Consider the following 71,525-nt stretch of genomic DNA (forward strand, 5'->3'; position numbering starts at 1 on the left):
GCCAAGAGCAGCAGCGGGGTGAGCTCGCCGCCCGCACTGCGAGCCCCATCCTCCGCCCTCCGCCCTCCTCCTCCTCCATCCCCTCCTCCTGCGCCCGCCGCCGGCCCCGCCGCTCACCGGGGCGCCGTCCGAGAGCCTCGTGGCCGCGAAGACTCTGCCGAAGCCGCCGCGCCCCAGCAGCGATCCCAGCCGGTACCGCTCCTGCAGGGCCTCCTGCGCCGTCCCTGCGGGCGGGACGCGGCGGTCAGCGCTCGGCCCGGGGCCAGCAACGGCCCCCGAGCGCCCCTCACCCGCCCCGGGCCGGCCATGCCCAGGCGTTCGCTCCCGGCAACGCGGCACGGGAGGCTCGGGGCCGGCGGCCGCGCTGCCGAGCGGCGGAGCTCGGGCCGGGGAAGCCGCAGCGGAGGCGGCGGGAGCCGCGCCACGTGTGTCCTCCGCGGGCCCCGGGAGGAGCCGGGGCCGGGGCCGGGGCCGGGGTCGGGGCCGGAGCCGGGGTCGGGGCCGGGGCCGGGCTCGGGCCAGGCGGAGCCAAAGGGCGGCGATGCCGCCCCCGCCCCAGGCACTGATGCCCGCCCAGCAGCGCCACCGCCAGTACGGCCAGAGCCGGGCGGAGGCGAGACCGCGGCGGGACGGCCGGGGCCGGGCACGGGGCAGCCCCGCCCGGGGCCGGGGGCGGGCCGGGAGCATGGCCCGGCCCTGCAGGGGAGAGGGAGGCGGGGAGAGGAGAGGGACGCCGGGCAAGGGACCCCGAGAGAAGGGTGCCAGACAGTGGGAAAGGGAGAGAGAAAGAAAGAGCGAGAGAAAGAGAAAGAACGATTCTAGTCTATCTGCTTTTGCTGCTGTCGCCGCTGCTGCTGCCGCCGCTGCTGCCGCTGCAACTGAAGCACCGGGGCCGTTCGTCCCCGTGTCCGTTCCCCGCTCGCCCCACGAGCCCCACGTTCGAGCCCCGCACGCCCCGGGGACAGCCCCTCCGTCTGCCCAAGCACGGGAAGTTTGCAGCCCTGAGCCCACATGCAGAGCCCTGACTCCTGCACTCTGGCACAGCGATCCCCTCGCCGGCTGCTGTGCATTGTCCTTGCTGAGGGTCAAACACTTTCGGGCCACCTTCCCTTGGGGTAGGATTCCTACCTGACCCGAGCACTGCACTTACATCTCCAGTGTTGCTTTCCAGTAAAAACAGGGGAAGGAAAACTGTGTGTGGCTCATGGTATTTTAGTGTCTAAAAATCACTAAGTCACCAATCGTCGAAGTGAGGTGCATCTGGAATTACTGGGATGCAACATAGAAAAGGGGAGCATAGAAATAAATAGAGGAAAAGATCTTGGATTGTTTCTTTCATTTTCATTGCACTTCTGGAAAGCTCTTTCAGTTTTCCAGGAATCTTCTCCTGTCTGCTCTTCCCAAGAATTTCTCATGGAGAACAAGGTCAAGCTTCTGTCACAAGATATGCCACCGGGAAATTACGCCACTGGTGAAATTTTCATGATGACTGTTTGTGCTGGCTTAGGGCAAATTTTGGGAGGAAATCTCCCAAAGTGGTCCGTCTAGAAAGCAAGTTCAAATGGCCCCTCCCCCTACTAGTTCAGGAAAAGACTTCCCTCGACAAAAGCGAAAAAAACCCCAGTTTTTTTAACAAGTAAAGTATTCACAAGCATGAGAAATGAATAATATTAAATCAAACCTCTGACAGTGGTGAAGAGATGGCAAATTCAGAAAGTCCTTTTTGTGGGTTGTAGTTGGCTCACTCGGTCTCTCCTGAGTCCCTCTGGTGCTGGAATGCAGCGTCCCAGACCTTGGTGGGCCACAGGTGTGAGCTGCTGCCGGTGTTTTTCTGGGTTTTCAGCCCAGAGTAGGTTTAAACAGTTCCAAGAAAAAGGAAAGCCACAGTCCGAGGAACTTCTCTTCCTAAGCTAGCTAAAACCAAATTGCTAGACCTGGGCTGTGAAGGCATTGGAAAATTTCCAAATCTGGGCACTGGCGGTCCCAGCAAACACCAGAGCTGGATGGTGCTGATGCCAGAAACTGCAGATTTCCAAACTTTGGCTTTCTGTGCCAGCAAATCACTGGACTTGGGCTGTGCCAGCACCAGGAAGTTTTCAGATCTGGGCGCTGGCAGTGCCAGCCAACACCAGATCTGGGTGTTGTCATTGCCAATGACAGAAATCTGCCACATTTGAGCTCTGCTGCCTCTGAGAAATTTCCAAATCTGGGTTCTGGTTACATGAAACACAAGATGTGGGGGCGGTGCCAGACCCAGTAGCAGGAAGCTGCCACAGGTTTTGGATTTCTGTGCCAGCAAATTGCTGCACTTGGGCTGTGCCAGAATAGGGACATTTCCAGATCTGGGCACTGGCAGTGGCAGCAAACACCAGGTCTGGGCACCTGTACTGGCATCAGGAAATGGCCAGATTTTGGCTTTCTGTGCCAGCAAATTGCTGGACTTGGGCTGTGCCAGCACTGGGAAATTTCCAGATCTGGGCACTTGCCCAGCACACACCAGACCTGGGTGGTGCTGGTGGCAGTGCCGGGAAGCTGCTGGGTTCTGGCCTTCTTTCCGGAAAATTGCTGCATTTTTTGCAGCCAGGTTTTGCTGGCACTGAGAAAATGCCAGATGCTAATTTTCTGTGCCAGCAAACTGCTGGAATTAGGCTGTGCAGGCATCTGAAACATTCCCGATCTGGGTACTGGCGGTGTCAGCAAACCCAAGATCAGGTTGCTGTAGGTACCAGGTCTTTGCTTGGTTTTGACTTTCTTTGCCAGCAAGTTGCTGCACTTGGGCTGTGCCAGAATAGGGAAATACCAAGATCTGGGAACTGGCAGTGCCAGCAAACACCACATTTCAGGAAGGATTGGATCTGGACCCGTTCCCTCCCTGCCCACCTCCCTCAACAAGGTGCCAGAGGGGCTGGAGAGCAGCCAGGCAGAAAGGGACCTGCAGCGAGTGATGGACAGCAGGCTGGACATGAGCCAGCAGTGTGCCCAGGTGGCCAAGAAGGCCAATGGCTCCTGGCCTGGCTCAGGAATGGTGTGGCCAGCAGGAGCAGGGCAGGGATTCTTCCCCTGTGCTCAGCACTGCTTGGGCAGAACCTCCAGTGCTGTTTGTAGTTCTGGGGCCCCCAATTTAGGAAGGACATGGAGGGGCTGGAGCATGTCCAGAGAAGGGCAACAAGGTTGGGGAGAGGTCTGGAACAACACAAGTCCTGTGAGGAGTGGCTGAGGGACCTGCAGTTGTTTATCCTGGAGGAGGCTCAGGGGAGACAAGGTGGTGTCAGGGCAGAGGTTGGACTTGATGATCTCCATGGCCTCTTCCACCCTTGCTGATTCTGACTCTGAAACCACCCTTGGAGCAGTTGCAGGAGGAGCCCTGGGCCTCCTCTTCAGGGGCTCCAGCAGCCCAGGTCCCTCAGCTTCTCCTGCCAGCCCCAAAGCCCATCCTGTCAGTCCTGCAGAGCCTCTGCAGCTCCTCCTCACTGCCCAGAACAGGGAGCCCCAGAGGCAGACACAGCAGCCCAGATGTGCCCCCCTGGCCTGGGGTGCCTCTGGCAAGGGAGCAGCACCAAGCGCTGCAGGAGCCTGCAGACAATTGATCTGAAGGCCAGAGCTCCTTAGGTCCTTCTGAAAGAGCAGGAACAGTTCCTCAGTCCAATGTGGTGGGATGCTGGGCACCACAGCTCCAGGCGAGGACTGGACACAAGTTTGCTCCCACTGAGTGCTGTGATGGGTTCTGCAGGAGCTCTGGGCTCCTGTGCTTGCCAGGCACAATGAGGAGAGAAGGAGCCAAGTGCACTGATGTGGGAAATGGTTTTGTAGAAAGTTTTTATAGCCTAATAGAAGGCCCACACAGTATGAATATGTATATAAATCTTGAGACAAGAAATGGTAACTTAAAAATTTCCATGGAATAGGACAGATATTGTTGAGAGAGAAATGGAGCTAGATAAAAGTTTCTAAAGATGGCCTTGCAAATTAGACTTTGGAAAAACAGAGCTAGGAAAGATGCATTGTAGTGGGACCCACGAGGAGTAGTTTCAAATCATTGGCTTTAAGGCATCTACAACATGGCATGGCAAAAAGGCTGATAGACCAAGAAACGCTTATAATGTATTATAATTAGGAAGCAGGGTGCTTCTGCTTGTGATGGCGTGAATTATAACATCTGTATTGTCTCACCCTTCTCATGAGACTGAAAATGGAATAAAAGTTTTTAAAACACCTCTCAGTGTCCCCATCTCTAGGTCAAGAGAAGAGTATTATCCAACACACTGACACACCTTTGCCTCGAGCATAACCCAGCCTGGACGAAACACCCTGAAAGGTTTCCCCTTTGGGAATATTTCTTTATGAGTAACAAGCCTTGGGAGCATAAGGTACAGGACTGACATGCAAAAGCATGAGCATGTCCTCCAAAGTGGCCAATTTAATTGTCCATTTTATTACACTTGTATTTACTCCACAGTAATGAGGAAAACCAAGCTCTGCTTGGAGGTAAAAGAGGCATGGGATACACTATGGTCCCTCGCAGACTCACCAGGCTGGCAGTGACAAAGCAGGCAGTCTGCTTCATTCTGAACCACTACAGAGCTGCATCCCAATCTGATTTAAGTGGCGTGGTATTATTAAGGGCTTGTTTTCTGCACGAGATACAAAAAGGAGATTCCAAATGATCTTCATGCAAGCATGCAGTAAAGAACTGCTCCTGCTGTCCTAACAGAGCATTTGCTTTGGCAATTACACTCTACCCATTTATCTTTTGATACAGACACCTCAGATTTTCCCCTACACCCTTGCAAGGCTGGCAGTCACTGTTTCCCATTTCCTGTTCTTCCCTAGAGATGGTGCAGTGGCTGCTTTGAAACAAAAAGCCCTGAGATCTGGACAGCTTGAAGGAGCATGAAATGCTAATTAAGTGCTCATATTGGTAATACCCAGGTCTGACCTTCCCAGAGCTCTGAAGCAGCAGCAGCAGGACCATGCATCATTCCTGTTGGTGGATGTTCATGTTTCTCATGTGCAAGAGCAATGACTTTGAGGAGGAACAAAAACGCCCCTCTTCAAACAGTGGCTGTGCAAGGAGATGTGAAGTTTCATGGCCTTTTCTCGGATATTTTAGAAAGATCTAAGAGAATATTGTGGCATGGAGTAGGTCCCTAATTTTGTGTCCAGAGGAATCCCCAAAGGGCACATTCACTCTGCTGCTGATGGCAACCCCATAAGCTCACAAACCAATTTTCCCTGCAATGTGCCACCCTGCCTGGGCTTTACTAGGCTGGGACTAGACCCAGAGCCAAGCAAACACATGCAGCCAGGTGACATTGTTTAACATCAGAAGCTGGCAACCATGAGGACTTTGCTGTCAAAAGGTTACAGTTTGCACTGGGCCCAGAAGTGTTTTTCCCTCAGGCAAAGCAAATTGAAATGTGAAGTTTCAAAGCTTCAAATTACTATAAAAAGAAACTGCAGAATAATTTCTGGAAGGGCAGCATTGTCAATGATCATGCAGCCCGCCAAGAGCTGGAGCTGAATCCAGAATTGCTTCTTCCAGCTGTGCAGGAATTCATTCCACTGGCAAGCACTGGTCCATGGGAACAAATGATCCCCTAGCTCTGGGCTGAATGGCACCCAGGCTGCAGTGCAGATTTGAGGAACCCTTGTCATCTGGTATTGGCCTCCCAGTGCACTCATCCTTCTGCAAACAAGGTGCAAACAACACAGCTGGAGTGCTGTCCCTGGTAAATATACATACAGGTGACTTTTCCAAAGCAGTGCATCTTTTCCCAGTGAAATACATGACCTCTTCTTACCTATGGAATTGTGATTGAAGACACCTGTGAGCCAGATCTGTGGGAGATTGCAAAGGAGCAAAGCTTTGGGATTTGGGCACACTTCTCTTGGTTTCTTTGCTCAGGCCTTTGGTGAGCACAGAACACACCTAGGTAGAAAACCTTTGACTAGACAGGATATTTTGGATCCATTGTCCCTCAAACAGGTCAACAGGTGACTCTGTTGTAATGCTAAGTAACAAAGAGCAGCACAAATGACACAAAGAAAAGATGGCCAAAGAGGAAGAGGAGAGGCCCAATGAGGAAAGGATGTGGTGAGACACTGGCACATTGAGTGAGCTGCACTCCCATAATCTCTACGCTGGCAGGTCCTGGTCTCACATTCTCCTCTTGGTTTTTTCAATTTTGTTTATTTATTTACTTTTTTTCATCATCAAAATGAAATACATAAAATAAAAACATGTCATCAAAACTTAAAGACAGAATCAAAACACATTAATTCAAAACTACATCTAAAGATCAGAACATATGTACATCTGTAACTATGAAGCCTAACGCATCAATCCTATTCTTCAAACACTCTCCATACAGGCAGCAGCTTCTTCCTGAGCTTGGAGGACAGAGAGCTCTTCTGGACGGGCGGCGAGGACTTTGTGGGTGAGAGAACATCGGAAGTGTCCAGAGAAAACTTCTCGGTAAGACTGTAACCAGTCAGATCTGCAAAGTGGAGACACAAAGTTTAACAGAGGCCACAATGCAAACCTAAAGCATCTGAAGCTCCATATTTCCTGGGACACATTTCCTGGAAATGTCTAAACAGCTGCACAGAGAAACATGCTCCTGCCGGCAGACACTTGAGGCAGGCCAGGGCAAACCCTGAGCCACTTGCCCAGAGCTGGCACAGGCACAGCCTGGCCTCTGGGCTGCCCTGGGACAGCAGGGAGCCCAGAGCCCTGTGCTCTCCAGGAGTGGCTCAGCTGCACATGCACCCTCCTGCTCCTCTGCCTGCCCCACAGCTCAGCAGCCCTACAGCTCCAGGGGCACTGGCAGCAGCACAGCTCAGTGCAGGGGCACATGCAGGGCACAGCTGTTCCCTGGCAATGTGCACAGCCTCTCTGGGCTGCCACAAGACCCTTCCTCCCAGCAGAGACTGGCCCAGCTCCCCCCTCACCTCTGTGTGAGGCTGAGCCATGATTGCCTTCACCTTGTCCTCAATCTGGAGCTGCTTCAGGCCCCCCATGCCATGAGTAGGAAATGTGATGGAGAGAGAAGGGGCAGATGAACACCCTTCCTTAGGATTTTGTCATTTTTGGCACAGCTCAAAAGGCAAATCCAGAGGTGTCCAACTCAGCACTTCCTCAGCTTTCTGGAGAACATCTCGCCTTCACCAGCCCAGTAGTTTGGAGAGGTTTTCCCGCACATGTGGAGGCTTGCTGGCAGCACATTTCTTCAGCTGGGTGCCCATCACCTTGCAGAGGGCAGAGGCGAGCTTGGTGGCCACGGTGTGGACGTTGGCGCTCCGCACAGGCAGCGCCTTGTTCCCCAGGCAGGACCAGAGAACGGGCAGGGCGTCGCGCTGGGCGACTTCAGGGCTCCTGGCATGAACCCCCTGCACAAGCACTGCCGGGACAGAGACACAGCTCCTTACCCACCAGCCTCACTCCAAACAAGGATCTGCCTCTGCTTCTGCTTCTTGCCAGCCTCTCTGGCCAAGAGCAGCAAAATAGCACCAGAGCCCCTTGGTCCAGAAATGGGCAAAGCAGCTGAGCATCCTGGAAACAGAACCACCAGCCTCTCAGCACTAATTGCTCCAACCAGAGCCCTGTCCCTGTGGCAGACTTCCTACCTTTACTAAATTATTTCACAATCTCTGCATGAACAATGAATGAAATGTCCAATTGCCTTTGATTTCCATTAAGAAGTTGTCTAAACCCACACTGAAGATTTGGAAATGCACCATAGAGAGGAAATGGAGAGATTTCTAATAAAAGGGATGATTCCAATTTTTGTAACTTTGATGTCAAGTGCCAAATGTCTAATCTGGCTCTTCCCTGTGCTCAGTGGCACACAGCAAAGGGCAGGATTAGAACACACCTCAAAACTCCAGCCCACCAGAGATGGCTGCTGCCTGACAGCTGGATGAGAAACATCAGTGACCAGCTGGTGTCTTTGGCAGAATGCTTTTGGGGCTTCCTACAAAGAGCTATTTCAAACCTCAGGGTGTCTTAGATAATTACTCAGACCCCATTGCTGTGGCATTTGAGCATCTCCACATTCTAATGCCATTTCCCCTCCCAATGGTAATGGCATTTTTTTCTTATAATGTCCACTGAAATAGGGGCATAGAGAAAGAAAAATGCTACACAGGGGACTGAAATGTAACCAAAACACGAGTGTTTTCTCATATTGTCTCTGAAATCTCTCTGCCCATTTTCTGAACTGAACTATATCAAGCACAGACAAATATTTGCTACCAACAGGCTTCTTGCATGGCAGATTTTGCTGAGAGATCAAAACCTGAAATGCTCTGGAGACCATTCTTATTTTCTGATCAGACAAAATGTTATCTAGCAGTCATTTATTATTCTGTGGTGGAAGAGATTTCATTTTCTCTATGCTGTTAATCCATCAGCAGTCATCAACATTGAAACATTGAAAGAGCTCCTGCAAATACCCAAAACCAATTCTGCTAAGCAGGAAAGGGTTATGGTACCCATTTTAAAATGGGAATTCATTTGAATTTAAATGCAATTAAAGACATCGGTGACTACTGAATGTGAGGAACAGCTGTGTGTTCCTACTAAATCTCAGAGAGAACATCTACTTTTTCTAAAGTAGTCCTAATTTATGGTTTATTCCTTTATTTGAAAAAGAGATAAAAAGAACTGCTAAACTAAATGCCCTATTGCTGGAGATCTACTTTATTCAAATGCTCTTTAAAGGACCTTTGACATTCCCAATCACTGAACATGCCCTTTTGAGATTCCTAATGAAGACACAAAGTGTATTAACCCTTGCATTTAAAAATGTTGGCATAATTAGCAGTGGATTTAGCCTCAGTTAAGGCAAGGCTATCAATCATCTTCTCTGCTATATATTGAGATTATCCCTTTTCCATTCCTTGGCTCTTGCTGACACAGCAAGCTCCTCTGAGGAATCAATTATCAGCTGCATTTGTAGCATTTTGGACAGTGCTGACACAGGCAGACACTGTTTGCACACCCTGAAAGGCTCAGTCCAAGGCCACTCTGACAGCACAGGCAGGGAGCCTCAGCACTCTGCTTCTGTCCCTGTGGCCCCAGAGGCTGCCTTGCACTAAACCCGTGCCTCTGATACCTCTGTTGAGTTCTGGCCTAAGCTGTGACCCCCAGACCCTGCACGGTTCAGCCTCAAAACTTTCCAAGAGAAAAACAAGAATTCTGTGAGGACAAAACAAACTGATGCCCTGAAACAGCATTGGCCACCATTTCCCCTCAAAGATCACAGATGTCCCTGGGCTCCCCAGAGAGGAGCCAGCTGGGGCATTTTTAGCCCTCCCTTTGCTGGAGGTGGTTCTGAGATGCCCCAGTGAGAGCTCAGCCCCAGGCCGAGCGCTGCCCCCATCTCAGGTGCTGCCCAGCTCTGCAGCAGCCAGGGAAAACCTGCCAAACCCACCTGCCTTGGCTATGGGGCAGCAGGGACTCGCTCAGCACCTCCTGGTTTGGAGGAGCTGCTCTGCTGTCTGCTCACAGGCATTCCCTGTAAATGCTCCCTGGGAAGAGCTCTTGGCTCAGAAGGGGAGGCCATACCTGTGATACGCTCGGTGACATCCAGCAGGGCTTGGCCACTCAGGTGATTCCATTGGCAGCTGAACTCTTTTAGCAGTGACACTTTATCTACAAGGGAAACACACGTTTCTGCTCACTTTGCTCAGGTCATAGGAGAAAGGGCAGGGCCAACCCCATTTTATAAAATCAAGCACATTTCTGCAGATGTTTGAATCCTTTCCTTCTTTCCTTCTAGCCTACTTGGCAGGGTTTTAAATTCCAAAAGAAAAGCTCTCCCTTCACATTTGTAAATCTAAACTTTTCTGCTGTAGCAGGAGCTGTGTTAAAGCATTTCACATCAGGGACCTCAGGAGTTCAGTCACATGGAACTAGTGAAAGGTTTTGCATCCCAAAGCAAAAAGGAAGAGCCCCATACTTGGGTCACAGAAAGGCACTGAGTCAGGCAGGTCCTGAGTTCACAAAGCAGCTGGAGAGGAGAAAGTGGAAACTCCCCTTGAAGACCTGCCTCTTCAACACTCCTTTTTTCAGGCATATTCTCCCAGTATGGAATTTTCAGAGCTGACATAAATCTGCATGGCAAAGGAATTTAGAACAGCCCTTGCCTATGTAGTTAATTGCTGTGGCCATTTTGCCTTGTGCAAAACCACATGTGGAACAAGGCATCATTGACAGCTGGGTTTATACCTGTTTGTTCTAAAGAAATGAACTATAGGCAGCTAATGCCTCTCATGTGGAGCCTTGCAGGTGGCTGCCCTGCAGAAGCTCTGATGGGTCAGCTTCCCTGCATGCCAACAGCAAAGCTGTTCATTTGGGAAGTCAGACAGGGCCCAAGCAAACTCCAAACCCCCTTTGCCTCTGAACTGTAGCAGAGCTGTAGCCCAGCACTTGCTCTTCAGACAAGCAGCACAGAGCCAAGGGCTCCTGGGACTGTTGGGAAATGCTGATCCCATTCCAGCCTGTTGGGGATGGTGCATAAGGACTGCACCTGCACAGCCTCTGGTGGGTGTCAGCTGGAGTGTTCCACAGACAAGAGCAGCTGTCAAGGCACTCAGCGCTCTCTTGTGCAGGAGAGACAGAGACGAAGTCGAGGAGAGTCCCTGCCAGGGCTCAGCCTTACCCAAATGAGCAATGGATTCTTCCAGTGCTTTCACAGCTGCCCCACGAACCCTGGGATCCTTTGAGTTCAGGTTCTTTGTTATTCCTTCCACCAAACCAATGATCACCGGGTTCAAGGCATCTTTCAGGGCCCCTGTGATTTCAGCCAGCACGTCCAGCGCCCTCTGCTTCACTTTCTTGTGGCTGTCAGATATTCTCAGGACAAAATAATCAAAAATCTGTGAAGAGAACAAGAAACGTGAAAGCTGGATTCAAATGCCCTTGTTTGAAGAATGGATGTAGCAGTCAGCAATGTCAAAGATGAAAGTGATCCTTTCTGTCAGGTCAGCACTCGCTTGCACAATTTCACTGTTTTCCTGTGGGCCACTCACTGGAATGGTGGCACTACCTCATGCTGGTTGAAAGATTTTCTTCTGTTTTGAAGAGGTTTGGCTGGGGACAGAATAGTTCCTATGGTATTTCTCTCCATCTATAAATCATTGAATCAATTGCATTTATTATTGCTAAAGGCTATCTTTGCTTTGAATGCAAGCAGATGTTTACAATGCCTGGTTTTCTATACAGTTGCCTCAAGTACTGAGGGCAATTATGATTTTGCCAAAACTATGGCTGGAGGAGATCTAAGTGTTCTTTCGTTTGTCTCAGAACCAGTGTCTGGAGAAGTGCAGGGCTCTGATCAACTCTTCCAGGATCCAGACCATTTCTCTAAGTAACAAGTAGACTTCTGAAATGTAATGTGCTGTACAGCTCTCATTAGACCAGGTTCGGTCCCTTGACAGCCACATTATCAGGCACCTTTCCCTGGAAAAAGGGAAAAAGCAGCTACTGGGAAGAGAAGGCAGAGATGAGCCCTTAGCTGTTTTCCTCCTTTTCCAAAGAGAAAAAAAACCCCCCAAGAAGGGTGAGCACTGTCTTTACCAAGAGGAATAGGAACAAGGATGGAAATGAGTAGCCAGAGCTGTGCCTGTGTAAGACAAGATGGAGTATATAAAAGTATTCGTTAAAAAAAACAACTGGGTGTAAACCAACCCAGCCTGATACTTCTCTTCCCTATGCAAACCCATTTTTGGTCTAGAGAACAATTCCCATGCTTTCAGGGGCTGGATCCCCTTCACTTAACCCAGCTGGGAGTAGGAGACAGCAGCAGTTACACCAGCAGAAAATTCTGCCATCATCTGATGAACAGCATCAATAGGCACCTGCCAGACAAATACAGCTGGACTGAAATAACTTGTCCTGAAGCCTGGACCTGAATTACATTTGTCTGGGTGTGAGGGACCAGAGAATCCCAAACAGACGGAGTGCTAAGACACACTGAATTAACTTTGCTGCTAAAGGCTTAGGAGAGGAGCTAAAGGAAAGGAGCAGTGAAGATACCCTACATACTTGGGCAATGTTAGTGGAGATGAGATGGGGGCTGTTTTTGCACAGGTCTTGGAGGAGTTCCACTCCTTCCATCCTTGTCTGAAACCCCTTGGCTTCCAGGAGATGGTAAAGCTTCTGGAGCAGCTCTGTTTCTTCCACAGCTGGAGGTGATGTGACCTGGGCTTGTGCACGGGGTAGGAGGTGTCCATCAGAGGGAGATTTCACCCTGGAAAATAAAACCAAATGAGGACCTGGTGGTGATAATTATCATAGCATGGCATCCCCGTTGAGGAAATAATTAGCATTGACTCCATGATTCCAGAAGGCCGATCAATCGCTATGCTATGCTATGCTATGCTATGCTATGCTATGCTATGCTATACTGAAACTCATTGCCCTTACAGACAGTCTGATACAGACAGACCAGATTGGTCAATCGAATTCAAAATACCATCACCAGTGGCCAATTAAGAAATTACCCTTTGGTAAACAAATCTCTATAACACATTCTATATGTTCACAACAACAGGTGCAGCAAGTGAAGATAAGAATTGTTTCTCATTCTTTTCTCTGATCTTCTCATAGCCTTCCCCAAGACAATGCCTGAGAAAGTTGTGCCTCCTGCTGTCTATGGAGAGAGCTGCAGCCACAGACAATACCTTCAAATAATTGTGAGCAAAACATCTTGAACAGCTTTCCTAATTATGTGATTTCAAGCTGGAAAATCATGAAGGTCTGAAGAACAATGTGAACCTCATGACAATCATTACAGGAGACAATCTGCAGGTAACAATCTTGCCAGTGCTCACTCAGGAAAACCAAGGATGAGATGCATCTGATCTATCTTCAGGTGGCTGCCAGGGCACACAGGTCACATTGCTTTGTGGAGAAAGAGAGACACTACTGCCAAGTTTAAATGCCTCCTCATATGGGATGTGTGTGTCTTAGAATAAGGGAACTCATCACTCTGGAAAAGTGTCTCTGCAACCAGGCATGACAATCTGGAAAAGTAGCTCAGATGCATCTGAACAGATGAACAGGGCCAAATTTGAAGGATTCAGAAAATCAGTAAGAGAGATAAAAACAGAAGCCAGACATCCCAGAACTAGGCTCACATTTCATTTGCTTCCCTAGAGACCAGATGCACAGCTTAACAACCCCACTGGGAACAATTCTCCTGGATCAACCTGTCTCTTCCATGAGCACGGGAAGATGCCAGCTGTGCTACTGAGGCATGTGGTCACTTTCCTGCCACTGCTGAGCAGGACAGAGTTAAATAAATCCCCTCTGCTATCAGAGGAGAACAGGTACAAGCAACTCTGCAGCTGCCATGAAGAGACAGCAAGGAGCAATTCCTGTCTTAAATGCTGATTGCAGCCCAGGGGGCAATAAACCAAACATGCTGTCCATCGAGCAAATTACATGAAGGACAGGAATATCAAGACAAGAAGTCCACATTCAGACACCTGTTGACTGAAGTTGTTCAGGAATTGTCTTGCTACTTACTACTCAAACTTGGTAGTGTTTGAGGGTAAGAAAACCATGATTCAACCAGGCCAAACCACACGGATGAGAACTGCATCTTTGTGGAATGGCATCTTGCTTCCAGTCTGAGATTTCTCATCAAAACACCCATCTGAAAAAGACTCCACTCAAATGAAAAAAAGCCCTGTTTGAATTTACTTGTCCCAAGTCAGGCAGCAGAAACTTGGCCCTCTCCCAGCCTCCACAACACTGCCCTTGCCACTGCACTGGATCATCTGAGCTGACACCAATGGGTGTCTGTTTGTCTCTCCATTTTTGTGGAAACCCCTCCAGAGAAGTTGTGTTCAGCACAATGCAAAAGTAGACATTTTTTATCCTAGAGCATTTGTAGGGAAAGGAAACAATCTGTGGCATTGGTCATCTCTGCCAGAAAGTCTTCTTTTCTCCTGAGGAAGAGGCATGTAAAGCTTGCCATGTGCTTTGTCACATCTGACAAAAGTGTTCAGCACTGTTTGCTAGCAGACAATGTGGCCTGGGGCTCCTTTGAGCCATTGTTCCTCTCCTTCACCGAATGCTTGACAGATGGGCCTTCAGCCTTCTGGTTTTCCATCCCCTACAAAGACACAGAGAAACCCCATCAATCTTTAGAGTATAAAACAGGAAATTCCCTGTTTAAAACACAAGTTAGAACCAGGATCACTGCTACCAAGGCTTAGGGAAACATTTCCTAATTTATAGATGGAAACAGACCAGAGATTCAGTGATGCCAACTCTTTGTTTTCAATAGCCCAAGAAAGGTTATGGGTCTTGAGTCAAGACAGGTTATGAGCAGCAATCTAAAATCCCAAATTCCTTAGTCTTGAGCATAAATGGGAATAATGCAAACTGGCAGGCAACGAGTGTTTGTGAAGGAAGCAGCAGAACAAACTGGACTCTTTGGGGGTTGGCCCATTGTGTTGGAAGTTGATTTGGTTCAACACTCACTCTCCCTGTGCCTGCACAAAGGCAGGCTCCCTTCTGTAATGTCGATTAGAAAAATAAGATCATCCCCCAAACAAACAAAGGATTTTCCACTGGATGTTGCTGAATTCACACAGCTTCTTCCAGCTCTACATGGCTAGACAGCAGGGCAGTATTCCCAAAAGACAGTAATTGTAGTAACTAGGATTGACTTGGACATCTTTTGCAAATTTGGGAATTTTCTTGGCACTACTACTTCCAGTGTCCTTTGCAAAGACTCTGTTATCTTCAGAAGCACAATTCTGACTTAATTGCTTTACAGGGGGCAGAGTAGGGAGAGCATGGTGGGGGCTTACGCTTAAATGTAAACCCATTTTCTCCTCTTACCCTTTCCTCTTTGTGACCGATATTGAAAATATTCAAAACCCCACTTTTTCCCTAATAACATCAGTTCCTTTGTGGTCTACAGGTGAATAGGCTGAGGATTGACAGCTCATTCCCAGGAGCAAAATGATTCAGCAGAAGAGGAATGAACTCAAGACAGATTGGGTATGTTTGATCTCATATTAGCAGTGGCAATACTTGCCCAAAGGAGACATTTCTCCTGCCAAGCGCTTACTTTCTTCTTAATTCTTGTCAGAATATCTTCCAGGTCACAGGTGGAAAGAGATTGTTCCAAAAGCATTTTAAATTGTTGATGATTGAGCAACATCTTCACCATCTCCTGTACATAATGCCTAAGGAAGGAAGGAAGGAAGGAAGGAAGGAAGGAAGGAAGGAAGGAAGGAAGGAAGGAAGGAAGGAAGGAAGGAAGGAAGGAAGGAAGGAAAGAAGGAAGGAAAACAAAAGTGAACAAACACAGGAAGAGTGTTAACAGAAGAGGCTGATACCTTAAACTCATCAGGGGCAATCCTTGCAGAGAAGGCATTACCTACTCACAAAGAGGGAGATTTACCTCACTTGACACTGCACAGTGCTGTCAGCTGAACACAAGAGGCAAGAGGACAATGTGGGGCAACAGAAAAATACCAATTCACTCTGACACTGGGGGTGTGCTTCTGTGGCATCAAAGGATCCCAGGGAACAAGCAAAACACATCTGCTTTGTTGTCAGAGCCTGTCAGCAGTGTCTTGCTGCCATTGCACAATAATTTGCCTTTCTTTAACTGGCAGGGAAGCCAGGACAAAACACCTCATGCATCCTCTTGATTATTCTATACTATGTGTATGCACAGGGGCAGCTAGTTGCTTTGGTGTTCTTGGCAGCTATTAATGGCAATTTCATCATGAAGGAAGGGGATTTTGGTGGTTTGGGTTGATTTTGCCAGTAGGAAACCAGAGTTTTCTTCAAGAAGAAATGTGGAGCTCACTGAGCCACAGATAACAGCATTCTAGAAATCTTCAGAACAAGTTTAGAAAGTCGGAAAAGATTGGCTAAAGACCCCTGAAATATTTCTAGGATAGTCTGAAGTTAATGAGAAATGGATGTTTGGGATCCTTCAGTGATGAACATTAGCCAACACTTTGGCTTTGTGTTGTGCACCTAAGGCCAAATAAAAGTGTTGGACTGGCTGATCTGAGCTCTTTTGATCTCAGTACAGAATCCTTCAAGCCACAGGAAAAAGGTGGCAATGCTCCTTTTTGCTGGCCAGCCTCAGGTTTCCCAGTACAGCCATTTGCCCAGGCAGCCCAGAGCAGTGGTCACAGTGCCAAGGCTGACAGAGCTCAAGAAGAGTTTGGACAATGCTCTCAAGCACATGGAGTGACTCTTGGGGTGTCCTGCACATCACCAGGAGATGGACTTGATGACCCTGATGGGTCCCTTCCAACTCAGTATATTCCATGATTCTATGACCCTTATTCACACCTAACTTCACATTCCCTTTAGTTTCCACTCTTGTGTGGTTTCACCTTTATAGCCAGACACAAAACGGTTTTCCTGTTTTGGGAGGTGAAATGAAGATCATTACCTTGTGTCCTTGTGACAGTCCTGAGCAAGCTTCCCTGCCACGTGTGGCAGCCTCTCAGCCCTGGCTGTGCCTGCGAGCTTGGTGACTCCAATTCTCTCCATCAGGGACAGGAGGAGCTGGGCCGCACACTGGCGCACCGGGGCGTGGCGGCTGCTGGGGAGGAGAGAGCAAACCCTGGGCACAGGGACAAGGAGCAGCAGCAGCGCCGGCCTTGGCCAGAGCCTGCTCCCTGTCCTTGCTGGGGGAAGGAGCCTGGGCTCTCCCTGCACCTTCAGACACCTGCAGAAGGTTCTGCCCTCAGCTAAACACAAAGGTAGCATTGCACACAAGGCCTGCCTGCACGGAAGAGGGAGGAATTCAGTCTGCCTGCACTGTCTGATACTCAGTTTCTTTCACAGTATTTATTCTGAGAAAGATTAAAGAAATAGATGACATATGAATAATTTAGAAATTAAGGACAATTGATGCTGACACATCAGAGGGCACCCAGTACACAGAGCTGCAGCAGGACTGAGGCTCTTTCCACCCATTTATCCCCAAATCTGCAGACCTTTGGAAAACAACAAATGCAGGGAAAACAACAAATGCAAGGAAAACATGTCGTGGGCAGGGAAGTTGCAGAATATCCAGCAATGCAGCTTGTTTCTTCTGTGGGGCTTGGCAACAGAGACATCTGCAAAAGAAGCAAAAAGGACCTTTGCATAATCCCCACAGATGTTTTATTCAGCTGTGCACGGAGGTGTTCAGGTCCCAGCATCCACACACAGAGGGTCTGCAAAGGTCCTTTTTGCTTCTTTACCCTGGGCTATGCTAGCAGCAATTCAGACTGCTACAGAGGAGAAGCTGCAGTACTGGCACCAAGATTTTGGCAACTTGACCATAGGCACAGAGGGCGTGCAGGATGCTGCTCTATGAATTCCTTAACCAGCCATCTCTGGTGCTGGCATATTCCCTCCAGCTTCTGGTGCAGCCAGGACCACCTTTGGTCTAGTAGATGACATTGTTATTTGAAAAATTCAGCCAACTCCTTGGGCAGAAGGCCATCCACAGGCTCTGGTCCTGCAGCCCCTGCTCAGCTGGGGACAGTGTTCCCTGTGGGGAAGATGGAGCAGCCATCACAGGGTCTGGGGGGCTGTTTCAGCAAGGTGGCCAGGCTCTCTCCCTGCTGGACTCTAGCAATTGTTTGGGGGAGCCGATGGCACATTGTATGTAGTCCTGTTCACCCTACTCAGAAAACCTGACAGCTTCTATCATTCTTCGGCAGAGTGGGCACGCTGGATTTCTCTTTGCCCACTGCAGGATGCAGCCCAGGCAGAACTGGTGGTGACAGGGCAGAGAAAATTCACATCCTTCTTAGTGCCCTGGCAGATGGGGCAGCTCCATTCTGTCCCCATGGCCATGTCTGTCTGTCCCAGCAGGAGGGAAGAGCTGAGGACCATGAGCTGCTCTCATTTGCAATCTTGCTTGGCCAGAGCCCAAGCTCAAGCCAGAGTGGTCCAGGCTCTGTCAGTGCCCAAATAGAAGCAGGAAGGGATGTTGTATCACAATCCATTCCTTGGTGAAGGAGGTCCATAGCAGCCTCAAGAGGCACCTCAGACACTCAACAGTCAGGGCAGTAACATATGGACAGGACACAGATGGCAGTTCATGGCTGGGAGAGCATTCCTAGACATATCCAAGGACAAATTTCCAAGGAACTCTCCACAGCTCTGGGATCTGCCCATCAGCCCTGTCAGAAGCTTCAGCAGAACAACCAAAGTCCTAAAAAGCAACTTCCACACATTTTTCCTACCATCCTGCCTGAGTAGCCGAGTTGCTTGCTGCAAAACACTCCTTTTCTCCTCTTCCCCAATGCCCTGTGGACACTTGCAGCCAAAATAAAAAGCTCCTGGCCCTCTGTGTGATGTGATAATACAGTTTTTATATTTCCATGCTGGGATGAAAGAAAGCTGTGCTGTGGGTCAGGAGAGGCCAGGACCCACTTGGCCTTCCTGCAGGCTGAGGGGGTCCCAGCAGACATCCTGCTGCTTTTTTGGGGAATGTGTGAGGGGGAGTGGAGGGGGTGACAGAGAGGCCGAGATCATAGAGTGGAAACTCAGCTCCAGAGTGGCAGTGCAGACTCTCCCTGCTGAATGCCTGCTGGGGCTGGCAAAGAAGGAAAATGCCCCAAAAACAGCCCAGTGGCACTGTGTCTCAGGGACAGGTACAGGGAGGTGACAACAAACAGCAGCATGGCCCGGTCTCACAGCTCCTAGGAAGCAGTGACAGAGGGGCCTCATGTGCCAGAGATTTCAGAAAGGCTGTCTTCTCAAATGGCCACTCTGAAACCCCTCTCTTTGCCTCTTGGGTTTCTGAATGCTTTAGACAGCCACAGCATCCTGGGGCAATGCATTCCACGATTTCATTAAGCACTCCTTGAAAAGCACCTCCCATTGTTCAACGGAGCTGCCAGCCTGGTCATTTCAGAGGGTGCTGCCTTGGTGGAGGGAAAAATCAATCTTCTGCCTTTCAGGGAGCTGAAGGAGAAGGGACTCTTCACCATCAAACACCTGGCTGGGTCCCATTCAGAGCTCCTGCTTTGTAGACTTGGTGAGGTTTGCTTGGCAGTTACCAGTGAGGTGAGAACATTGTTTGGAATTGTCCCCCATACTTCATACAGTGTGTAGAGTAGGTATGTGCTTGTTCATCTCCATGTGTGCTCAGGGTCTGCCTTCATTTCTGGTTTTAGACCTGAGATTTCCAATGTCTGTCAGCTGTCTGTACGATCTGTGGGTACATGCAGCTGTATTTACTGGCAGGTCAGGTATCCGACACTCATCTTTGAGTGTGGTGCCTTTATAATGCAATGTGCAAATGCAGAAACTGAGACACTAATGATATTATTTGCCAGAGTCCCAATCTCTGCCCAAGCTGTAATTGAACACTGCAAATTATTCTGTAGACCCGAGCCTGTGTTTTCTGTTTCCTGGCTGAGTGCTTCAACTGCTGGTGTTGCTTTTTTGAACAGGAGCACCTGACTCATTTATCTTTATGACATGTGCCTTTGTGATTTGAAAGCATTCTTTGCTTTAATTTTCTAGTACAAGGGCCTGAAATCAAAGCTGTGGACATTTTACAAGGGTTAAGTAGAACACTGAATGAAATTTTTATTTTAGGCATTCAGTAAAGAGGTCTGAGGCCAGAAATTGGTGCCTTTCTGTGCTTGTGCTCTCCTGCTCTTCCTGTACTTGTATGTTCCTCTGGACACAGTGGGATGTGTTGTCATTTTCTGGGACTTCTGTTGAAGGCAACTGGTTTTCTTTTCAAGGTGATTCTTATGTTTTCCCTCATGGCTTCCCCAGGTGGCCAACCTCCTTTCCAAGGTGTCCTGCTCTGCCATTGTCACTCTGGGAGAGCTCTTTGTGACCTTGAAGAAGGACATGGACTCTGAGGTGGATGAGGTTGCTCGGGTCCCTCTCCAGATGGTGTCCAACTCCCCAGAATTTGTTCAGAAAGCAGCCAGTCAGAGTCTGGGGATCATGGTGGAGAATGTGACTCCTGTACGAGCAATGACTGCTCTCATGTGTGGAGAGTTTTGTTGAAGAGTGGCTTGAGGAAAGGGGACACAATCAATTTTGTAAAGAAGCCTAATCAATTTGGTAAAGAAGTCTTAACTAGAGCCGAGGCCCCTTCAAGGCTAGGGTGTCCTTGTGGATAAGAAGAATGCAGAAGTTGCTGTGCTTGCTAACCACAGGAATGTGGCTAAAGGCTAAATTAAGCGAGGCTGACATGTAGCTAAATAGCCAATCCTGAGCTCAGCTTTTGCAATATGTATGAGACTCATTAGACACTGGATTTAAGTTGCTGAATCAATCAATAAATCGGACCTGTGATGAACCATCTGGTGTCCTGGTCTCCTTCCTTCGACACTCATGGACATGGGAGTCAAGTAGGTTCTTTTTCTTTTAGTGATGTTCTTCACCTTCGTGTGTGTGGGAGGGAGAAGGGATGAGACAGAGAATGGTAATGCTGGGAGGGAAGGGTCCTGTATCCTTCATCTTTTGTGAACTCAGTGACTTGATTCTCCAACCAACCTCACTTCTTTCCTCTTGTCACCAATTTCTGCCCTCCTGCAGCCCATTAGTTCTCAGAATCACAGAAGTGTAGAATATGGGGAGTTGGAAGGGGCCCATCAGGACCATCGAGTCCAGCTCCTGGCCTTGCCCAGAACAGCCCAAGGGTCACACCAAGTGCCTGAGATTGTTGTCCAAATGCTCCTTCAACCCTGTCGGGCTTGGTGCTGTGACCACTGCCCTGGGGAGCCTGTTCCAGTGCCCAGCCACCCTCTGGGTAAAAAACCCTTTTTCCTGATATCCAAACTAAAGCTCCTCTGACTCAGCTTCCTGCTGATTTCTGGGGTTCTCCCAGCCTGTCAGATTTTCCTAGATATGGTGACTGATGGGGAAGGGAAAGTGCCTGCAAAGGCCAAGGATAGAGCCTTGTGCTTTTGTGGGAAGAGGGACAATTGCAATTGCAGCTGTGAGCAGTGTTTGGTATTTCACAGCTCTAACCACAGAGGCCCTGGGAAAACCATGTCTCCTCATGATGCCATTAACTTGAGAAATGAGGAGGGTCCTTGTAGGGGCTTGGAGCACATGGGGGACAATCTGCTGGGTGTGGCACAGCCTGCACAGCAGGTGCAGCTCCTGCCAAAGGAGTCTTGTATGACTGTCCTGGCCTTAGAGCTCTACTTTCTATTCAAACTGATGTTTCATGTTAGCCTTGAGATGATGAATCACTTTGCAGGCACCTTCACAGGCTGACTGCCATGGGACAGTTGGAGCAAATGCTGCCTTAAATGTTGGTGCTGGGCCTGATAGTTCCCAAGAGACACTCTGTAGAACAGGACAGCCTGGCTAAACTGCCTGCCACCCTTTCCTCAGCTTTGGAATAGGGTAAAACATTCAGATGGATCCATTGCCAAGCCCCACAGAAGAAACAGGCTGCATTGCTGGATATTCTGTAACTTCACAGCCCACAATGTGTTTTCCCTGCATTTGTTGTTTTCCAAAGTTCTGCAGATTTGGGGATAAATGGGTGGAAAGAGCCTCAATCCTGCTTCAGCTCTGTGTAGTGGGTGCCCTCTGATGTGTCAGCATCAATTGTCCTTAATTTCTAAATTATTCATTTGTCATCTATTTCTTTAATCTTTCTCCAAGTAAATACTGTGAAAGAAACTGAGTATCAGACAGTGCAGGGAGACTGAACTCCTCCCTCTTCCGTGCAGGCAGGCCTTGTGTGCAATGCTAACTTTGTGTTTCCCTGAGGACAGAACCTTCTGCAGGTGTCTGAGGGTGCAGGGAGAGCCCAGGCTCCTTCCCCCAGCAAGGGCAGGGAGCAGCTCTGGCCAAGGCCGGCGCTGCTGCTGCTCCTTGTCCCTGTGCCCAGGGTTTGCTCTCTCCTCCCCAGCAGCCGCCCCGCCCCGGTGCGCGAGTGTGCGGCCCAACTCCTCCTGTCCCTGGTGGAGAGAATTGGAGTCACCCAGCTCGCAGGCACAGCCAGGGCTGAGAGGCTGCCACACGTGGCAGGGAAGCTTGCTCAGGACTGCCACAAGGACACAAGGTAATGATCTTCATTTAACCTTCCAAAACAGGAAAACCGCTTTGTGTCTGGCTATAAAGGTGAAACCACACAAGAGTGGAAACTAAAGGGAATGTGAAGTTACCTCACTGTGTGAATAAGGGTCACAGAATCATGGAATATGCTGAGTTGGAAGGGCCCATCAGGATCATCGAGTCCATCTCCTGGCCATGTGCAGGACACCCCAAGAGTCACTCCATGTGCTTGAGCGCGTTGTCCAAACTCTTCTTGAGCTCTGTCAGCCTTGGCACTGTGACCACTGCTCTGGGCTGCCTGGGCAAATGGCTGTACTGGGAAACCTGAGGTTGGCCAGCAAAAAGGAACATTGCCACCTTTTTCCTGTGACTTGAAGGATTCTGTACTGAGATCAAAAGAGCTCAGATCAACCAGTCCAACAGTTTTGTTTGGCCTTAGGTGCACAACACAAAGCCAAAGTACTGGCTAATGTTCATCACTGAAGGATCCCAAACATCCATTTCTCATTAACTTCTGACTTTTCTAGAAATATTTCAAGGGTCTTTAGCCAAAATATTCAGTCTTTCTAAACCTGTTCTCCAGATTTCTAGAATGCTGTTATCTGTGGCTCACAGAGTTCCAAACTTCTTGAATAAAACCGTGGTTTCCTACTGGCAAAATCAACCCAAACCACCAAAATCCCCTTCCTTTGATGATGAAATTCCCATGGATAGCTGCCAAGAACACCAAAGCAACTAGCTGCCCCTGTGCATACACATAGTATAGAATAATCAAGAGGATGCATGAGGTGTTTTGTCCTGGCTTCCCTGCCAGTTAAAGAAAGGCAAATTATTGTGCAATGGCAGCAAGACACTGCTGACAGGCTCTGACAACAAAGCAGATGTGTTTTGCTTGTTCCCTGGGATCCTTTGATGCCACAGAAGCACACCCCCAGTTTTTGAGGGAAATGGTATTTTCTGTTGCCCCACATTCTCCTCTTGTGTTCAGCTGACAGCACTGTGCAGTGTCAAGTGAGGTAAATCTCCCTCTTTGCTGAGTAGGTAATGCCTTCTCATGCAGGGATTGCACCTGATGAGTTTAAGGCATCAGCCTCTTCCGTTAACACTCTTCCTTTGTTTGTTCACTTTTCTTTCCCTTCCTTCCTTCCTTGGGCATTATGTACAGGAGATGGTGAAGATGTTGCTCAATCATCAACAATTTAAAATGCTTTTGGAACAATCTCTTTCCACCTGTGACCTGGAAGATATTCTGACAAGAATTAAGAAGAAAGTAAGCGCTTGGCAGGAGAAATGTCTCCTTTGGGCAAGTATTGCCACTGCTAATATGAGATCAAACATACCCAATCTGTCTTGAGCTCATTCCTCTTCTGCTGAATCATTTTGCTCCTGGGAATGAGCTGTTAATCCTCAGCCTGTTCATCTGCAGACCACAAAGGAACTGATGTTATTAGGGAAAAAGTGGGGTTTTGAATATTTTCAATATTGGTCATTAAGAGGAAAGGGAAAGAGGAGAAAATGGGTTTACATTTAAGCATAAGTCCCCACCATGCTCTCCCTACTCTGCCTCCTGTAAAGCAATTAAGTCAGAATTGTGCTTCTGAAGATAACAGAGTCTTTGCAAAGGACACTGGAAGTAGTAGTGCTAGTAGTAGTAGTAGAAGAAAATTTCCAAATTTACATAAGATGTCCAGGTCAATCCTAGTTACTACAATGACTGTATGTCTTTTGGGAATACTACCCTGCTGTCCAGCCCTGTGGGGCTGGAAGAAGCTTGGTGAATTCAGCAGCACGCAGTGGAAAATCCTTTGTTTGTTTGGGAGGGGATTTTTTTTTTTTAATCGACATTACAGAAGGGAGCCTGCCTTTGTGCAGGCACAGGGAGAGTGAGTGTTGACCCAAATCAACTTCCAACACAATGGGCCAACCCCCAAAGAGTCCAGTTTGTTCTGCTGCTTCCTTCACAAACACTCATTGCCTGCCAGTTTGCATTATTCCCATTTATGCTCAAGACTAAGGAATTTGGGATTTTAGACTGCTGCTCAGTCTGGCAGCACCCATAAACTGCCTTGGGCTATTAAAAACAAAGAGTTGGCATCACTGAATCTCTGGTCTGTTTCCATCTCTAAGTTAGGAAATGTTTCGCTAAGCCTTGGTAGCAGTGATCCTGGTTCTAACTTGTGTTTTCAACAGGGAATTTCCTGTTTTATATTTCAAAGATTGATGGGGTTTCTCTGTGTCTTTGTAGGGGATGGAACACCAGGAGTTTGAAGGCCCATCTGTCAAGGAGCCGGTGGAGGAGAGGAACGATGGCTCAGAGGAGCCCAGGCCACATTGTCTGCTAGCAAACAGTACTGAGCACTTCTGTCAGATGTGACAAAGCACATGACAAGCTTTACATGCCTCTTCCTCAGGAAAAACTTTCTGGCAGAGATGACCAATGCCACAGATTGTTTCCTTTCTCTACAAATGCTCTAGGATAAAAAATGTCTACTTGTGCATTGTGCTGAACACAACTTCTCTGGAGGGGTTTCCACAAAAAAGGAGAGACAAACAGACACCTATTGGCGGCAGCTCAGACGATCCAGTGCAGTGGCAAGGGCAGGGTTGCGGAGGCTGGGAGAGGGCCAAGTTTCTGCTGCCTGACTTGGGACAAGTAAATTCAACCAGGGCTTTTCTTTCATCTGAGTGGAGTCTTTTTCAGATGAGTGTTTTGATGAGAAATCTCAGTCTGGAAACAAGATGCCATTCCACAAAGATGCAGTTCTTATCTGTGAGGTTTGGCCTGGCTGAGTCATGGTTTTCTTTCCCTCAAACAGTACCAAGTTTGAGTAGCAAGGAGCAAGGCAATTCCTGAACAACTTCAGTCAACGGGTGTCTGAATGTGGACTTCTTGTCTTGATATTCCTGTCCTTCATGTAATTTGCTCGATGGACAGCATGTTTGGCTTATTTCCCCCTGTGGTTAAATGCAATCAGCATTTAAGACAGGAATTGCTCCTTGCTGTCTTTTCATGGCAGTTGCAAAACTACTTGTACCTGTTCTCCTCTGATAGCAGAGGGGATTTATTTAACTCTGTCCTGCTCAGCAGTGGCAGGAAAGTGACCACATGCCTCAGTAGCACAGTTGGCATCTTCCCGTGCTCATGGAAGAGACAGGTTGATCCAGGAGAATTGTTCCCAGTGGGGTTGTTAAGCTGTGCATTTCATCTCTAGGGAAGCAAATGAAATGTGAGCGTAGTTCTGGGATTTCTGGTTTCTGTTTTTATCTCTGTTCCTGATTTTCTGAATCTTTTAAATATGGCCCTGTTCATCTGTTCAGATGCATCTGAGCTACTTTTGCAGATTGTCATGCCTGGTTGTAGAGACACTTCTCCAGAGTGATGAGTTCCCTTATTGTAAGACACACACATCCCATATGAGGAGGCATTTAAACTTGGAAGTAGTGTCTCTCTTTGTCCACAAAGCAATGTGACCTGTGTGCTCTGGCAACCATCTGAAGATAGATCAGATGCATCTCATCCTTGGTTTTCCTGAGTGAGCACTGGTGAGAATGTCACTTGCAGATTGTCTCCTGTAATGATTGTCATGAGGTCCACATTGTTCTTCAGACCCTCATGATTTTCCAGCTTGAAATGACATAATTAGGAAAGCTGCTCAAGATGTTTTTCTCACAATTAACTGAAGGTATTGTCTGTGGCTGCAGCTCTCTCCACAGAGAAAAGCAGGAACAACTTTGCCAGGCATTGTCCTGGGGAAGGCTGTGAGATGATCAGAGAAAAGAATCAGAAACAATTCTTACCTGCACTTGCTGCACCTGTTGTTGTGAACATGTGGGATGTGTTATGGACATTTATTTACCAAAGGGTAATTTCTTAATTGGCCACTGGTGATGGTGTTTTGGATTCAATTGACCAATCTGGTCTGTCTGTATCAGACTGTCTGTAAGGGCAATGAGTTTCAGTATAGTATAGTATAGTATAGTATAGTATAGTATACTGTAGTATAGTATAGTATAGTATAGTACAGTATAGTATAATAAAGTGATTGATCAGCCTTCTGGAATCATGGAGTCAATGCTAATTATTTCCACTATGGGGATGCCATGCTACGATAATTATCACCACCAGGTCCTCATTTGGTTTTATTTTCCAGGGTGAAATCTCCCTCTGATGGACACCTCCTACCCCGTGCACAAGCCCAGGTCACGTCACCTCCAGCTGTGGAAGAAACAGAGCTGCTCCAGAAGCTTTATCATCTCCTGGAAGCCAAGGGGTTTCAGACAAGGATGGAAGGAGTGGAACTCCTCCGAGACCTCTGCAAAAACAGCCCCCATCTCATCTCCACTAACATTGCCCAAGTATGTAGGGTATCTTCACTGCTCCTTTCCTTTAGCTCCTCTCCTAAGCCTTTAGCAGCAAAGTAAATTCAGTGTGTCTTGGCACACCATCCTGGCTTTTTGGGATTCTCTGGTCCCTGTCACCCAGAGAAATTTAATTCAGGTCTAGGTTTCAGGACAAGTTATTTCAGTCCAGCTGTATTTGTCTGGCAGGTGCCTATTGATGCTGTTCATCAGATGATGGCAGAATTTTCTGCTGGTGCAACTGCTGCTCTCTTCTACTCCCAGCTGGGTGAAGTGAAGGGAATCCAGCCCCTGAAAGCATGGCAATTGTTCTCTAGTCCAAAAATGGGTTTGCATAGGGAAGAGAAGTATCAGGCTGGGTTGGTTTACACCCAGTTGGTTTTTTTAAGAATACTTCTATATACTCCATCTTGTCACAGCTCTGGCTACTCATTTCCATCCTTGTTCCTATTCCTCTTGGTAAAGACAGTGCTCACCCTTCTTGGGGGGTGGTCTTTTTTTCTCTTTGGAAAAGGAGAAAAACAGCTAAGGACTCATCTCTGCCTTCTCCTCCCAGTAGCTTCTTTTTCCCTTTTTCCAGGAAAAGCTGCCTGATAATGTGGCTGTCAAGGCACTGAACTTGCTCTAATGAGAACTGTACAGCACATTACATTTCAGAAGTCCACCTGTTTCTTAGAGAAATGGTCTGGATCCTGGAAGAGTTGATCAGAGCCCCACACTTCTCCAGACACTCCCTCTGAGACAAACAAAAGAAAACTTAGATCTCCTCCAGCCATGGTAAAATCATAACTGCCCTCAGTACTTGAGACAGCTGTATAGAAAACCGGACATTGTAAACATCTGCTTGCATTCAAAGCAAAGGTACTCTTAGCATTAATAAATGGAATTGATTTAATGATTTATAGATGGAGAGAAATACCATAGGAACTATTCGGTCCCCAGCCAAACCTCCTAAAAACAGAAGAAAATCTTTCAACCAGCATGAGGTTGCACCACCATTCCAGTGAGTGGCCCACATGAAAACAGTGAAATTGTGCAAGCGAGTGCTGACCTGATAGAAAGAATCACTTTCATCTTTGACATTGCTGACTGCTACAGCCACTCTTCAAACAAGGACATTTGAATCCAGCTTTCACGTTGCTTGTTCTCTTCACAGATTTTTGATTATTTTGTCCTGAGAATATCTGACAGCCACAAGAAAGTGAAGCAGAGGGCGCTGGACGTGCTGGCTGAAATCACAGGGGCCCTGAAAGATGCCCTGAACCCGGTGATCATTGGTTTGGTGGAAGGAATAACAAAGAACCTAAACTCAAAGGATCCCAGGGTTCGTGGGGCAGCTGTGAAAGCACTGGAAGAATCCATTGCTCATTTGGGTAAGGCTGAGCCCTGGCAGGGACTCTCCTCGACTTCGTCTCTGTCTCTCCTGCACAAGAGAGCGCTGAGTGCCTTGACAGCTGCTCTTGTCTGTGGAACACTCCAGCTGACACCCACCAGAGGCTGTGCAGGTGCAGTCCTTATGCACCATCCCCAACAGGCTGGAATGGGATCAGCATTTCCCAACAGTCCCAGGAGCCCTTGGCTCTCTGCTGCTTGTCTGAAGAGCAAGTCATGGACTGCAGCTCTGCTACAGTTCAGAGGCAAAGGGGGTTCAGAGTTTGCTTGGGCCCCGTCTGACTTCCCAAACAGCTTTGCTATTGGCATTGTTTTGCAGAGAAAAGAAGAAACCTCACAACTTTGTAAAAGTTGTAAAGCCCGGTATGCTTTTATTACGACGCGCGCCGGACGCAAGCCCCCCCAAAAAGGCAAGCGTACCTCTGAAGACCTCGGGTCTTCTTTTATCCCCCCTCCAAATGCATATGCATGCAGTTTCACAATAAGTTCATACATATTCATTCCGCGTGACATTTAGCACCAGTTCTTCTTTATCAAAGGAATTTCTATGTCTGGGGCAAATTGACCTTGTGGTCATTTCTGTTTTTCTTTCTCTGTCTCCTTGTTGTCTCTGGAATGCGGCTTTTCCTTCAGCTTTGGCCCCACAGACCCCTCACCTCTTCCAGACACTTCACCTAATTCAGAATGGATCCCCACTCCGTCTCATTCCCCTCTTTCCTAGGAAATAAGTAAATTCTTTTACTTAAGGAAAACCTCCACGACAATAAGTGTTTTTTAGTGCTTCACCATGTACGTTTGACAAAGAAGTCAGTACAGCTATTCGTTGTAGCATTCTACAGTTCCAAATTAACAATGTTATAGATAATCCTAAACTTATCCCAACTAATATTAGTAAAACTACAATGGGGTGGCACAACTTATTAAAGATTCCATTCGCAGTTGGTGACCACCCAAAGATCACATCCCACCAGTGATGATCCATATTTTGTTTTTTTCTTTGTAGAAACCTGGTTATCTCCTTTGTATCGTGTTGGACAGTAATTAAGGTTTTCTTTCCACTTTCTTGGATTTCCTTCAGGATTTCCAATAGGTCTTGGTGCTTAATTAATTGTTTCACTAATGTAATGTTCATCCCAATAGGGGTAGGTGGTAGTCTGTGATACATTGTGTAATTAGCTTTAATCAGCTGGTGGGATGTCACTGGGGCCAAGTACGAAAAATCACACCCGATAATCTTAACAAAATTACAAATACAGAAGTTAGAATGATTTTTACTAGACAGAATAACATCATTGCTATCAATTTTTACTGCAGCACAGGCAGTCCTCAGACACACACACCCCTTTCCAGTATATACGAGCACAGTTTTCTGGTCAGTGACTGGATGAACTTCAAAGTGACAAATACTCTGTTCAGTGTCCAAACACACATCCTGAGCATTAATAGTATTGCTTTCACAGATGAATCCCATCTGTTCTCTAGTAATGCAGGATTCTAAGTTTACTGTCTGCCACTTTCCATTCATCTTTCGTGCCCACAGTCTATGTTCTGAAGGATAGAGTATTGTTTTTTCATGGTTTAATCCTAGGGCAATGATGGGATGCATAACATAAACAGTGGCATTACGTAAGCACAAAGGCAGTTGCCACATTAGAAACAGGATCATAGGTGAAATTCACCATAGTCCACCAAGATTGAAACTTCCTTTCAAAATCAATTGCATTATCCCACACAATCTTCCGAATTTCAGCTGGAAAATTACCTTCACTCCCTTCCCGTATGATCAGAGCTGCTGTTGCCTGCACCCATAACTGTGCTTGTATACAACTGAAAGCTAAAGACACATTATCTTCAACTGTACTAAGTGCTTCTACTATTAGCTTGTGGTCTTGGTCCCTGGCCATTTCCCACTTTGACAGTACTTTTGAAATCTGCCACTGGCTAGTTCCTAATGCCAATAGAGATGACTATAAGGGTTGCTTCAATTTTGTTAGGCTACATGCTGCAGTGGCCAGTTTATTCATCAGTATTTCTGAATCAATTCCATTTAAAACTCCTAATCCTGTCCCTAATATGCCAGTTTGATCCTTTCTTGTTCTGCTCCTGAGGTATGCCTGTTTTTGTAACCATGTTGTCCAGCCCTCAAAGGAAGTTTTTAGGAAGGAGGAGCAGGCTGGTTGGATTTTTGAGATGTTAATTTGCATTATCAACTCCACACATTTGAGAGACCATTCTGGATTGAGTAATAGTTGTTGCTCACCCACATTTCTTACTACATAGGGGCCTATTCCATACACCTCAGGTTCAAGTCTGGGTTGAGTCTGAACTATTTGAGTCTTGGTGTGGGCTGTATAGGGTCCTGCTGTGGTAAAAGGTGTAGTGTCTATTTTGAATTTAAATGAAAGACCGATATCTTCCTGTGCCCAAAGGCAAGTTATTTCTACAGGCTGTATTAAGGTGAAATTACACCAGCAGTCTGATTCATTTAGGCTATCACAGATTTCCTGGTGTTCATATACACCAGGAGAGGTTGAGACACTAATTTCATTTGGTCTCTCATTAGCCGTCCCATTTATCATCCGGCACCCTACATTGATTTCTTCTCCTCTAATCCCTTGAAGCGTCCACAGTTTCTGTTCCTGCCATTCCTGCTCCTCATATACCTGATCTCCATGAATTACCACAGTGGATCGGTTTAAATCCTTTATCTCAGAAGGTTTTCTCATGGATCCAGTATACTGATTAAACGCCTGGGACCAAGGCCATTCAGCATTGCTCTGAATAAAGGTACTCTCAAGTTCTAAAACTTCAGTTATGATTACACACAAAACAATTCTACAAACTAAAATATCAGCTACTCCCGACCGCAATATACTCATTTTGCCCGAGTAAGTTTTAGTCTCAGTTCATTATCTCCTGGCGTCACTCCTCAAGGGGTTTCTGGGCCTTCTTCACCCGAGAGTGATGAATCCAGGCATTCTGCTCCTTGATTCTGATTGCAGTGAAGGTGGTGAGAAGCACTTGGAATGGTCCCTCCCACTGTGGTTCCAAGGTCTTTTCTGTAAGAGACTTAACATATACATAATCTCCAGGTTGTATGTTATGTACTGGCCCATCTAACTCCCAGCTCCGAGTTCCAGCCACATGTTTCTCAATTTCCTTGAGCTGTTTGTTTAAGGCCACCATGTAGGTGGCTAGTGTTACCTCTCCAATATGGGTGGACACTCCCTTTTGTATTCCATATGGTCTTCCATAGAGTATTTCAAAAGGGCTCAACTTTTCTTTAGCTCGAGGTTTCGTTCGAATTCGCAATAGCTAGTGGAAGAGCTTGGGGCCAGGGTAGATTAGCTTCCTGCCCCAGTCTTATGATTTGCTGTTTAATCAAATGATTCATTTTCTCCACTTGGCCGCTTGACTGGGGGCAGTATGGGGTGTGAAGTTCCCAGTCTATGCCCAGGTGGCTACTAATCTGTTGCACTATTTTGGAAATGAAATGTGATCCTCTATCTGAGGATATTGTGGCTGGAACTCCGAAGCGTGGTATTATTTCTTGTAATAATACTCTGGTCACTTCTCTAGCTTTGACAGTTCTGGTGGGGAACGCTTCTGGCCACCCTGAAAATGCATCTGTCAATACCAGCAAATATCGATACCCCCCTTTCCTTAGGAGTTCTGAAAAGTCAATTTGCCACTGTTGTCCAGGCCCATGGCTTCTCCCAGTCTGACCGAGTTTCAGTCTGGGGGTATTTTTGGGGTTAGTCTGGAGGCAAAGATCACACTGTCGGGTCACCTGAGTAATAGTGGCATATAAATTCCTAGCAACAATTCTTTCAATCAGGTATGTGTATAGGGCATTTATTCCCCAGTGCGTTTTCTGGTGTTCTTCCCTTACTAGTGACCACAATAGATGGGAAGGGATTACCAGTTTCTTTTCAATGGTAGCCCACCCTTCTTGGTTATACGTCCCTTTTTGATCTTCAATTAATTTCTTATCTCGCTTGTTGTATTCTGGTTTACCTTCAAGGGAGATTTTTCCATCTGGAATAAGGACTCCTTCAGTGGCTACCTCACCTTTTGCTGCTTCTTTTGCCTCTCTATCTGCCAGCTCATTTCCTTCTTCCAGTTCTGAGCTCACTTTTTGGTGTGCCTTAATGTGCATAATTGCTACCTTTTCAGGCAGCTGAACTGCTTCCAGCAGCTGGATTATCTCTTGTGCATGTTTGATGTTCTTTCCCTGTGAGGTCAGCAGTTCCCTCTCCTTCCAGATGGCCCCATGTGCATGTACAACTCCGAATGCATACCTTGAGTCTGTGTAGATGGTTATTCTCTTCCCTTTTGCCCTTTCCAGGGCACGGGTCAGGGCAATTATCTCAGCCTTCTGCGCGGAGGTACCTGTTGGTAAGGGTCCAGACTCGATTACCTCTCTGCAGGTGGTCACTGCATACCCAGCATGTCGCTTCCCATTGGCAACGTAGCTGCTCCCGTCAGTGAACCAGGTCTCTGCATCATCCAGAGGGGTATCCTATAAATCTGGGCGGCTGGAGTAGGTAGCTTCAATGGTCTCCAGGCAATCATGGTGTACTGCTTCTCCTTGATTTCCACTGAGAAAGGAAGCTGGGTTGACAATATTAGTCACCACGATCTCTACATCATCTTGCTCTACCATGATGGCCTGGTATTTCAGAAACCTCTGTGGTGAAAGCCAGTGGACACCCTGTACTTCCAGTACTGCAGATACTGTGTGGGACACTAGCACAGTCAATTTTTGTCCCAGGGTAAACTTGCGTGCCTCTTGAATATTCAGCACAACTGCTGCTACAGCTCTGAGGCAACCTGGCCATCCTTTGGCTGTTGCATCTAGCTGCTTAGAGAGGTAAGCAACTGCCCTCCGATATGGACCCAAGTCCTGAGCCAGTATTCCCAGGGCAATTCCCTGTTTCTCATGGGAAAATAGGAATAATGGTTTACTCACATCTGGAAGTCCCAAAGCTGGAGCTGACATGAGAGCATCCTTTAGCTGGTGAAAGGCCTGTGTTGCTTCTTTTGTCCACTGGAGATCTCTGCTTCCATTGGCAATCAGAGCATAGAGGGGTCTGACGAGCAGTCCATAATTATAAACCCACAGCCGGCACCATCCTGCCATGCCTAAGAAGGTTCGGAGCTCTTTTATTGTCTGGGGTTTTGGGGTTTGGCATATGGCTTCCTTGCGAGCCTGCCCTAACGTCCATTGCCCAGCACTCACCTCGTACCCCAGGTAGATAACTTTCTGTTTCACTACCTGAGCCTTTTTCTTTGATACTCTGTATCCTTGGAGTCCTAGGAAATTCAAAAGGCTTACCGGCCACTAGAAGGTCATCCACATACTGCAAAAGCCTCCTTCCTTCCTGGGGAGCTTCCCAGGACTCCAGATCCTTTGCAAGTTGCTCCCTGAACAAAGTAGGGGAATTTTTCCAGCCTTGGGGTAGTCTGATCCATGTGAGCTGGGTTTTGCGTCCACTTTTAGGGCTTTCCCATTCGAATGCAAAAATTTTTTGGCTGGCTTCATGGATGGGGAGGCAAAAGAAGGCATCCTTTAAATCTAAAACAGTAAACCAGGTTAGCTCAGGTGTTAGGCAAGTTAATAAAGTGTATGGATTGGCTACCACCAGATACAGATCTTCTGTTATTTTATTGACAGCCCTCAAATCCTGTCCTATTCCGAACTTCCCCACCTGAGTCCTCCTCCTTTTTGGGGAAGTTCCCTTCCTCTTCATCCTCAGTTTCAGCCTCAACCTCCCTAACCCTCCCTCCTTGGGGAGGATCTGGAGGAGCTTTCACCCACTCAAATGTGTCCTGTTCTTGCTCCTCAGAACGATAGACCTTATCTGATCTCATACACCGTTGTCCTATACTGCATGCTGAACAACAGCGTTTGATTTGCCCTCTCTTTGCCGTGTTATCTTTTTCAAGGGCCAAGACCAGTGGGTCTGAGGGTGATTTTATCCCACAGTCCTTTTGCCACTCTTGGTGATTTCTTAAAACAAAAAACATATCAGCATACGAGACCTCATCCCATTTACCTTCCCGTCTTAAAAACAACATTAACTGCAGTAAAGTATTATAGTCTAGGGTTCCAGTGGGTGGCCACCTTGCTCCGTCCTCTAACCTGTATAAGGGCCACCAGCGTGTGCAATACTGGATTAGATCCTTTTTATTCTCAGAGCCCCCCCGGCTAGTGACTTCCTTCCAGTGGGCCAAGATGCACCCTAAGGGGCTGGCCCGTGGAACTTCCTTGCTCTGGTTAGTTCCCATTATTTCCTTCTTGCCCTATCTCGCTTCCACCCAAACCTCTTTTCACAGGACTTCACAGTAGCTTCCCAGTCCTCCTCCCACACACTCCAAGTGGCAAGTATCAGATGCGATTTCCCACACACAAGTTTTAAGATCTTAGACTCTGAATCAGCTTGATCAGAAACTTCTAATCTACACTTGGGACACGTGCCCCGTCGCTTGTTAGAACAGCAATACCAGCGTTTCCCACAAACTATGCACTGTAATAATACCCACGCAGCGTGCCAGCCTCTTGATGCACCAAAGGCTACTCGAAATTTCCCACAAAGGCAAGCTATTCCATTTATTACAGGGAGCTCTAAATCCTCTACGGCAAGCTGTTCCCAGTCCAGACTTACAAGAGTGCCAGCTGAAGTCCGGTAGAGCCCCTCTAAATGAACTCGTTCGTCTCCCCTATCTATCCAATAATCCACCGGATTCACAAACTCCCAGGGGTCGAGTCCAAACCACTGAGGCAGAGGAACCCCTCGGGTTCGTCTAGCCACGGTGAAAGCATGCACAACCTACACCACAATTTACCACCTTTACTCAATAAACATCCTCACCCACGCTTTTTCACAGTTTACTCTGTTTTCTCTGTCGGGCGCTCCCCGCCCCCACAGCCTGCCTCGGTCGGTGTTTACTCAGCCTCCCCAGCAGCGGGTAGGACTTCTCCCACTCCCGCGCAGTAGAGCACTATGGATCTACTCTCTTTTATACACCATACACTTTATACACTTGCACAATTACAAATACAGCGCGCTGATCACTCAATGCAACATACAGCAACAGTGTCCGGACACCACTCACACACACACAAACAAAGAAAACATACGCGGGTTCAGCTCTGTCCTATCAGAACAATGAACCCCAATACACACATACACAGATTCACCCAGCTCGCCCCCAGAGCTGCTGGCGGTTCCGCTCTATCAGAACGATGAACTCCGTCTCTAATACAGCTGCTCTATCAGCTGAACCCAGATGTCTCTGGGTGGTTTACTCCCTTGCTCTCCTTCCTCCCCCCCGGGGGCCCCTCAGTACATACCGTATCTTCCTCCACAGGCCAGTAGGTCCTTGTCTGTCCCAGCAGGAGGCAAGTTGAGACGAGCGGAGCCTCCTCCAGGAAAATCCTGGGGCGCGCCTAGGAGTCTGTCGGCCCCCCCCCTGCCCCTGCGGGGACAGAGAGGGAGACGGAAAGTATCTCTTTCTCCTGGCTGGCTCGCCAAGAATGTTTTGCGGAGAAAAGAAGAAACCTCACAACTTTGTAAAAGTTGTAAAGCTCGGTATGCTTTTATTACGACGCGCGCCGGACGCAAGCCCCCAAAAAGGCATGCGTGCCTCTGAAGACCTCGGGTCTTCTTTTATCCCCCCTCCAAATGCATATGTATACAGTTTCACAATAAGTTCATACATATTCATTCCGCGTGACATTTAGCACCAGTTCTTCTTTATCAAAGGAATTTCTATGTCTGGGGCAAATTGACCTTGTGGTCATTTCTGTTTTTCTTTCTCTGTCTCCTTATTGTCTCTGGAATGCAGCTTTTCCTTCAGCTTTGGCCCCACAGACCCCTCACCTCTTCCAGACACTTCACCTAATTCAGAATGGATCCCCACTCCGTCTCAGCATGAAGGGACACTGACCCATCAGAGCTTCTGCAGAGCAGCCACTTGCAAGGCTCTACATTAGAGGCATTAGCTGCCTATTTTCCACTTTTCTTCTTGTTCTTTTTTCAAAGGGGAATTGATGATTCACCAATTCATTTCTTTAGAACAAACAGGTATAAACCCATGTTTTTTTCCTCCTCAGAGCACCCTGGGCTGGGTTTGCAGCCCATCCTTGTGCGGGATTGCTGGAGCTTTTCCTCCCTATTGGGTTCCTGCCCCATGGAGCCACTCAAAACAGCCTCTTCCCCAAGGTTCTGCTGCAGGGATTTGTCCTCACTGGTCTCCATGCTCAGCTCCTTGTCTGGGGGAGGAAGGACAAGGAGAGGATGGGATTCGCCCCCTTGCCAGAGGGAAGGGGAAGGAGATACCCCCAGTGCATCCCCAGCAGGACGGGGTTGGCAGCGGGGTTTTCCTGCAACTGGGGGCCATGCTGGGCTGGGAGATGGAGCAGGAGAGAGGAGGAAAGGGGCACTGACTTCCTCCTCACCTGCCTGGGTATCCCGGGGCATCTTCCTCTTCCTCAAAGTCTTCTCCTCCTCCCTCTTGCCAAGGTTTGGGAATGGGAAATCCCGGTTTGGGGAAAAAAAAGGTGTGAATGCCTTGGGTTGGGGATTCCTCCCACCCAAGTCCATCACTAGAAGTCATCTGGTGTCCATAAAAACCTTCAAAAATCAAGAGTGAATAAAAAAAGCCACCAGGAGTTTCCCATTTCCAGTCTCATCCCTCTCGGGTTCTGGTGGACCCCCATCTCAGGGCTGGTAGGGATCCCATGGGTCCTGGGGATCCCCCCTCTCCAGGGTCCTGCTTAGGGATTCCAGGGGGATTTGGGGTCCCCCTGTCCAGCCTCCCCCCACTCCAGCCACTTGGGGCTCCCCCCTCTCCCCACTGCCCCGTCCTGGTTTAGGACAAATTTGGGAGAAAATCTCCAAAAGCTTTTCCTCTAGAAAGCAGATTCAAGTGGCCCCTCTCCAACCAGATCAAGAAAAGATTTCCATGGAGAAAAGGGGAAAAAAACCTCTTTATTTACCAGGCAAAGCATTCACCAGCACAAAAAATGAACAATATTAAACAATAAAACCTCCTGCTGCTCCAAAAGAGATGACAAACTCAGAAAGTCCCTCTGTGGGCTGTAGCTCAGCTCACTCAGTCTCTTATCAGTCTCTTATCTCTCCCTCCAGCACTGGAAATGCCACAGCCCAGGCTTGGCCAGATGGGCCACAGGTGCGAGTCAGGGTGTTCAGTCCAGAGCAGGTTTAAACAGCTCCAAAGAAAAAGAAAAACCACAGTCCAGGGAACTTCTCTGCCTCAGCGAGCTAAAAACTAACTAAAAGCAAAGGAGAGCTCTGTCCTGCTGTCTGTCTGTCCACAGACAACTGATACCTTAGGTTTTAAGTTTTTCTGTTCTGTTTCGATGTGCAGCTTTTAGCTTTATATTAACTGTTACTGGGATCTTTTCACAGGGTGATGAAGACAAAACAATCCTGTTCTAGCTGGAGACTCAAGAACAATCTCTTCAAACTTCAGGCCCAAAGCATAAACAATGTGAAAAGAGGAGGGTGGGCAAGCAAGGAGGATGAAACTTAATAATTTGAAGTTATTAATTGGGCAGTTATGTGCAAATGGACTAAAACTTATAAAAATGTGAGATCTCGTGATCAAGCCCTCTTTTGCTCATCCAGGCAGAGTCACAGCTTTGGCTGCAGTACTGCCAGGGTGTGACCTTTAAAGGCATTTCAGTAAAAATCCACTTTATTCCTCTTAACTCCATGTGGCCTCTGTTCCAGCTCCTTAAGGCATCACAACAGTCCAGGAGCCGGACTGTGGAGGAGTGAGTGCAGTTTCTGAAAACAAACTGCTGCTTCCTCCTCCTCCCCTTCGCTCTCAGACCCAGCCTTAAAGGCACAGAACTCATTTCTGGGCTAAACAGACCGATGGGGTACGAGCATCATGAAGTCACCCCAGGACACGCCCCTGTCAGGGTCAGGGGTCCCGTCCCCGCCTCATCTCCGGGCTGCCGGGGGTGCCCCAGCTCCGGTATCGCCCCTTCCCCTCTCCCCGCCCCGGGGGTCCCCCGTTCCACAGCCCCGGCTCGCACGGGGATCCCCAAAACCAATGTGCCGCCCCGTCGGTACCGGGCCATCCTCACGTGGACCCCCCGGGACCCTCCCGAGAGGCGATCGCGGCTCCTCTCCCCCCGAAAAAGCTCCTCTTAGGGAGCCCGGAGATATCCGGGGCTCGAGTCCAGGATCTGCCGGCTCCGAACACTCTCCAAAAAAATCCTCCCGGAGACCCCTGGCTGGAGTTGTTTGGGAATTCAGCTACTTGAGCTGAGCTTCTTCTGGGACTTTCAGCAGCCTTGTGTTCCTCACCTTGGAGTGAATGAGCCTTCTCAGTCTTCCTGGTATCATTTGCTCCCTTTCCTCCAGTGATTTTAACAAACTTTTCAAGGAAGGACAACAGAATATTTTCTTTACACTGGCCACCTACCACAGCCATTTCCCTTATCAGTTTTCCCATAAGTTGCTCAGAGGAAGCTGCATCCAAGTTTCCAAGAGTTCCGCCAGAAAGTGCCACAACCTCCTCAGTGGAGGGAACCGTGCTGTAGTCAAAGGCACTTGGGGTCAGACAACAGTGCCCTGAACTCACTGCGCCAAAATAATGTCTCAATCTGGTTAAGAAAATTACTAGAGAGATGCCTCTGCCCCAATTAAGGCGCTAATGAGACCAAATCCAAGGTGGATTTTATTGAACAGTAAATGTGAGGTAGAGAGAGTTAAAAGAAAGAGGAAAGCGGGGCATGGCAAGGGAGTGACAGGGACAGAGACCTCCTCTGGAGCGGACCAAGTGTGACATTGTCCCCTGTGTGTGTGCCCTTCCCGGGGTGGGGGTTTTACACCTGAGACAGTTTGGGTAAGGGGGGTGGTGTTCACCCCTCGAGCAGGGATTACCCCACTGTTTCAGGTTGCAATGTAAGATGTAACCAAATGCATGTTTTCAATCACCATCTCCATAAACTGCTATAAACAGCTGGGGCAGTGTTCTTTATCTCTTCCATGACTCAGCCCTGATATTGCCCTCCAGGGGAGATATCTTGGGCTAATGGGCCATTGAGTGTCACTGCAGGACTGATAAAATTCCATTATCCCTTTGTGGGATGCTCCGCCCAGGGGGCGGATCCAATCATTCCTACCTGGATATAAGTTGAGACTCCACACCAGCAGCACCTTGCCTACTGGATTTTCAGAGGACAAGAGCTCCATAACCACCAGTGGACCTTCAGAGAAAGGCCAGACACTTCTACAGGATCACTGCTCTGACAGAACCACGTTCACCACTCCCACAGGACTACAGCCACCATTTAATAGGACTGAAGCCACCACCCTGCCCAACAGGGTGTCAGGTTATATCCTGACTCTGTCAGTTTAAGGCAGTTTTTCTGTATCATTGCCTTGATCTTCATTTTCCTCTTAAATTGTGATTCTGGCTTAGACCCTTTCCCAGGTTTGCCTTCAAACCAGTAAAAAAACCAATGTGCTCATCTGTTGTTTTCTGCCGAAAACAGGATTTCTCATTCCCAAACATTTGCCAGATGGAAGAGGAGGCTGCGAGGAAGATGAGGATGCCCCAGGACACCCAGGAGTGAGGAGGAAGTCAGTGCCCCTTTCCCCTCTCTCCTGCTCCATCTCCCAGCCCAGCATGGCCCCCAGCTGTAGGACAAACCTGCTGCCAACACCATCCTACCGGGAATGCACTGGGGGGATCTCCTTCCCCTTCCCTCTGGCACAGAGGCAAATCCCATCCTCTCCTTGTCCTTCCTCCACCAGACAAGAAGCTGAGGATGGAGACCAGGGAGAAAAAATCCCCGCAGAATAACCTGGAGGAAGAGGCTGTTATGAGTGACTCCAGGGCACAGGAATTCAACGGGGAGGAAAATCCCCAGAGATCCCACAGGAGGAGGGGCTGCAAACCCAGCCCAGGGTGCTCTGAGTAGGAAAGATCCTCCCTTAGCCAGGAAGGTGGACAGAGCTTCAGCCAGGGCTCAGAGCTGGTGATCCATGAGCAGCTTAATGATGGGGAGAAGCATTACAAGTACTTGGAGTGTGGGAAGAGCTTCAGGCAGAGCAGCACCCTGATCAGCCACCAGATGATCCACAGCGGGGAATGGGCCTGTGAGTGTGGGGAATGTGGGAAAGGCTTCAGCTACAGGTCAGAACTCATCAGGCACCAACGCATCCACACTGGGGAGAGGCCCTACGAGTGTCCCCAGTGTCAGAAGAGGTTTCGGACCAGCTCCAGTCTCCTCCAGCACCAGCAGATTCACACACAGCAGAGGCCCTTCCGCTGCCCCGACTGTTGGAAGGGCTTCAAGCACAACTCCAACTTCATCAGGCACCGGCACATCCACACTGAGGAGAGGCCCTACGAGTATCCCCAGTGTGGGAAGAGCTTCACCCAGAGCTCTCACTTGACCAGTCACCAATGGAGGCACTGGTAAGGGAAGGCCTCCAATGCCCCAAGTGCAAGAGGATTTTGTGCACTGCCCCAACTCCAATCATTGGAGTATCCATGTTGGGAAGAGCCCTGATGATCCATGTTCCCCATGATCCATGCTGGGAAGACACTCATACCTTTTCCTGTCCCTGCCAATGACATGATGTGGGATGGAAAAACATGAAGGTCTGGCCATGGCCCTGTCATTACATTCACTCCCCCCTCAGGTCATTGCCAGGGGCAGGAAATGGACTCTCTCTCTCCCTGAGGAGAAGGGTGAAATTTCCAGGAAGGGGAAATTGTGGCCAGGAAGACCCAGTGAGTTTTATTGAGTTTTCCCTGTAAACAGTCCCTTCTGCTATCAATATTGTTTCTGTTTTTGTTTGTTCCTTATCTCATTGCTGTTCTCAATAAATTGTTCTTATCCCAGCCCAGGATCTTTGCCTTCTGTTCTTTCCATGGGAGGCAGGAGGGCAGCGAGGGCAGCACGGTTTTAGTGGGAGCAGGAAATTCAGGGATCCCGTTCCTGAACCCCGGCCCCTGGAAACCGAGCATCCCAGCTGGTCCCAGTCCTGGTGGCCATGGCAACAGCCTTGGGAGCGGGTCCCTGGCTGGGGCTGTGGGAACCTCTTCCCTCTGGTGCCCAGGGACAGCAGTGGAGGGAACGGCTGCAGCTGAGTCAGGGCAGGCTCAGGTTGGATGTCAGGAAAAGGTTTTTGCCCAGAGGCTGCTGGGGCCCTGCCCAGGCTCCCCAGGGAAGGGTCCCAGCTCCAGGGCTCTCGGAGCTCCAGCAGCATTTGGACAGCACTGCCAGGCCCAGGCTGGCATTGTTGGGGTGTCCTGTGCAGGGCCAGCAGTTGGACTGGAGGATCCTGATGGGTCCCTCCCAGCTCAGCCAATTCTGTGGTTCTGGGATCCCATGAGCCTGGGGATGGGGGCTGCCAATGGTTGCCATGGCAACAGGCTGTGGCTGCAGGCCTGAGCTGGTGTCCATGGCAACCACCCCTGGCATGGGGTCTCCATGGAGCTGCCATAGAAACTGACCATAGCAATAGGGGGATGGTGATGGTTGCCATGGAAACTGACCATAGCAACAGGGGGTTTGTGATGGTTGCTATGGAAACTTACCATAGCAACAGGGTCCTGGCGATGGTTGCCTGCTAAGAATCAGATTTGTCACAGGCCCTCAGAGGGGTTCCATGGGGACTTTCCAAGAGTCTCCAGGCTGTTTCAGAGGTGGAATGTCACAGGCAGAGACAGGGGCTCCATGGAGACCTCCCACGGCTTTCTGGGATGGTAAAGAGCTGTGTGGTCAGAGGCAGTCACAGCCATTCCATGGTGACATCCCAGGGGACCTTGGGCTGCAAAGGCACCGATCTGTCACAATCTAGGCACTCACGGGGCTCCACGATGACATCCCAGGAGTCCCCAGACTGCCAAAGAGCCGGGATGTCCCAGACACTCACAGGGGTTCCTGTCATGGGCACAGTGGGAGCATCAGGCAAAAGCTTTATTTCTTTATTGGAGAAACTCCTGCTGAGACCTGTGGTGCAGAAAGTACACCCAACAGCCACCATGGATCCTCAAACCCTTGCAGGGCTCCTAGACTGCTAAAATTTCTTCTAAGAGAGGAGACTGGCAACAGCTGGATCCAATCCCAGCCCAAGAATTTGTCAAAGGTTTATGTGTAAAAGATTGGATAGGTGGAATTGAACTTTAACCCAATTTGTCCCACAGGATTAATGATGGAATACCAGATATATTTATATAAATACAGCTCTGATTGATTCTGATCATGACCGGACAGAAAGATTTTAACTCAAGGTATTTACTCCACAGTTCAGGAGCTTTATCAATTATTAGAATATAGTGCTCTAGGATGCAATTTTGAAGTCAACAGATTGGTCTATGACATCAGAGAGTTTGTTGTGGAAGTCACTGAGCAGCTACAGCATCATAGAGGGGATTCTGTGACATCACAGATCAGGCTGTGGCACCATGGCATGGCTGGATGACATCATAGAGCTGGCTGTGAGGTTCAAAGTATGTGCTGTGACATTAAAGAGTGCCAGTATGACATCACAGAAAAGGTCTCGTGGCATCACTGAGGGGTTTTTGACGTCACAAAGCTGTCTGTGACATCATAGTGTGAGGCAATAGAGCAGACTCTGCCATCATCGAGGGTGGCTCTGTGACATCAGAGAGTGGGTTGTGACATCACTGGGTGACTGTGTAACATCATAGAGCTGGTTGTGACATCACAGAGACTTCGGTGACATCACAGAGCAGATGTAGCACATCATAGGGTGACATCTCATAGTTAGCTGTGTGAGATCACAGGGGCTTTGTGACAACCCAGAGTGGGCTGTGACATCACTGGTGGCTGTGTGACATTGCAAAAGAGCTGTGTGGCATCATAGGGGCTGTGACATCACAGGGGCAGTGTGACATCACAGGGGCAGTGTGAGGTCACTGGGGAGGTCACTCTGCCCCAGCCCTCCTCACAGCTCCTCCCAAAGCAGTCCAACCCTGCTCGTGCACAGCGGGGTCCCCTGTCCCCCCATGTCCCCTTGCCCCCGGGCCCGCAGCCTCCCCCAGAGGATGTTCCACGAGATCGACCCCAGAGCCTGACACGGGGACGGGGGGCTGGGCCCTGGGGGTGGCACAGGGGGACAGGGACCTCCCAGAAGCGTCCCCGTGTCCCCCAGAGCCAGAGCCTGGGCCAGGGCTCCTTCATCCTGTTACCAACGAGGCCTTGAGAGCACTGAAAAATCCCTGGCAAGGGAGCAGCAAAAACCAGATTTAATATTAAGGTGCAGCAGCACAACGTTCCTTGGCAAGAGTCACTCTGCTCCTGACTGGACACTTCAAGCACACCAAAGAAACAAAGCAGCAACAAAACCAAACAGAATCCAGGCAATCAAACCAGAAATGAACTGAGAACTGTCCCAGTGTGTGTGAGACACAAGGACAGTGAGGGCAAGGATAAAATGAATAAAGAAATAAAAGCTTGACAGAGGTCAAACTTAACAGGACTTCACTGATACCTTAACCTTAACTGATACCTTCAACTTCACAATTTAGGAAAAGAACAGAGCTTAACAGCATTTAATCTCACTTACAACCAATGACTTAAGGATTTAATAGTGGAATAACATTAAACAATAATAAACTTAGCTTATAACATAGTAAACTTTGCAAAAAAAGAAATTCTTAATACCCTTTAACTTAACTTATTTGTCATGATGTAACCTTAATTACAGGCCTGACTGACTCAGCTGTCCAAGGCACTCAAGCCCCTCAGAAAGCAGCATTTCTGCCACATTTCTCCAGCACAGGCACTCCTGTGTGCACACAGACACAAAGACTCAGTGCAAGGCACCTGTAAGCAATTCTCCTGAGGGCAGGGAATGCTCCCTGTGGATTTTTTGGCATCTCCCCAGCAAAGGGCAAAGGATTGAGCCTGGAGGAGTGGAGAGATTGGCCCAGGCTCTGTGGTTGTTCAGGATCCCCGAGTGCAGCAAACGGGAGAGTTCCCGGCTGGGAGAGGCCCCACTCAGAGGGAGTCGCTGGCCCAGGAGAGCTCCAAGGGCTCCTTTTGGAGCGCTGAGTGCAGGGCCCCAAGAGAGGGGCTTCAGTCCCAGCAATGGTTCATCCTGGCCGCACTTGGCATCAACAGCTTTCTTTGGCAGTGTGAGAACAGGGATTTTGTGCCACTGAGGGAACAAAAACAGTTCCCAGGGCTGCTCCTAAAGGAACCAGGAGCTGGCTGGGCAGCAGCAGTGCCTGGAGCAGTCAGTGTTTGTGATGAGCTGCAGAGGAGCTGAGCCCAGGGGCTGTTGGGCAAGGCCCAGGCCCAAGGAGCATTTCTGAGCTGGCAGGGCGACCTGAGAAGGGGAGGGGGGAATGCAGCAGCACAGGGCCCATGGAACCAAGGGACCATTGTGACACTGTAGGGTCCTGTGACACCAAGGGACCACTGTGACACTGTGGGGCCTCATGGAATCATGGAGAGCACTGTGACATTGCTGGGCCTAATGGAACCAAGGGGATCGTGCTGACTCTGTGTGGCTCCATGGAATATAGGGATCATTCTGATACAGCAAGACCCCATGGAGCCAAAGGTCCATTGTGACATTGCAAGTCCTTATGTAATCATGGAGAGGCCATTGTGACACTTCACAGCCTCATGGAACGCAGGGGCCATTGTGACACTGTGGGGCACCATGGAGCCAAGAAGATCATTGTTACACTGAGGGGACTCATGGAATCATGGTGTGAAGGTCCGCCCGAAATGAACGGGTGACGAATGATTTTTGGGTGCAAAAATAACCAACAAAGGCACAGGGGTTTTGCAGTAACAAATCAAAAGGTGCAATTTTATTGATTATAACCACAGCTAAATATGCATTAGGTTAAGGGATCCGGGGAAGAGAAGGGTAAGACAAGGAAAAAAGGGAGGAAAGAAGGTCAGGGAATGGGGTATAGCTACCAAAACGTGATGTCTTCGGGGTCCTGCCCCCGAAACTCGCTGGTACACGTCTTGGGGAGTACTCAAAGGACAGTCGGACCGAACCCCAATATATATCTTAGTTGGGGGAAGGGTAGCTGAAATTAGGTTTCTATGCAGGGGAGAAGTCCATTGTTTTCATGGCCGAATGCTCACAGGTACGTTAGGTTTTTCCCCCTCCCTGAGTTGGGAGGGGGTACAGTCCCAGTCTCTGGAAGGAGGTTGCCATGGGGGTGCCATGGGGGTGCCATGGGGGTGCCAATAGGGTGCCAGAGGGGTTCTTGGTTCCTTGATGAGGGGATTCGCATCTCTGTTTGTCCGTCACGGTGGTTGAAGACAGGCAAGAGGGGTGTTCTCATGGAGCGGGGGGGGAGCCACCCCAGAGCTCAGTCCAGCCAAGTCAGGAGTTTGGAAGAAAGTCCAGTTCAATTGTCCAGAAAAGGGCAGCATGCCCCCTCCGAGTACAGCATGGCATGTTCTGCAAACATCCCTTGTGAGCACACTAGATAAGTAGGAGACTTTCTTTCCCAACTGGCTCAGCAGTTTTAACCCTTCGGTAGTTCTCATGACAATTGTGAGGCAAAAAATGAAGGATTTTCGGATGGACTTCTACACATGGAGATCATTGTGACACTATGAGGATCCATGGAATAAGGAAAGCATTGTGACACTGAGGCCTCATGGAACCAGTGAGACCATTGTGACCCTGGGGGTCACCACAGAATCAAGAGGACCATTGTGATACTGTGGGACCTCGTGAAACCAAGAGGCCTTTGTGACACTGCAGGGCTGCATGGAGCCAAAGGTCTATTGTGACATTGCAGGGCTTCCTGTCATCAATGGACCATTGTGAGACTGTGGAGCCAAAATGAGACCATTGTGACACTGCAAACCTCCAGGGTCTAAAGGTCCATTGTGACATTGCAGGGCTCATGGAACAGAGGAGTCCTGTGACATTGTGGGGCCTGGGGAACCATGGAGACTATTGTGACACTGCAAGGCCTCTTGGAATCAGTGGGACCATTGTGAAACCTGGGAGCCACTGTGACACTGTGGGATCCGATCGAACAAGGGGTCCATTGTGACATTTCAGGTCTTCTTGTAATCAAGGAGCCATTGTGGCAGTGTAGAGCCCCACAGAACCAAGGCACTATTGTGACACTTCAGGGCCCCATAAAAACAAAGGAATACAGTACAGGTCTGGCTGGTTTGACCTCCCAAGAGGTCAGGCTGACCTTGGCATGTTGAGGGTCTCATCCACTATTGAAACAGTGGTGCTCCGTGCTTTCCTTCCCATGGAAAAGATCTGACATTCTGCTCCAGGTATGGCCAGAATTGGAGTTTCACCTCCAAATTTCCTTATATCCAGGGATTGTTCCCATAGGAATATTGCCAGGACAAGTCTGGCTGGCAGTGGTTTCATGAGGGTCACCTCTCATCTGTTCCCAAAACACTTGGCAAGATTCTGTGCTTTCCTTCCTATGGAAAAGAGCTGTCCTTCTCGGCCAGGTGCCCATGGCCAGAATTGGGATTTCACCTCCAACATTCCCTGTTGTGACAGAATGGAGGAGATTGTTGGCTCAAAACATTTCATATGTGGGGGAGGAAGGGGCAGGTGCAGCCTTGCCCTGCCCTGGATCCCCAATCCCCCCAGAGCCTCTCTCCCAGCCCAGCAGTGTCTGCCAGTCCCTGGCACAGCACAGGCAATGCTCCACAGTCACCTCCGCAGCCCCCAGCCCAGCTCCTGAGGGACCAAATGAGCCCAAGGCCCACCTGCGGGAAGGGTCCAGCAAGACCAAGGGGTATTGAAGGCTGATCACAAGGCAAGCACATATCTTGACCCTACCTCCTCTTGGAATTTCCATCTGAACACTCCTGGAATCCAGGAGGAGGTAGCTGTCTGTGTGCTTCTCTGTATCTTTTTGGTCTTTCTCTTTCTATGTCTTCTTCTTCTGTTTCTGTGCTCCTGCAAATTTTGATTAACATTAAGTTAACCAGGCTTAGACTGTGAAGTTGAATGGGCCAAGTCAATGTTTTTGAGAAGTGTTTTTTGTTGATCAAATATCTGCCATACTTTGACATAGAAGAGTTTTAAAAAGTAATAAAAGTAAATCCATAAATAATTAACTGAATCTAAAACCCACCACACTCATCAATACAATAATTAAGAAATCTCAAGATTAAAAAATCTTAAATTAACAAACGAAAAACCACTACAGTGTCATAATAAATCTTTTGGCAAAGCTTGTCTGATTTTCTAAAGTTGCCAGTAAAGGCTGATTTGTTGTTTTGAGCTCCTGAGAATCTCTTGTTGGTATTTCTCTAGAGAGTCCATCTCAGACTACACAAGCAATTGTAATTTCTTTTAAATATCTCATTGAGAGAGTTTTTTTTTAGTGGATGGGAGCAGGGCTTGTCTGTCCTGCTTGGCCCAGCCCAGGCAGGGCTTTCCCAGCCACATTCCACACTCCATTATCCAGCTGGGGCCTCTGGCGCCTCTGAGCTGTGCTGCCCCAGCCCCAGGGACGCTCTCCTTGTCTGCCCATTCCCCCACGGTCTCTGGGCAGGGATGGCCTCAGTGGGGGCTGCTGACATCCTCAGCAACTTGGAGGCTGCTGCTGAATTTTCCTGCTCCAGAGGAAAATTCAGCTCTTGTTCAGCCTTCAGCTCTTCAGTGCAGGAATTCAGTGTCCACATTCTACAGCAGACAGCCTGAGAGCAATGGAAAACACCAGCACAGATACCAAGGTCCCCCCAAACCCTCCCTGCCCCAATTCTGCCCAGATTTGCGCGTTGCACACACGAGTCACACACTGAAGTTAGGAGCTCCCTCCATGCCCAGAGGGAGGAAAAGAGAGAAAGGGGATGAAGAGTTCTCCTGTGCAGAGCCAAGGTCTAAGTGCAGCCCCTGCAGTGGGAACCACAACTCATCAGGTTTGTGTCCTTTGGGTTCAGGGCCTGGTGACACTCAGAGGCACAGAAAGGTTTCTTGTCAGCAAACACAAGCTGAACATTTGAACAGTTTAATAACCATCACAACTCTTTCCTCAGCTCTCTGTGATGTCACAGCGGCATCTGACATGTCCACCATCCCCCAGGGATTTCTGTACAGGAACAGTTTTAAACAGATACATAAGAAAAGGTAGTTCTGTGATAGATATAAACACAAGTAAAATTATATTTATTATCTATTTATTTGAACTTCAGAAATATTGGGCAACTGCCTGCAGCTCAAAGCATGAAACCAGTCAGTTGAGAGGCACATGAATGACCAGAGAGCATCTGGAGGAGGAAATCTGACAGCAGCAGGAAAGGTATAGATCCTTCTGGTCTTGTGAAGAGATGTCCTTAGACATGGCCATTTTACCAGGAGAGCTGGAAACAATGTAGGGAAAAGAGCGATTAAATGATAGACTGAATAGAATATTGGTGACACAAGAAGATGGGAAGATCAGTATTTCTTCTCCTGTCATCAGTAAATTTCCAGGAAATCCGTGTTCATCATGGGGAAAATTTGCCATTTGTTAGAAGTACTCAAATGACACAGATAATAAAGATTTGCTTGTATATTATGAAACTAACAGGTATTAAAATCTGTGCCCCTTTCCAGGCAGACATCAGCTGTGTGCCAAAGAACAGGCAGTGCCACTTGTGCCCTGAGGTGTCCAGCTAGGATTGGATCTCTCCGAGAGCACCTGAGGGAGAGCAGAGCACCTTGCAAGCTGCAGGTCCCTGACAGCCCTGCAGGGCCCCTGTCCCATCAACATCTCTCTGCTCCAGTCTGAAACAGGGCCCAGCATGGTGCTGGGATCATCAGAGAGCTGAGGGGTGTGCTGGAATTCAATGCCCTCCCCATCCCACAGCAGCCCTGCATTTCCCTCCTGCAGCCTTGGTCTCCAGCACAGCCATGGAGGCTCTTTGGGCTCTGGACTGTTCCTGCAGCCCCCAAGGGCAGCTGAGCTCTGCCTTTGGCACAGTCAGGCCTGGCCAGCGCAGGCCATGCTCAGCAATTGCTTGTGTGAGCCTGGCCTTGCTGTCAGCCCCAGCTGCAGCTGCGTGGCCCCTTTGTGGCCCTGTGCTGGCCCAGCCATGGTGGCCCAGCCCCTGTGCAGGCCCAGCCCAGGCCAGGAGCACTGCGGCTGGGAACGGCCCCTGTGCCGTGGTGCCCACGGCAGCCTTGGGGCTCTGTGCCCCATGGCCTCCCTGCTGGGCAGCCTCTGCCAGCTCCTGCAGAGCCCGTGGCACCTGTGGGGCTGCACACAAAGCCCTGCCCCGGGCTCTGCTGGCCTCTGGGGCAGCAGAGAGGCAGCCAGGGCTGGCCATGGCTGGGAACAGGCCCTGAGCCCCGCAGGAGGATGGAGCTGGGCCACAGCCAAACTCAGCCCAGGCCAAAGCTGGGCTCAGCAGCCAGGGCTGCCAAGGGCTGGGCACAGAGGCTGGTGCTGACAAATGTCCTGGGCCCCCTCCCTGCTCTGTCCATGCCCCCAAGGGCACAGAGCAGCCTCCTCTCTGGGCCACTTGCCTGTTTGCAATGCCTTGCACAGGCGCTGGCCCTGCCCCACAAGGCCTGGCCTGAGTCCTGCCCCTGCACGCTCAGCCAGGCTGAGATGGACACTGATGGGTTCTGGGCCAAGCTCTCGGAGGCCAGCCCAGCTCCCTGCAAGCTCTGCCAGCTGCCCTGAGCTCTGGGCAGCACCAAGGGCCTCTCCCCAGCCCAGCCCAGCCGGCTCTGGCCCCACAGCTCTGCTCAGGCCAGGCTGCTCTGGGCACTGCCCCATGGCCTCAGCCCCTGGCAAGGGCACAGCAGCAGCTGCAGCTGCCATAGGACTCAGCCCCAGCCATGGGGGAAGGCGCTTGGTCAAGGCCAAAGGAGGCTCCCTGGGTGCCCTGCTCCCTTCTGTCTGAACTGCTGGGAGCTCTGCAGCCCCTGCTGCCATCCCATCTGCCCAGGGCAGCACAAGATCCGTGGCTTTGGGGCCCTCAAGAGCTGCTCCTGCTCCAGGCCCAGGGCCCATGCCAAAGCTGGGGCAGCCACAAAGTTGTGCCCATTTCTGTTCATTGCTGCTCTGATGGGGGTGGATCCTCAGCCACTTGGAGGTTGCTGATGAACTTAACTACTCCAGAGGCCTCTTCTTTCTTGAGCTCTTAAGTTCAGCAATTCACTGAAAAAGGCTCATAAGCATTTTTTAAAAACACCCGGGGAAGAAAAGACCAGGTAATAATCTGTTTTCAATTCTTCTGTGGTTAATTAGAGAGATTTCAGAAGTGTTTTCAAAGTGAATCTGCTATATTGAAAGAAAAACAAGCAGAGAGAACTGTTTTGTCCATTATTCTTTTCCTGTTTATAGTTTGGTAACAGCAATGTCCAATTGATATTGAGCCCCAGAACCTTCTAATGCAGTCTGAACAGATATGAAGATCAAGACTCTTCATGGCTGACAATCAGTCAGACTTTGTCCCCACCCCCTCCCCACCATTTCCCTCATCCAAGCCCTGGCACTCCTATGGATCAGGAATAGTGCAGCCAGCAGGAGCAGGGCAGGGATTCTTCCTCTGTGCTCAGCACTGGTTGGGTAGCACCTTGAGTTCTGTGTCCAGTTCTGGGCCCCCCAATTTAGGAAGGACATGGAGGGCCTGGAGCATGTCCAGAGAAGGGCAAAAAGGCTGGTGAGGGTTCTGGAGAACAAGTCCTATGAGGAGCAGCTGAGGGAGCTGCTGGGATTGTTTGTCCTGGAGAAGAGGAGGCTCAGGGAAGTCCTCATCACTCTCTACAACTCCCTGACAGTAGGATGCAGCCATGTGGGGGTCGGGCTCTTCAGGGAACAGTGACAGGACAAGAGGACACAGCCTTATGCTGTACCAGGGGACATTTAAACTGGACATTAGGAAATATTCTTCCACAAAGAGTGATTAGGCATTGGAATGGGCTGCCCAGGAAAGTGAGTGAGTCAACATTCCTGGAGGTGTTTAAGGAAAGACTGGATGTGGCACTGAGTGCCATGGTCTGGGTGACAAGGTGGTGTTGGTTCCCAGGTTGGACTTGATGCTCTCCAAGGTCTTTTCCAGCCTGGTTGATTCTCTGATGATTGTGACACTGCAGGGCCCTGGGGAAGCAAGGGGCCATTGTGACACTGCAGGGCCTGATGGCACTAAGAGGACCATGGTGACACTGTGTAGGACATGGCAGCACAGAGCCAAGGGGCCATTGTGACACTGTGGGGCTGGATGGGAGCAAGGAGTCCATTGTGACACTGCAGGGCCTGGGGCACTAAGGGGACCATAGTGACATTGTGTACGACATGGCAGCAGAGAGCCAAGGGGCCATTGTGACACTGCGGGGCTGAATGGAAGCAAGGAGTCAGTCCATGGTGACAGTCTGGGTCCTGGTGGAACCACAGAGGCCAGTGTGAAACTGCAGGGCCTTGTGGAACCAAGGGGCCATTGTGACACTGCGGAACCAAGGAGACCTTGGAAGAGCCTGGGGACAATGGAATCAAGAAGGCATTGCTGTATTGCAAGGACTTTGGGAACTGAGGGAACAATTGTGACACTGTGGTGCCCCATAGAACCAAGGGTCTCTGGTGACACTGAAGGATCTTGTGTCACCAGGGCTCCATTGTGACACTGCCACACCAAGGAATCCATTGTGGCACTCTGAGGCCTCCTGGAACCACAGAGGCCTCTGTGACCCTGCAGGGCCTTGTGGAACCATGCAGAGCTTTGTGACAGAGCAGTCCCTAGTGTCATGATGGGGCCATTGTGACACTGCAGGGCCCCATGGAACCAAAGGGCCAGTGGTGCTCCTCAGGGACTCCTGGAATGAAGGAAACATGTTGGACACTGTGGTGGCCCTTGGGACTAAGAGGCCATTGTGACGCTGTGGAACCAAGGAGAGCATTGTTTCACTGCCCGACCTCATGGAACCAAGGACCTATTGAGACACGGCAGGGCCTTGGGGGACCAAGGATCCATTGTGACATTGCAGGGCCCAAGGATCCAAGGACTTTGTGACATCAAGGGGTCCCATGGAACCAAAGAGACATTAAGGCACTGTGAGGCCTCATGGAACTGTGGTGACATCGAGTTGGCTGGGAGTGTTGATCTCCTGGATGGCAGGGGGGCTCTGCACAGGGCTCTGGACAGGCTGGATCCAGGGCCCAGATCCAACAAGGTGAGGTTTAACAAGTCCAAGTGCCAGGTCCTGCACTTTGGCCACAACAACCCCTGCAGCTCTACAGGCTGAAGACAATGGCTGGACAGCAGCCAGGCAGAAAGGGACCTGCAGGGACTGATGGACAGCAGGCTGGACATGGGCCAGCAGTGTGCCCAGGTGGCCAAGAAGGCCAATGGCTCCTGGCCTGGCTCAGGAATGGTGTGGCCAGCAGGACCAGGGCAGGGATTCTTCTCCTGTGCTCAGCACTGGTTGGGAAGCACCTCAAGTGCTGTGTCCAGTTCTGGGGTCCCCAATTTAGGAAGGACATGGAAAAAGGCTGGGGGGGGGGGTGTGGTTTGGAACACAAGAGCTTTGAGGAGCAGCTGAGGGAGCTGGGGTTGTTTATCCTGTAGGAGAGGAGGCCCAGGGGAGACAAGGCGGTGTCAGGGCACAGGTTGGACATGATGATCTCCATGGCCTGTTCCACCCTTGCTGATTCTGTGATTCTCTGAAACCACCCTTGGAGCAGTTGCAGGATGTGCCCTGGGTATCCTCTTGAGAAGCTTCAGCAGCCCAGGTCCCTCAGCTTCTCCTGCCAGCCCCAAAGCCCATCCTGTCAGTCCTGCAGAGCCTCTGCAGCTCCTCCTCACTGCCCAGAACAGGGAGCCCCAGAGGCAGACACAGCAGCCCAGATGTGCCCCCCTGGCCTGGGGTGCCTCTGGCAAGGGAGCAGCACCAGGCACTGCAGGAGCCTGCAGACAATTCCTGCAGCACTTGTAGGATGATCCTGCTCCCCAAGGGACATTCCCGTGGTGCCAAGTCAGGAACTGCAATGGGGAGTGGGGCCAGAGAGGAAAGGGCAAACAGGGATGGGCTGTTTGCAGGGGAGGGAACAGGGGTGGGCAATGGGAAGACATTTGTATCAGGAAGAGTAAAGAAAGCAAAGGGGAAGCAGAGGAACTGCTGAGGGCAGTTTGGGGGTGGCTGTCAGACATCCCTGACTCTGAGCAACAGCGTCTGCCGTGGGACAGGAAACTCCCAGCTGATGGGAACAAACTTTCTGGCTGACTGCAGAGGCCAGGTCAAAGCTGAGTGGTTTCCCTGCTGTCCTCCAGCCCTTGGTGGCCCCAGGGGCTGATGGCATTTGTGCTCCCTCAGGTTCATGTCCCCACACCAACAGCATGGGGGTGCTCCCGCCTGCTGTGTGCAATGCAAACAGGGGCTCCTGAGCCAGTGCTGCTGTGTCTGTGCCTGCAAGGATGGGGCACCTGTGTGAGCTGGGGGAGAGGCCAGGGCTGCAGAGGGGGGATGTTGTTGGCAGCTCCATGAGGACGCTCTGGGACACTGCCCTGGGCTGTCCAGTGCTCTGGGGATGGATCAGCCCCTGCTCTGCTGCTCCTTCCTGTCTCCGTCAGGGCCCTTGCAGAGCACCAGCTGTTGCTGCCCTCAGCTGCCATTGCAACCCTCAGGATGAAGCAGTGCCAGGGCTGTTCCAGGTACAATTGCAGTGACACTCGTTGGTGCCACCAGGTGCCATGGCATCAGCCACAGGGCCCGTGTCTTGGTTTGATGCCATGGCAACCAATGCCCGGAGCCCTTGTGATGGTTGGTGGCCATGGAAAGCTGCCCTGGCCCCTTGCTCAGGGCTGGTGTCAGTGCCCAGAGCCAGAGGGGATCCCTTGCTGGGGGCTGTGCCATGGCCACCTGCCCTGTGCCACGCTGGCCGCTCAGGCACCAGGAACCAGCAGCCACCAGCACTGCCAGGGCCAAAGGCCAGGTCAGCCAGACAGAAAGGGGCAGGGCTGGGCACTGTTTCCATGGCAACCGGCACTGGGGGGACACCTGGGTCACCTGGCCTGGCAGTTGCCATGGAAACCCCTGGCAGGCACTGAGGGCACAGCCCCTGGCACTGAGACACTGCTGGGCCGGGTGCTGAGCACAGGGCTGAGCACGCAGAGATGGTTTTGTTCTTGCTGAGCTTCAGCACAGCCAAGGCCTGTCCTGCCCCTCGTCCAGCCACGCTGGGGAGGGGCTGGGGCTGCGGGGCAGCTGGGCAGGGGACACAGCCAGGACAGGGGAGCCCAACTGACCCCGGGCATACCCCAGACCAGAGCACATCATGCTCAGGGTATGAAGGGGGGAACAGGGAGGAAGGGGGGAATTTTGGAGGGAGGGCTTTTGCCTTCCCAGGGAATACCTAGGCAAGAGGGGGCCCTGTTTCACCAGTGGGCAGGGTCACTACCAAAGACACAGACACCAACTGAAGGAATTGTGTCATTTATATCATGCACAGCTGCAAAGATTTACAAAAGGATAAGCTCAGCAAAGCACATCATCATTAGCAAAGAATTACAAAAGAAGCTCAGCAATCCATCATAAGCCACCATTACATTTTGATGACCAATCCCTTGGTGAAGCACCAGAGGTGTTTGTGGCAGACAAAGATTCTGGCTGACTATCAAGGAGCCTTAAAGACATCAGTAGTACTTTACTGACATCGTTCTTTATTCTTTTTTCTCAATCTCATTCCAATTAGGAACAAGAATTCTGCTGTCCCTGGAGCTGGCACCTTTTTAATTCCAGAATAATGCCCCAGGGCCCTTTGCTGTTCAGCTTTCCCATGCTGTCTGTGGCTAACAAGGCTTGGGGGGACCCCTTTCCCTTCTGGCTTGAAGGGGCCGGGTCCCAGTCCCTGAGGGGCACCAGGCTCCTGGATGGAATTCCTGTGCAAGTCCCTCAGTGTCACAGAAGCCTTCACATGGAGCCCCGTGGATCAGAGCATTTTCCAAAGGAGCCCTTGGGGCAAACAGGGAGATCTGGTCTGGCAGGACGTATAAAACAATATCCTGGCAGATCTACTTGTTCTCACACAGAATCCTTGGCTGCAGGGACACATTCCCATTGTTCCTGCCCAGGGTTCAGGACTCACAGTTGTCTTTCCTAGGAGCTGCTCCTTCAGCTGCCTCGGGAGGGCCATTTGGCCTCTGGACCCACACTCTGGCTCCATTATTAGGGCTGCTGGATCCAAACCCTTTATCTCCACAAAAGGTGGTGACTGGAGGTGGATCTCCTGTTTTCACAATTGTTCTTAAAACTGCAATATCGATAATTGTGCTACTCTGTCATGGGGTTGAAAAATCCAATCCTGGTAACTATTGTTTAACACAATTACTGTAATTTCTCCTTGATATTCTGCATCAGTTCCTCCTGCCATGACAGGAACACTTTGGAAGGCCAAGCTCCAAGGAGCAGTTACCAAAGCAAAGTGTCCTGGAGGAATCTGAACTCCTGTTTCAGTACTGATAGCTCTCATTTGCTTTGAATTTCTCCTCATTAATTCCAATGCATAAAGGCCCAGCCCTGCAGCCTCTGGGCTGCCCCTGCCAGGGGCCATCACAGCCAGAACAATTTCCCAGGCAGCCCAAGTCTCACTGCCCATGGTTGGATTTGCAAATTGGGGGCAGCCGTGCACAGCCAGGGGGTTTCTATTTCCCCCGTGGGCCATTGTGAAGGGCATGGAGCACATCTGGGAGATGGGTTCTCCATGGTTCCCATCTCCTCATTTGTTCAACTGCTCTTTTAACAACCCCTTCACCCATGCAACCAATCCTGCAGCTTGTGCATAGTCTGGTACGTGAAAAACCCTGCAGGCAAAATCACAGTATTTTTTACAGCAACAGACAAAGCACTCTGCATCACAGTATCAGCACACCCTGTAAAAATCACCAATTTCCTCCCTTCCTCCTTTTTCCATTGTATACAATCTCACAAAGTTGACCACTGACTTTAGGGTCATGGCCAGTCCTGTTCTGTACGGTATTTAGTGTTACATCCCTGAGCAGCCAAAGCTACCAAATTAGCATTGTCAGAACTATTTCACATTATTATTATTTTATATGTACATATTGATATAGAAATATAGATATAGACATGAAGATATAGACATATATATAAATATATAAACATATATTAAGGTCTTATAATACTATAAATCTGTATATAGTTATTTATTATATTGATATTTCACTTGCACAAGTGCATCTGAGCTCAAGATTAAAACCTTATTCTGTTGCTCCATGTGGGAGCATTCCAACAATCATTGTTCCTTCTGAAGGTGCTGTTTCCTATGTACTCTCAACAAATTCATCTTTGTCTGCCCAAACCCACACGGTCTTTTCCTTTTCCATGTACAATTTTTGGATGCATTTGAAGCCATCCAGGGGTGCAGCCTCTTTTACCCGACTGCCCCACTGCTCACACGGGGCTCCGACCTCAGCCCACTCCAGAGCCAGGGAACTCCAGGGAAGGGCTTCCCAGCTGGGAATTTCTGATGGCACTGATTCCTCACATTTACATTGAACAAGTGACATTTTGTTGGGATCTGGCCAGACTGTGCCAGTTTTGTTTTACCAGTGGGCAGGGTCAGCACCAAAGGCACAGACTCTAACTGAAGGAATCAGTGTCATTTCCTGCAGTTCAGAGCAGCAAAGAATCACAAAAGGAGCAGCTCAGCAATGCACCCAACCATCCCCACCAAAGATTGCCTGCAGAGATTAACAAAGATCCAGCAGCATTTACCCTCAGGCTTTACCATCCCCCAGACCCACACAGCAGCTGGGGAAGCTGTCACAGCCAAGAGCTGCAGAGCCACTCCTGGGCACTGGGAATTCCTGCAGGTGCCTCCAGCCCCAGGGGAGGCTCCAACCCCGCTGGGAGAGGGCCCAGCTCTGACAGTGCTGAATGAACAAACTGACAGCACTGCTAGTGTGGCAACATCTGCTTTCATCCTCCTCTTGGGTCCCTCCCAAAGCCTGCCCAGGGCTCAAGGAGGAACCAAGGGAGCTGACTTTGATCCTTCAGCCCCAAACAAGGCCAGATGTCAGATTTCATGGCCTTGTCTGGCTTCTAAATACACAAAGGTCAAGACATATTTCACTAATGAGTGGCTACATCTATCACACTGCTAATGACCATGCATATTTCATCAGGGAGCAGATACAAAGACAACCTTTGCTTGGAAGGTTCATCCAGAGGCCACCTTTGGCTCAGGGCCTGCTGTCCAGGCCTCACTCAGGGCTGGTGTTCAGGCCTTGGCACTTCAGGGACGTGGTTTAGTGCTGGGCTTGGCACTGCTGGGTGCCTGGCTGCACTGGGTGAGCTCAGAGGGCTTTTCCAACAGAAAGGATTCTGTGATTCCATGATTCTATCCACTGCATTTAGCTGGGGCTATTTTAGCAGCATTACTTTGCTCCAAAAGCTCCTTCTTGCCCAGCTCCTGTGGCCTGAGGCTTCAGCTCCTTCAGCTCCTGGTGCTGACCTGCTCATGTTGAACAAGATGACTCAAGAGAGAACACAGTCGATGGAATTCCTTCTGGGACATGGAGAGGGGAGGCTGTGCAAACAGGAGCATTGTTTGCTGTGGCCTCCTCTCTACCCTTCACGCCCTTCAGCACTTTGTAACAGCCAAGAGCTTTCTCCAAGAGTGCAATGGAGCAGCTGTTCCTGCTCCCGGGCCTGGCTCTCTCCAGTCTCTGCCCTTGCCTGGTTCTGTCCCTCCTTCTGTGCCCTCTGTTCCCCCAGGGCTCGCTGGCTGCTGCCCAGGACTGTGGCACTGGCACAGATCCAGTGCTCCAGAGCCTCCTTTCTGTCCCCTTGCAGCTGCCTGGGCACAGCAGCCTTTTCCATCTGGAAGCTCCCCATGGACAGGGAGTGCCCAGCTCCGTTCCCTGCACAGCCTCCAGGAGCCCAGGGCTGCCATCTCCAGTCCCTGCTGGCACTGGGGGCTCCCAGGTGCCTCAGGCTGCTGTGACACCGCTGCACACGGGAGGGAAGAGGGGCAGGGGCTGTGCTCAAAGTCAGCTCCATCTGCTGCTGCTGCTGCTGCTGCTGTGGGGTCATTTGTGCAGCCCTGTCTGCCCAGAGTCAGGGATCAGATCCTGCCAGTCTCTTCCAGCCCTGGCTGCTCAGAGTTTGGGCCTTGGAGCCTCAGGTGGCCAAAGGCAGCTGCTGCTGGTCCCTCTGTGTGCCCGTGTTCAGCAGTGCTGCTCCATCAGTCTGTGCCCAGCAACGGGGAAAAGCCTCAGCCCTGCAGAGCCAGGAGCTGCTGGGCTCTCCTTGAGCAGCTCAGCCAGCAGGAAGGGAGCTGCTCCACACGGGAATCAGGAGCAAAGGACATTCCTTTTATGGGACATGTTTTCTATTTAAAGGAAAAAAAAGGAAAAAGGAAAAAACTAGGTAAATTGTAAAAGATAGGAATAAAATCCAGGTGTTACTGAAAAAACAAAACATAAAGGAAAAGGTAAATTCTTTGCATTAAGAGGTAAATGATCTTTTTAAAAAGAGAACTCAGTTATTTACATTCTAAATGTGCTGATGGCATGGATCCATCTTACTGACCTCAGCAGCCTTTTAAAAGATTTTGGGCTTTGTTTCCAAACATTTGAAATTTGTATCTGAAATTGTGGTTGAAGCAAGAGGAAATTGCTTTGTGCCCTTCCAGCTCCAAGCAGGACTGGGAATGGAAACCCTGTCAAACCCCAAATCCTTCAGAAGATGACCTTCCTTCTCAGCCTGGAAATGAGCTGCACATTCTCTTTGAAACTGTCAGGGATTTCTTAGAGACACAAAGTCCCACTGACAGCTTTTTGCTCTGGTTTGGCAGTGCAGAAGGGCAATTCTCCATCCACCAGCTCCAGACTGCACTGCCTCAGGAGCACGGCCCACTTGCCAGCTTTGGCCCACTCGTGGCACTTCTAGAGGAGGAAGAAAGTGCAATTGCACAATTCCAGCCAATCAAGAAGGAAGAATGGGACAGACAAAACACCCTGTACAGATCCAGGCGTTCAGCCGGGACTGTGGAGAGTTCGGGTCCTTGCCAGTTGGATGTGTGTCCCCAGCTGCAATCTCTGGGCCTGCAGCAGAGTCTCACTCACCTGCCAAAGCAGAAAGCTCAGGCGCTGTGCTCGCAACGGGCTCGTCTGATGCAGAGCTGTCAGAGCAATGTGAGGGCAGAGCCAGCCCAGCTGGGCCCAGGGCTGAGCCCAGCAGAGCCCTGGCAGAGCCCAGAGCAGCCTCAGCACCCGCAGAGCCCGGCTGCAAGGAGAGAAAGCAGAAAGCGCCCGTCAGCTGAGGGCTCCTGTGCCCTTGTGCCAAGGCCTGCGGTGCCCAGGCCATGCTGGCTGCGCCCAGAGCTGTGCCCAGAGCTGCCCATCCCTGCTGCCTTTGGCACAGAGCAAGAGGGCAGGACATGTGCCCAGCCTGCAGCCAGCCACGGCACATCCAGCCCTCAGCAGCTGCCCAGAGCAGGATGCTCCTGTGCTCGCTGCCAGCTCCCCAAAGCTCTGATCCCACCCTGCCAAGCACACAGGGACCCACCTCATGCCACCCACGGCTGCAAGAAAAGCTGCTCCCAAACCACGGCCTCAGCCTTCTCCAAGGGCATGGCCCATCCACGCCACAGCTGCTCCCTAGCACTTCCCCATCCACACTGGACCACCTGGAATGCTTCCTCTGGAAAAACAAACAAAACATTCTTGAAAAGATATTAGATGCAAAAAGGGAAAACAAGAAAAACGGTAAAAACTCCCATCTCTGTCAGGGCCTTGAGGAAGGCCAAACCCCTGCATGCAAGGGAAAATCCCAGCCATGGGTGAGGGAAGCCTACACTTTCTCTCTTCCCCTCTGCACTGCCCCCCAAATCACAGTGACCCCAAAGCAAACAAGGGCAGTGGAGCAGCCCAAGCCCTTCCTTGCCTGCACAGCAAAGCAGCTCTGCACAGGTTCGGGAGTCCCACCTCTGCTCCCACCATGGGGCTTTGTTTGTGTCGGGCTGGCTGCCCCAGCCCCAGCCCGGGGCACGGTGGGTGCTGGGGGCTGTTGGGAGGGCCAGGAGCCCACTCCCATTTCGTACCCACCCCAGCCCATACCCCAGCCCTGCCAAAAGCAGCTGGGCAGCGACTGAAGAATGAGTTGCATCTGCCCCAGCAAAGGGGGAGCCTTTGGTTCCCAGCCAGGCTGGGCAATGCCCAAATCTGAGAGCATCCCCCTGCATGTGGACTCATCTGCAAATTCACTGTGGAGCCTGGCTTTGAAGAAGGTGCCAGAATCAAAGTCCATCATCTTCAGCTGGCCAGGCTGAGGAAGAGCTTGTCATCCTTGGTGTCATCCTCACTCTCTCCAGCAGCAGCATCCCCACCCAGTACATCTTCTCCAGGGGCTCCTTCTCCTTCCCTGGGGGGAGACCAGGCTCTCAGGGCTCTGCCCAGGGCCCCAGCTGTCAGGGAACCAGGACAAGCAAAACCAGCTGGGATGGCGGCCACCAGTGCTGGGCAGAGCAGCTCAGCTCCAGCACAAGGGCTGTGTGTTCCCATCCCATGACCCCGGTGCAGTGACACAGGCAGCACAAAAAGGGCTGGGTTCCTTTGCTTCTCATTGCCAAGGCACGTGTGGAGCTGGAACTTACCAGGGCCCTGGATCAAAGTGTGCCTGTGCTCTCTCCCTTCTTCTAGGGCAGATGAATATCCTGTATCCAAGGATGACAGAACAGCTCTTCTAATGAGGGCCTTTCCAAGTCCAGCATGGATAAACACCACTTGATCAGATCTTGGCACTCTGGGCAGAGAAACCAGAAACCACCAGTTAGTTGGAGAAGGCTCCTATTGGCTTTGCCCCACCATTCCCATGCACAGGCCATGCTGGATGTGCTCAGAGCTGGGCCTAAACATTCCCATCCATTCCCTGTTTTGGAGGAGAGCAGGACATGTGCCACCTCCTCAGCAGCTGCCAGTGCAGGATGCTCACAAGCCCGCTGCTGTCTCCCAGCACTGGGATTCCCCCCGTGCCCAGAGATGAGGATCCACCTTGAGAGAGCCGTTGTGGCAGCGAGAGCTGATGGTCCCAGCTGATGTTCTGGCCCCTCCTGAAAGGGTGCTCCCCGCAGACCATCTGGTGCAGCAGGATGCCCAGGGACCAGATGGTAGCTGGCTTGCCATAGTACCGGCCAAAGTGGGTCCATTCCGGGGGGCTGTATGACCGTGTTCCTATGGAATACAGATGGAGTTCATCAGGGAGAAGCTGGTGCTCCCAGAGCCTGGCCCCAGCATCCCTGGGCATGCGGGGGCTGCCTCAGTGGCACACAGGTGAGCATTGCCCTCTCACCAGCACCTGGGACTTGTGTACAGACTTGGGGTTGGAAAAGAAGCCTCTGGTGTTTCAAGAGGGCAGTGGAAGCCCTGGCAAGGCCTGACCATAACAAGGAAGAACCCACCCAGTGCTGGGAAAAACCATGCTCTCATCCTCCCTGCCTGCATTACCCCAAAAACCATTATGAACCCCAACAGACCAGGTGAGTGGAGCAGTCCAAGCCCTTTCTCACCTGCACACCAAACCGGCTGGGCACAGGTTCCAGTCCCCCCTCTCTGCTACCCCCACCCACGGGTGTTTTTGTTGGGCTGGCTGCCCCAGCACCAGTTCTGGGCAGAGTGGGGGGCAAAGGCTGCCAGCAAGGCTGGAAGATGGCTACCCACTCAGCCCTGAGTTTCAAAAGAAACTCAGCTGAAGACAGTGCCATGAAGGGCCGCAAAAGAGAGAATCCCTGCTGCCACAGCCAGCTTGGGCTGGGAGATGTTGGGCCATGAGATGCTGGGCCCAGGAGCCCTGCGTGGGCTCACATGCAAAGTGAGTGTAGACTGTGTCCTGCAGGTAGGTGCCACAGCCAAAGTCAATCAGTTTGGCCTGCCCGGTGTCCAGGTCAACCAGGATGTTCACCGGTTTGATGTCGCGGTGCAGGACCCCGCAGCTGGTGCAGTGCCGCACAGCCTCCAGCACCTGGCGGAACAGCTCCCGCGCCTCCTCCTCGGGCAGGAACTGCCGTGCCCGAATGAAACGCTGCAGGTCCTGACACCGCTCTGGCCGCTCCAGCACCATCAAGATGTCCTTGGGGAGCTCAAGCCACTCCAGCAGCTGGACCACACCAGGGAAGCCAGTGGACACCTTGGCCAGCAGCACGATCTCCAGGGGTGCGCTGGTGCCGTCGGGCTGTGGGAGGAGCACGATGCCGTCAGTGGAGCCGGGGCTCGTGAAGCCCTCAGCCAGCCCGGGATGCTCTGCACCCTGCGCTGGCCCCACGCCTGCTCTCCCTCGGGGCGTCCTGGCGGCTCCCACCGTGCCGGGCGCCAGCTCATCCCCGGCCGGCAGCCCCGGCTGCTGGCCCCGCTCACTCACCAGCTCGCCCCAGTCCAGGACGCGGTTCCGTGGCACCCTTTTGATGGCCACCTGCAAGTCAAGGGGAGCAGCGGGCTCAGCTCGCCGCCTTCCCTGCCCAGCCCCATTCTCTGCCCTCCTTCTCCTCCTCCTCCGCCCCCTCCTCCTCGTCCGCCGCTCACCGGGGCGCCGTCCGAGAGCCGCGTGGCCGCGAAGACGCTGCCGAAGCCGCCGCGCCCCAGCAGCGAACCCAGCCTGTACTGCTCCTTCAGGCCCTGCTGCGTCTTCCCTGCGGGCGGGACGCGGCGGTCAGCGCTCGGCCCGGGGCCAGCAACGGCCCCCGAGCGCCCCTCACCCGCCCCGGGCCGGCCATGCCCAGGCGTTCGCTCCCGGGAGCGTGGCACGGGAGGCTCGGGGCCGGCGGCCGCGCTGCCGAGAGGCGGAGCTCGGGCCGGGGAAGCCGCAGCGGAAGCGGCGGGAGCGGCCGCGCCGCGTGTGTACTCCGCGAGCCCCGGGAGGAGCCGGGGCCGGGGCCGGGGTCGGGACTGCACCCTGCCTCGGGTCCGGAGCCGGGCTCGGGCCAGGCGGAGCCGAAGGGCGGCGATGCCGCCCCCGCTCCAGGCACTGATGCCCGCCCAGCAGCGCCACCGCCAGTACAGCCAGAGCCGGGCGGAGGCGAGACCGCGGCGGGACGGTCGGGGCCGGGCACGGGGCAGCCCCGCCCGGGGCCGGGGGCGGGCCGGGGGCATGGCCCAGCCCGGCAGGGGAGAGGGAGGCGGGGAGAGGAGAGGGACGTCGGGCAAGGGACCCCGAGAGAAGGGTGCCCGACGGCGGGAAAGGGAGAGAAGGAGAAAGAAAGAGAGTGAGTGTTGTAGAATATCTTCTTTTTCTGCTGCCGCCGCTGCTGCTGCCGCTGCTGCAACTGAGGCACCGGGGCCGTTCGTCCCCGTGTCCGTTCCCCGCTCGCCCCACGAGCCCCACGTTCGATCCCCCGCGCCCCGGGGACAGCCCCTCCGTCTGCCCAAACACGGGAAGTTTGCAGCCTTGAGCCCACATGCAGAGCCATGACTCCTGCACTCTGGCACAGCGATCCCCTCGCCTGCTGCTGTGCATTGTCCTTGCTGAGCGTCAAACACTGTCGGGGCACCTTCCCTTGGGGTAGGATTCCTACCTGACCCAAGCACTGCACTTACATCTCCAGTGTTGCTTTCCAGTAAAAACAGGGGAAGGAAAACTGTGTGTGGCTCATGGGATTTTAGAGTGTCTAAAAATCACCAAGTCACCAGTCTTAGAGGTGAGGTGCATCTGGAATTACTGGGATGGAGAAGTAGTGCAACATGGAAAAGGGAAGCATAGAAATTAACAAAGGAAAACATCTTGGATTGTTTCCTTCATTTTCATTTCCCTTCTGTAAAGCTGTTTCAGTTTTCCAGGAATCTTCTCCTGTCTGCTCTTCCCAAAAATCTCTCATGGAGAACAAGGTCAAGCTTCTGTCACAAGATTTGCCACCAGGAAATTATGTCACTGGTGAAATTTTCATGATGACTGTTTGTGCTGGTTTAGGGCAAATTTTGGGAGGAAATCTCCAAAAGGGGTCCATCTAGAAAGCAAGTTCAAGTGTCCCCTACCCCTACTAGTTCAGGAAAAGAGTTCCCTTGAGAAAAGTGAAAAAAAACCCAGTTTATTTAACAAGTAAAGTATTCGCAAGCATGGAAAATGAATAATATTAAATAAAACCTCTGGCAGTGCTGAAGCGATGGCAAATTCAGAAAGTCCTTTTTGTGGGTTGTAGTTGGCTCACTCGGTCTCTTCTAAGTCCCTCTGGTTCTGGAATGCAGTGTCCCAGAGCTCGGGGGGCCACAGGTGTGAGCTGCCGGTGTTTGTGTGGGTTTTCAGTCCAGAGCAGGTTTAAACAGTTCCAAGAAAAAGGAAAGTCACAGTCCGAGGAACTTCTCTTCCTAAGCTAGCTAAAACCACATTGCTAGACCTGGGCTGTGAAGGCATCGGGAAATTTCCAAATCTGGGCACTGGCGGTCCCAGCAAACACCAGAGCTGGATGGTGCTGGAGCCAGAACCTGCAAATTTCCAAACTTTGGCTTTCTGTGCCAGCAAATCACTGGACTTGGGCTGTGCCAGCACCAGGAAGTTTTCAGATCTGGGCGCTGGTGCTGCCAGCAAACACCAGATCTGGGTGTTGTCATTGCCAGCGACAGAAATCTGCCAGATTTGGGCTCTGCTGGCACCAGGAAATTTCCAAATCTGGGTTCTGGTGCAGCAAACACAAGATGTGGACGGTGCCAGACCCAGTAGCAGGAAGCTGCCACAAGTTTTGGATTTCTGTGCCAGCAAATTGCTGCACTTGGACTGTGCCAAAATAGGGAAATTTCCAGATCTGGGCACTGGCAGTGCCAGCAAACAGCCCATTTCAGGCTCCAGGAAGGACTGGATCTGGATGCCATCCTCTTTTATTTCCTTCTTTCCTTCCTTCTTTCTTGGGATCCTGCTGTCAGCAAACTCCAGATTGGGTGGTGCTGGCAAGGGTAAATTGCCAGGTTTTAGCTTTCTTTGCCAGCAAATTGCTGGACATGGGTGGTGCCCGAAGAGGGAAATTGCCAGATGTGGGCACTGGCAGTGGCAGCGCACACCAGATCTGGGTGGGGAATGTGCCAGCACCAGGAAATTGCCAAATGTGAACTTTCAGTGCCAGCATATTGCTGGAATTATGCTGTGCAGGCATCTGAAAAATTCCGGATCTGGACACTGTGGTGTCAGCAAACACAAGATTGGGTTGCTGTAGGTACCAGGTATTTGCAAGGTTTTGGTTTTCTTTGCCAGAAAATTACTAGACTTGGGCTGTGCTGGCACTGGGAAATTCCCGCATCTGGGCACTGGTGGTGCCAGCAAACACCGGATCTTGGCATTGCCAATGACGGTAGCAGGGAATTGCCAGATTGTGGCTTTCTTTACCAGAAAATCGCTGGACTTGGCTCTGCCAGAACAGGGAAATATCCAGATCTGAGCACTGGCAGTGGCAGCAAACACCAGGTCTGGGCACCTGTACTGGCATCAGGAGACTGCCGGATTTTGGCTTTCTGTGCCAGCAAATTGCTGGACTTGGCTGTGCCAGCACTGGGAAATTTCCAGATCTGGGCACTTGCGCAGCAAACACCAGACCTGGGTGGTGCTGGTGGCAGCACTGGGAAGCTGCTGGGTTCTGGCTTTCTTTGCCAGAAAATTCCTGCATTTAGGTTTTGCTGGCACTGAGAAATTTCCAGATGCTAATTTTGCAGTGCCAGCAAACTGCTGGAATTAGGCTGTGCAGGCATCTGAGACATTCCCAATCTGGGTACTGGCAGTGTCAGCAAACATGAGATCAGTTTGCTGTAGGTACCAGGTCTTTGCTTGGTTTTGGCTTTCTTTGCCAGCAAATTGCTGCACTTGGGCTGTACCAGAATAGGGAAATATCAAGATCTGGGAACTGGCAGTGCCAGCAAAAACCACATTTCAGGAAGGATTTGACCTGGACCTGTTCCCTCCCTGCCTCCCTCCCTCAGCAAGGTGCCAGAGGGGCTGGAGAGCAGCCAGGCAGAAAGGGACCTGCAGCGAGTGATGGACAGCAGGCTGGACATGAGCCAGCAGTGTGCCCAGGTGGGCAAGAAGGCCAATGGCTCCTGGCCTGGATCAGGAATGGTGTGGCCAGCAGGAGCAGGGCAGGGATTCTTCCCCTGTGCTCAGCACTGCTTGGGCAGCACCTCAAGTGCTGTGTTCAGATCTGGAGCCCCCAGTTTAGGAAGAACATGGAGGGGCTTGAGCGTGTCCAGAGAAGGACAACAAGGCTGGGGAGGGGTCTGGAGCACAAGAGCTGTGTTAAGTTTCTGAGGAAGCTAAGGTTGTTTATCCTGGAGAAGAGCAGGCTCAGGGGAGAAAAGGTAGTGTATAGGCACAGGTTGGACTTGATGATCTCCATGGCCTGTTCCAACCTTGCTGGTTCTGGGATTCTCTGGAATCACCCTTGGAGCAGTTGCAGGATGAGCCCTGGGGCTCCTGTTCAGAAGCTCCAGCAGCCCAGGTCCCTCAGCTTCTCCTGCCAGCCCCAAAGCCCATCCTGTCAGTCCTGCAGAGCCTCTGCAGCTCCTCCTCACTGCCCAGAACAGGGAGCCCCAGAGGCAGACACAGCAGCCCAGATGTGCCCCCCTGGCCTGGGGTACCTCTGGCAAGGGAGCAGCACCAGGCACTGCAGGAGCCTGCAGACAATTCCTGCAGCACTTGTAGGATGATCCTGCTCCCCAAGGGACATTCCCATGGGGCCAAGTCAGGAACTGCAATGGGGAGTGGGGCCAGAGAGAAAAGGGCAAAAGGGATGGGCTGTTTGCAGGGGAGGGAAGAGGGGTGGGCAATAGGAAGAAATTTGCAGCAGGAAGAGGAAAGAAAGCAAAGGTGAAACCAAGGAAATGCTCATTGCAGTTTGGGGGTGGCTGCCACGCAGCCCTGGCTCTGAGCAACAGCATCTGCAGTGGGACAGGAAACTCCCAGCTGATGGGAACAAGCTTTCTGGCTGACTGCAGAGACCAGGACAAAGCTGAGTGGTTTCCCTGGTGTCCCCCAGCCCTTGGTGGCCCCAGGGGATGATGGCATTTGTGCTCCCCCAGGTTCATGTCCCCACACCAACAGCATGGGGGTGCTCCCCTGCTGTGTGCAATGCAAACAGGGGCTGCTGAGCCAGTGCTGCCGTGTCTGTGCCTGCAAGGATGGGGCACCTGTGTGAGCTGGGGGAGAGGCCAGGGCTGCAGAGGGGGGATGTTGTTGGCAGCTCCATCAGGACACTCTGGGACACTGCCCTGGGCTGTGCAGCGCACTGGGGATGGATCAGCCCCTGCTCTGCTGCTGCTTCCCATCTCCCCCATGGCCCTTGCAGAGCCCAGCCGTGCTGTTTGCCTCCAGCCTGCCCACGGCCAGCCTGGGGCTGCTCAGGGGGCTTTTCTGTGCTGAGCATTGGCCTGGCCATGTTCTTGAGAGAGCCTGGTCAAGGAGCCTGGAGGCCCCATGGCCTGGCTTGAGCTGTCAGCGCTGCCCCAGCAGTGCCCATGGCCTGTCCCTGCTGCAGCCCCGGCACTGCCACACCCCGGACTACGCCCGGCCCCGAGAGCACTCGGGCCCTACAGCAACACCAGGGCCACCAGGGCAGCCAAGAGAATCTAGACAGCCCTGGCAGCTTTTGTCTGGAAGCCACCTTTGGATATAAGGAATTTTGGAGGCGGATTCTCAGTTTTGGCCATGGATGTCTGGACTTGAAAGTGTTTTTTTCAATGGGAAGAAAAGAACGGGCCCCCAGTGTTTTGAAGGCAGATGAGGAGTGGCCCCCAAGAGGCCAAGGCCAGCCAGAGCTTCTGTCCTGGCAGGTTTCATATGGGAATAATCCTTGGATATAATCACATTTGGAGGAGGAATCCCAATTTCAGCCTTGAACCCCTGGAGAAGGACAGTTCCTTCCCACAGGAAGGAATGCAAAGAATTCCAGGGTTTCAGGGGTTGATAAGAAGTAACTCTCAACATGCCAAGGCCAGCTGGACCAGTCAAGCAGCCCCCAGGAGGCCCAGCCACCCTGACCTGTTCCATGTTCTTGGATCCTTGGGGCCCTGCAGCATCAAAATTGCCCCTTGGTTCCATGAGGCCCTGTAGGATCACCACAGATCTTGCTTTCCATGAGGCCCAGTGATGTCACAATGGTCTCCTTGGCTCTGCAGAGGCACAATGGCCCCTTGCTTTCCAAGTGGCCTTGCAGTGTCCAAATGGTTTCCTTCTTGCCATGGGACTGCACAATGCCACAATGGCCCCTTGCTTCCATGAGGTCACAGAGTCTCCAAATGGCCCCTTGGTTCTATTGGGTTCCCTGGGATCACAGTGGCCCTTTGGTTCCAACAGGCCTGGATGTGTTACACTGGCCCCTTTTTCATGGGGACCCACAGTGTCCCAATGGCCCCCTGCTCCCATGAGGCCCTGGGATGTCACAATGGTCTCATCGCTTCCACGAGGCCCTGCTGTTCCACAATGCCCTTGAAGTGTCACAATAGTCCCAGTGGGTTCCCCTGCTGGTTCACAGTGGCCTCTTTTATTCTGTAGTGTAATAATGGTATCCTTGGTTCCATGGTCAGAATGGCCCCGTGGTCTCATGGAACCCCACAGCCCCTAATGGAGCTCCACAGCCCCTTATGGAGCCCCACAGTGTCACTTTGATCCCCTTGAGTCCATAAGGCCCTGCCATGCTACAAGGACCCCTTGGTTATACAAGGCCCTGCAATGTCACAATGGCCCCTTGGTACCAGTGGTCCTGAAGTGTCCTAATGGTCTCCATGGTTCCATGACACCCCACAATGTCACAATGGACTTTTGGTTCCATGAGCTTTCCTACTGCCAACAACAGTCTCCTTGGTTCCACAGTGTCACAATGGACCCTTTGCTCCATGAGGTTCAGTAGTGTATCATGGACGCCTTGATTCCATGAGGTTGTGCAGTGTCACAATGATCTCCTTGGTTCTGCGGCCCTGCTGTGGCTGCTGTGTAACAATGGATCTGTGGTACCATGAGGTTCCATAGTGTCACCATGTTGCCTTTGTTTCCACAAGGCCTTGCTGGGCCACAATGGCCCCTTGGTTCCATGAGGTTCTGTACTGTCAACAATGATTTCCTTGGTACTGCAGTCACAATGGATCCTTGGTTCCATGAGGGGCCTGGCCTCTCACAGCCCCTCACAGACCCTTATGGCCCCTCATGCCCCCTCACAGCCCCTCATGACTCCCTCACAGTTCCCCATGGCCCCTCATGGCCCCTCACAGCCTCCCACAGCTCATGGCCCCTCACAGTTCCCCGAGATCCCTCACAGCCTCTCACTGTGGATGCCCTGGAAGAGAGAGAGAAACAGCAAGTGTTTCTCACAGCAGCATGTGAGAATTTTTAGGGTAGGGTAGGGATGTGATAACTTGTTAAGTATAAACAATCTGCAGGTGGTGTTGTTCTACTTCGTCTTTCTGTTTCTCTATAAAAACTGCACGGTTCTCTTGAATAAAACCTTCTTTCACTCTCTCTACACAACTGCCTCCTGCCTAGTTCTGTGACATTCTCGACTCAACAGTGACACCTCACAGCCCCTCATGGCCCCTCACAACACCTTCCCAGTTCCCCATGGCCCCTCACAGCCACTCACAGCCCCTCACGGCCCCTCATGGCCCCTCAGAGCCTCTCATGGCCCCTCACAGCCCCTCACAGTTCCCCATGGCCCCTCACAGCCCCTCATGGCTCCTCACAACCCCTCACAGTTCCCCATGGCCCCTCGCGGCCCCTCACGGCCCCTCACAGCCCCTCAAAGTCCCTCATGGCCCCTCACAGCCCCAGATGCGGGGCTCCTCCCAAAGGAGAAGGTGTCGGGCACTGATTGCTCTCCTTTCATTTCAGTCCTTTCACAGCCACGAGTGCAGAAAGGCTGAAATGGAGCCTTTGCCCAGCGTTTCCCTCGGGGTTAACTGCGGGCTGAAGCTCTGTGCTGGCGCTGGCCTGAGCGCCACTATCCCTGCAGCCGCCAGGCCTTTGCTGTCCCCCCCGTTTCCGTTCCCTGTCCCCGAGTCCCGCCCGGCTCTGGCAGCAGCAGCAGCCGCAGCGCAGGGGGCGCCGGCCCGGCCCAGCCGGGGCTCCCGGCCAGGAGCAGCAGCAGCGCCGGCCCCTTCCCGCCTGCTCCTGCCTCAGCTCCCAAGGGCTTTTTCCAGCTCAGTTCTGGAGCAGAGCAACCAGCACCCACACACAGCCCTGACTGCTCAGGGCCCGCCTGTGCTCCCCTGAGCCAGCCCTCAGAGGAAGAAAGGATTGGGTTCCAGCACTGTTTCCAGCTCTGTTTGACTCACCCTGAGGTGACAGGAGGAGGCGGCTGGTGCCTCTGCCTTGGGAATTGCAGATTATGGCTGCTCTTGGCCCTCTTCTGCTTGCAACCTGAATTTTATCCTTAAAAATGCAAGTGCCTCTTTCAGTTGGTGCTACCCACGGTGCTTTCATGACAGTGAAGTCAGTATTTTTGTCACAGGCATAAAGATCAGCAGATACTGGAATGCTTACCAGCCCCTGAACACTAAGATGAGGGGAATTAAAGCTTCACAGGCCACATTTGCAGGGCTCAAACAGAGCCCTGTTGCTAGCACTGTTGAAATAGAATAAGCTGACAGAGGCTGTCACAGAATTCGCCTCCGCAGTGTGGAGTTAAATTAAAAAATCAACTAGGAGAAGCAGAAATCAGAACTTCTAAACTCGCTTCATTGTTCCTTCCCAGCAGCAGGAAACGCAGATGTCCAGAGGTGTTTTGCACTGCTGCTGCCCCCAGTTTGAGCCCAGGCTCTGCCCAGGCCCAGCGGGAACCTGAGCCCAGCCCAGGGAGCTCAGCGCACGCGGGGCCAGGCCCAGAGCCCCGGGCACAGCCGCTCATTGTGGGGCAGCGGCGCAGACGGAATGTCCTGTGGCTCAAACCTCCTGCTCCTGCCACACAGCGCCAGTCTTCTCTCCCTCCTCCTCCTCTCCCAACACGGCACAAATTCCAGCTCCGAGAAGGCTTCCCCAGACAGCGCTCCGGCTCCTGTTCCAGTTGAATGTCCCTGCAGAGAAACAGGGAATCTTTCAGCCACTTCTACAAGCTCAGGCTTCGCACTTCATGGGGAACCTGGAATGCAAATGGCCTTGTTAAGAAAGCCAAAGGCCAAGGGAATGGATTATAGATTACTGAAAAAATATCACCCATCTTCCAGGCAAGGTTTACCAAGGCATTTCCTGCATTTCTTCTTTTCAGATTCTTTCAGTTGGCTGCTCTGGGAAGTCCAGCTTGTACTGGTGCTTATCATGAACTGATTGTGCTCTTGATTTACGCACCAAGACACCAAATGTGGAATCATCTATATGGAACTGTTATGAATGATCAATCGAAAGCCAAATTATAAAAAATCTGAAAAGATTTCTTTATCTTTTTCTGCTATTAAAACATGGTCTTCAAAACCACCACAGCCAAAGAGACAGTGTCGAGCCCAGGGTTGGTGCGGGGTAAACCTGGGTCCCCCCTCTATTGCATCGGACCCTCCACCATTCACGAGAGCCGCTTCTTGCAGGGATGCTTTATACAGTTTATTATGCCTGAGCAAAGAAGTCCCAGTTTCTTTTGTAACTCTGCATATTCATAGTTGGTTCTTTCACTGTGCAGAGCTGGACAATTGCCATTTCCTTGTTGATAGCCAGCACTGATCGGATTCAGGGAAGTCACGTATTCACACGTATCTTTCTGGCAACTTTGACTATCTTGATCGATGTTACCAACAGGGCAATGATCACTCTCAGGCGTCTTCCGATTGACATGACATGTCTTGGGATAATGGTGATCATCG

This window comes from Melozone crissalis, unplaced genomic scaffold, assembly GCF_028551555.1.
Source record: "Melozone crissalis strain CALT ecotype California unplaced genomic scaffold, PUWL_Pcris_2 ptg000010l_1, whole genome shotgun sequence".
Classification (NCBI taxonomy): domain Eukaryota; kingdom Metazoa; phylum Chordata; class Aves; order Passeriformes; family Passerellidae; genus Melozone; species Melozone crissalis.